This window comes from Petromyzon marinus, chromosome 23 (assembly GCF_048934315.1).
Source record: "Petromyzon marinus isolate PM22_M1 ecotype Great Lakes invasive population chromosome 23, UKy_Petmar_22M1.pri1.0, whole genome shotgun sequence".
Taxonomy (NCBI): Eukaryota; Metazoa; Chordata; class Hyperoartia; order Petromyzontiformes; family Petromyzontidae; genus Petromyzon; species Petromyzon marinus.
The window spans coordinates 6,184,033-6,246,184 of record NC_133689.1 but is presented as its reverse complement, the minus strand read 5'-3'; the positions used below and the strand labels follow the sequence as shown (position 1 = coordinate 6,246,184).

General features: G+C 47.8%; 1 protein-coding gene across 3 annotated transcripts; it reads right to left on the bottom strand.

Annotated features, from left to right (window-relative positions):
* Nucleotides 1-6,490: 6,490 nt before the first annotated feature.
* On the bottom strand, nt 6,491-40,514 carry LOC116945231 (serine/threonine-protein kinase Sgk1-A-like). Of its 3 annotated transcripts, none has more exons than XM_076068984.1 (14): nt 40,488-40,514; nt 27,708-27,783; nt 23,458-23,533; nt 22,946-22,992; nt 22,078-22,135; nt 21,182-21,265; nt 19,980-20,111; nt 16,467-16,579; nt 15,400-15,436; nt 14,824-14,910; nt 13,848-13,943; nt 13,465-13,620; nt 12,502-12,591; nt 6,491-11,581 (listed from the first exon to the last, which is right to left on the bottom strand). In XM_076068984.1, the coding sequence occupies exons 2-14, from the start codon at nt 27,716-27,718 to the stop codon at nt 11,411-11,413; spliced, it is 1,158 nt and encodes a 385-aa protein (XP_075925099.1). In that variant the 5' UTR covers nt 27,719-27,783; nt 40,488-40,514; the 3' UTR covers nt 6,491-11,410. The 3 variants fall into 3 exon arrangements, with proteins under 3 accessions (XP_075925099.1, XP_032815429.1, XP_032815431.1); XM_032959538.2 differs by lacking the exon at nt 40,488-40,514 and adding an exon at nt 30,319-30,921; XM_032959540.2 differs by lacking the exon at nt 40,488-40,514 and adding an exon at nt 28,914-29,145.
* Nucleotides 40,515-62,152: the final 21,638 nt, after the last annotated feature.

The following is a 62,152-nucleotide window of genomic DNA, read 5'->3' as shown; positions in this document are numbered from 1 at the left end:
CAACAGGGGGCAGAAGCGTCACCACGCCTCGGCGAATGCCCATGGGCCAGAAAGGGGCCAACGACAGACCCCAGTAAACGGATCCTAGGACACATTCCCCATTCTGGACCATCCTGGAAGGTGACATCATTCCCCCGGTTCCCCCCCCACCCGCCCGGGTCCAACATGTCCCCCCTACGTACATCGTGATAATTTTTTTATGCGAATTCCTTTGTCAAGGCGCTGTGTTTCCTCCCACACAGCTTCAAGGACACGCACGACCTGGGCTTGGCTGTGTTCACTCCAACGCTGTCCTCTGGACAGTCCGGTCCCTTCACCTGATGAAGGCCACTTGTGTTGTGGCCGAAACGTCGTGATTTTTTGTTGTTTTATTTTTTTACCTACGTGACTTTACCGAATAAAACCAAAGAGTATGGTCGAGAATGTTCCAGAAGGAAGGCGTGGCTAGGGCGGGGGTAAGCCACGAACGAGTGTATAAGCCAGGGCTCTGAGAGCTCTGGCTCAGTTATCTACACGCTGAAGACTGAAGACCGGGCTGGAGAATAGGACCCTGGACCCCAAGCTCTGCAGCCCTTCCGAGCTCAGTGAGGCCAGTGGTAAAAGAGGCCAGTGGTCAGGACCCACGGACCAGGAGGGTCGGGTCAGATAGCCTCCCCTAGGTCCCAGCCGGAGGACGATAGGGAACGGGTTACCCAGTGATAGGTCCCGTATAGCCCGGAGGCCATACCTCCCCAGGTATCGGACCGATATACCGTGTAGTAGAGACATATCGTGCTGCCTCGTAAGAAGTTTATTCGCCAATATATACAACACTACACGTGGATCGGGCGTGACAACGTAAAACGTTACACAATGCCCCCCCCCCCCGATCCACAGACATCGCAGCGATACACTCCGTTTGCTTAGGGTCACCTGGGCGTGACCACCTGCATGTGAACCTGTGGGCCGTTGCTCTGCAACTACACCAGCAGGCGTGCAGAAGGAGGAGAACAAGACCACTTTCTTTCAGAATGTTTGAGCAAGCCGAAGTAGTGAAGGGTAATCGCCCCCCCCCTCCCCCCCAACGTCGCCTTTTAAGAGTATAGTATATGTGTTCCCCCCTTTAAGGGTATTGTTGACGAATGTTGTTCACAATAATGGGCGTATGAAGGCAAAAAGTCGAAGTGATATCCGGCTCAATTGAACATTCAGGCAGTGCTAATCTCCCGTTTACAGCCCACGAGCCAGTGGTGGAAATTCCACGTTGCAGTGGCGGGGGTGAGTCTATCCATAACAACAATCACTGGTGACTTTCCTCCGTCAACGATGCTCACTTTAGCGACCCCGGAAAAATGATGGGGTGGTGAATGAAACCCCTCCCAAGCGAGGATTTGAAACTCGCAACTTAGTGGTTGCGTGTCGCTCGCTCTGCCACTGAGCCATCTGGGCCGCGTGTCCAGGAGAGCTGGAAACCATTCAAATTGACTCTTATTTTAACCTTCGCGTGAATGGGTAGCACTCAAAGTGTCTGCATGGGTCACAATAACCCACCGCATGCAGCAGCGTATGTGAATACAAAAAAATAAACGATTCTTTTATACGTAATTTGATGCATGTATCCAGAGCTTAAGAATTGACAATAATTGTCAATCGGTCAATGTAGGATTCACTCGCTTACTGCGGGCTCGGTTTATGCGATTTCACGTCCATGCGGCTAACCCATTTCTACCCAAAATTCCCTCTATGCGGGTTGAAGTCACTCAGATACGGACGTGGGACAAGGTTTTGTGTGTACTGTGTGTGTACTGCGTCTAATGAACGGTGTTTGTGTGTACTGTGTGTGTAATGTGTTTGTACTGTGTCTAATGAACGGTGTTTGTGTGTACTGTGTGTGTACTGTGTGTGTGTACTGTGTGTGTAATGTGTATGTACTGTGTCTAATGAACGGTGTTTGTGTGTACTGTGTGTGTACTGTGTGTGTGTACTGTGTGTGTACTGTGTGTGTACTGCGTCTAATGAACTGTGTGTGTACTGTGTGTGTAATGTGTCTAATGAACTGTGTGTGTACTGTGTGTACTGCGTCTAATGAACGGTGTTTGTGTGTACTGTGTGTGTACTGTGTGTGTACTGCGTCTAATGAACTGTGTGTGTACTGTGTGTGTAATGTGTCTAATGAACTGTGTGTGTACTGTGTGTTTACTGTGTCTAATGAACTGTGTGTGTACTGTGTGTACTGCGTCTAATGAACGGTGTTTGTGTGTACTGTGTGTGTACTGTGTGTGTACTGTGTCTAATGAACGGTGTTTGTGTGTACTGTGTGTGTACTGTGTGTGTAATGTGTCTAATGAACTGTGTGTGTACTGTGTGTGTACTGAGTGTGTGTACTGCGTGTGTACTGTGTCTAATGAACTGTGTGTGTACTGTGTGTGTACTGTGTGTGTAATGTGTCTAATGAACTCTGTGTGTACTGCGTCTAATGAACGGTGTTTGTGTGTACTGTGTGTGTACTGTGTCTAATGAACTGTGTGTGTATACTGTGTGTGTACTGTGTGTAATGTGTCTAATGAACTGTGTGTGTACTGCGTCTAATGAACGGTGTTTGTGTGTACTGTGTGTGTGCTGTGTGTGTACTGTGTATAATGAACTGTGTGTGTGTACTGTGTGTGTACTGTGTGTGTACTGTGTCTAATGAACTGTGTGTGTACTGTGTGTGTACTGTGTGTGTACTGTGTCTAATGAACTGTGTGTATACTGTGTGTGTACTGTGTGTGTACTGTGTCTAATGAACTATGTGTGTACTGTGTGTGTACTGTGTCTAATGAACTGTGTGTGTGTACTGTGTGTGTACTGTGTCTAATGAACGGGGTGTGTACCGTGTGTGTACTGTGTCTAATGAACTGTGTGTGTGTACTGTGTGTGTACTGTGTGTGTACTGTGTCTAATTAACTGTGTGTGTGTACTGTGTGTGTACTGTGTCTAATGAACTGTGTGTATACTGTGTGTGTACTGTGTGTGTACTGTGTCTAATGAACTGTGTGTGTACTGTGTGTGTACTGTGTCTAATGAACTGTGTGTGTGTACTGTGTGTGTACTGTGTCTAATGAACGGGGTGTGTACCGTGTGTGTACTGTGTCTAATGAACGGTGTTTGTGTGTACTGTGTGTGTAATGTGTGTGTATTGTGTCTAATGAACTGTGTGTGTACTGTGTGTGTACTGTGTCTAATGAACTGTGTGTGTACTGTCTGTGTACTGTGTCTAATGAACTGTGTGTGTGTACTGTGTATAATGAACGGGGTGTGTACTGTGTGTGTACTGCGTCTAATGAACGGTGTTTGTGTGTACTGTGTGTGTACTGTGTCTAATGAACTGTGTGTGTACTGTGTGTGTACTGTGTCTAATGAACTGTGTGTGTACTGTCTGTGTACTTTGTCTAATGAACGGGGTGTGTACTGTGTGTGTACTGTGTCTAGTGAACTGTGTGTGTGTACTGTGTGTGTACTGTGTGTGTAATGTGTCTAATAAACTGTGTGTGTACTGCGTCTAATGAACGGTGTTTGTGTATACTGTGTGTAATGTGTATTTTAAACGGTGTGTGTGTGTGTGTACTGTGTGTGTACTCTGTGTGTGTACTGTGTGTGTACTATGTCTAATGAACTGTGTGTGTACTGTGTGTGTACTGTGTGTGTACTGTGTCTAATGAACTGTGTGTGTACTGTCTGTGTACTGTGTCTAATGAACGGGGTGTGTACTGTGTGTGTACTGTGTCTAATGAACTGTGTGTGTACTGTGTCTAATGAACGGTGTTTGTGTGTACTGTGTGTAATGTGTATTTTAAACGGTTTGTGTGTACTGTGTGTGTACTCTGTATGTGTACAGTGTGTGTACTATGTCTAATGAACTGTGTGTGTACTGTGTGTGTACTGTGTGTGTGTACTGTGTGTGTACTGTGTCTAATGAACTGTGTGTACTGTGTGTGTACTGTGTCTAATGAACTGTGTGTGTACTGTGTGTGTACTGTGTCTAATGAACGGGGTGTGTACTGTGTGTGTACTGTGTCTAATGAACTGTGTGTGTGTACTGCGTGTGTACTGTGTTTAATGAACGGGGTGTGTACTGTGTGTGTACTGTGTCTAATGAACGGGGTGTGTACTGTGTGTGTACTGTGTCTAATGAAATGTGTGTGTGTACTGCGTGTGTAATGTGTCTAATGAACTGTGTGTGTGTACTGTGTCTAATGAACTGTGTGTGTTTACTGTGTCTAATGAACTGTGTGTGTATACTGTGTGTGTAGTGTGTGTGTAATGTGTCTAATGAACTGTGTGTGTACTGTGTGTGTACTGTGTGTGTACTGGTTGTGTACTGTGTGTGTACTGTGTGTGTACTGGGTGCCTAACTCAACCGGCAGCTGTCTCGTGCGGTGCATTGTGGCTTGGGTGACTCTGCGGTCCACCCTTTGCGAATTCGCTTTATGCGGCCCGTTTTGTTTTTGGGGGGTGGGGGGACGCATCTACTACCGCATCGAGAAAGGAACACCTGTACATTTGTACATGCCGAGTACTCTAATTCAGACAATCCGCGCGCTCTTACTGTAAGTCTAGATTGAATACTCGTTTCGTTTGAATTTATTTTTGTGTTTAGTTTGCCCCCCCCCACCACCCCGGCACCTCCGATTCGCACCGTTGGCTACGTACTGCGCGAAAGAAGTTCAACGTGAGTCTATAATTCAGCATCGTCGACTTTCCACCTGCACATCTAATGGAACTTATACTGGTAGGAACCTCCTGGTTACACCAGCCCACAGGGGATTATTGTGTCCGTCCGTCCGTCGTGCATCCAAACATGGGAGGGGTGGGGCTGGGTGGAGAGGGGAGGGTGGGGAGGGAGGGGCTGGGTGGGGAGGGGCTGGGTGGGGAGGGGCTGGGTGGGGGGTGGGAGGTGTGGGGCTGGGTGGGGAGGGGCTGCTCACCCCGTGGTGCCCTTATAAAACTCAACGTTTGACCTACTCACGCCGGCTTGTGCCCGCCCTCACAGTCGGGCATCTTTGCGGAATACACCACGTGGTGCCGCCGTTGACCCTGGCCATTGACCGAGCAACCCAACGTTCCTACCAGCTCCCTCCGCAGGAGAATGTGTTTGCCCTGTGCAACCCATCTCTGGCACTACGATGGGTGGAATTACAAATGAATAATTTGCCGGGACCCCGGGGTCCCGCAAAAATCAGGTCAATAATTATTATTTTTCAGTCCGCCCCACTCGTGATCCCGACAGCAACGCGCCGCCCGCCCAGACTCGCCGTGCCAACAAGCGCCAGCAGCAGCAGGCGGCGATCGACACGATGGGAGTCACCCCACCGGCCAGACGCGAGCCCCGGGGGGCGTCCGCCGCAGTCGCGCACGGCGACGACGCCCTCCGGTCAGCCGTCGATCCTCAGCTTCTTTGCCAAGGCGAGCCCGCCGCCCCCCAGGCAGTGAATTTAACGTGTTTATGTAACTTTTCAACTTTTTACGAAACTTAGTGTCCCCGAGTAGCTCTCGACGAGGCTAATCGATTGACCACTAGCTTTGTTGTCGGTAAGGCAACAAGACTCGTGTCGCTACGTGGGGTTTCCCACCCCGGGGCAGTGATGGGACCCCGGGGTCCCGCCAATTGCTTCAATTGTTGGTGTCCCGCCAAACCATCTGGCTGGCAACAGTACCAGAGCTTTGATTAAGTTAGCCGCCAACATTATATGGATATATTTTTCCGCTGCATGTCAGGTGAGGCATGGCTCTTAAACAACGATTTAGAAACTAAAATTCGCACTCTATTCGAGAAGACGATGTTTGTTGGTATGGAATGTGTTAATGTTTGAGTGCGCTACGGTGATGTGTGATGCGTCGGCTTGATGTCAGGCTTTTAATAAGGTGACGTATGTTCAATGGTTTAATGCTGCATTATGAATGTTAACGGTACGCTGATGTGTGATGTGTAAACGTAATAATGACAAGCGCTTCGGAATGGTTCGCCAGTGTAAATGTGATTACAGCAGATTTGGTAGCCGACACGTTTCCCCAATATTTTCACACATCACTCGCCACGACCTCTGCGCGACAGGGCTCCAGCCGCAGCGCGTTTGCCGCACATTGCAACGGGTTTCCGCGGCTCGAACCCTACGGCCGCCCCCCCCCCCCAGTTAATACTGCGGGGGCGTGGGACGTGGATACGCGCCGTCCGATTCAACGTTGGACGCTCGATGAATCCGGTGGCGATGTTCGAGAGAGCAGGGAGCCGTGCGCGCCAAGTGTTGTTGATTATTTGCTCGCAGATGGCCTGACTGGATGTGCTTCACATAATGTTTTTTCAGGTTTGTTGAATTCTCGTCTCTCATCTTTTTGTTGTATTTACTTTGTGTGTGCCCTCGCGCCGTCAGGATGGCGTGAACACCACACGCCACGTGTGGTGTTCACGATGTGCAATGCACTCACGTCAGCGGACACAATTATTCGATTACAAATACACCGTGGCACTTGATTGTTAGCTCAATGTGAGCTTTATTTCTACATTGATACACCGTTGTTATTTTTTTTACAGAACTGGAAACTTTGCAATTATGCATTTAAAAATTCGTTAACAAGACTTGTTAACACATTTGAGCATTCTAAAGACATACACTGAGATGCACATTCAATGTGTAATGTATAATATAATTTTATGTTTTTATATACAATTTGTATACATCATCGAGTATTGCTTGTAATACACTGTACCTAATGCAAGGAATATGTTCACAATCGTTATACAAGGCAATGTTTCTCAAGCTCCAGTCCACTGGTTGAACCGGAATCCAAGGTTCCATGTTTTCAATCAACTTATAAATGAGCCGTGATCCGTGTTTGCCATATATATACTGAGTGGAACAGATGGCAATTGTAAAAATCTGGTCAGGATCGGTGGCTCTGGGGACTGGGGTATGGGAGCCAATAATAAAGCATCATCGTGATTATTTTTGTATTTAATTTCTCTGACCAAAAATTACACGTTTGTTCCCAAGTTCGTGAATATCTATTAAGACACTGACATGGTGCTTATCATTTGTAAGTTGTAATAGGATGGAACGGGCACTTATAAAGTGAGGGAAAAAACATATATTTTTTCCAGGGATTCAACCAAACTTTGAATTTGCCAGTTTTACTACTCCTAGCCAGCCGGACGTCAGAAAAAAATACCATGCAGGTGACTGAACTGTAAATTCACTGAACACTCAACACTGACACTCGTTGAACGGGAAGAAATTCCGTCGTCAGCAACGGTCAGTCATTACAATCAATGAGAGGTTTGACGTTGCTCCCCTGCCGCGTTCGCCCACCACGCGGGGATGGTGGTCATAGCCTGGAGATGAAACATCACTAGCTCGGGAGAATTCTGCAATGCACACGCGCAAACTTCAACGCGCGGAACAACACGGACGCTCGAGTGAAGTTGACGGTGACATGTTTAGGATGTTTACGGTATCGCAATAGTGAATGAAAAGTTTTCCGTTTAAACAAGTGATTTTAATAGCTTAGGTATTGGAAGTTTAACACTTGCACTGCAACACCACGCGCGCGCGCGTATTCTTTTCAATGTCAGACGCTAAAAGGTAATACGCGTGCAGCAGCAGCAACAACAACAAAATGTTGTAATTGCAATTTTAGAAAAAACTATCGAGCCGAGCGTTATAATAATAGTAATAATAAGTTATCAGCACCGTACGGCGAGCCAGTCAAATTACACATCCGCAGCTGTCTCCACTTCCAATTTGGTCAAAACGAACAGCTCTCCATCAACCGCTCCGAACTCTTTCGGTCCACGAAATTGTGACGCCGCGTCGCACGTTGAAGGCACGCGGAGCCACGGCGCGTCGCGCACAATCGTTGCCTTCCCGCGTGGCGAAACATTCCAGTGCCCCAAAGCAAACACAAACTCTTCCGTGAGACCCGATGAACACACGGGCCCGCCGCAGAGAGACGAATTGCAGGATCGACTGCTTAACTGCCCGCGGCGCTTGCGGTGATTTCCTTCCAGCGTAGTTGGGTCGAGCAATCATAAATTACGATTTAAATGAAAAAAAAAAACACTAACTAACTAACGAAACCCATCACCTTTGGCACTCTCTATAACATTAACAGTGGGAAGTAACATTCCGTAAACCGCTTTAATATGTATACACACACACACACGTATGCATGTTAACAAGCGTAAATGGGAGCCAGTCAAAAGTTCTTTAAAAAAAACCATGCCAACAATATGCAGACCCACTACATTACTGATATAATATATTTTAAATGTCGTAGGTCTAACATCAGAGTATTGATTAAATACGAAGTGCAGGTTTTTGTTATACCTTTCAACATAATTCTGTAGATTGTGTTCGCGTGACTGGCATTTGGCTGGTCCTCATTTCTCATCGCAAGTTAGTGAAGTACACGTACAGGACTGCATGTGATCTTAAACGTGTTTCATTCAGCTGCCTGCTCTTACAGTATACATACCACTCCATTCGAGTACTCCTGTCGCTACAAAGATTACATTTATTCATCTTGATCACTCGAGTTATATTTCGCTAAAGGAATGTGGTTATTTGGTTGTCTTTTGCCCATCTGTAGTTAGTTAGTCCGCTAAGGAGTTTCTGTTTTCTTGAACATGCGGCTTTCTTGAATGTGTGTTGTTTTAAACATCTTGTTTCACTGCAGATTTCTTGCCCAGTTCAGCAGTTTGTATCTAACTGTTGTGTCCCACATGATGATGGGCGCTTGTGTTGCGCCGGAAACGTCGTGATTTAATTTAGTTTGTTTTCATTTTATTATTATTTTATTTTTACCTACGTGACTTTACCGAAAGAACCAAAGAATATTTTTCCACAGTTTATCAATGCACTGTTTAAACAGAAGAGCAATGGCGCCTATTACGAAATTCAAAAGACGTCGATTGGCTCTTGTGGACATTATTACGTATAGATTGTTGACATCGATACAATTTTCCAAGGATCACATTCAGACGTAGAGCTGCCTCTTGCGAGTGCTATCCGGTAATAACCCAAAAAGATTTTTGTTACTTCAAATTGTAAAAAAAAAACACACGTTATACCTGGAATTCATTATCTCTTTGATTTCCCATACATGCGTTGGTTGCACACGTACACAACTGTCATCGATATAAACGTAAGCCTTTTGTCTATTGCACAGCTACGTCAGCCTGTGCCACTTCGCACATGGCTGCGATGTTTACGGCATAAATGGGACGTTTCAGAGACAGAACCCCAGTGTAACTTGAAGCCTCCAGGTCTCCCTTGCAAAAGAGACGTGAACTGTGTTTCTCCGGATTATAAGACTCTCCTCGGAAAGTAAGACGCACCCACCAAAACTTGTGCCCGGTGCCAATAAAAGTTATACGAATCTGATCACGCACGCACGCAACTCCTGTACCGGATTAGAAGACGCACCCATCAACTTCTGCAATTAGAATACTCTACTGCACGGGGGGCTAAAGAGCTTCTCGTCATACGGAAAATTGGGTGGCATCAATGGGCTCTTGCCAAGTTCCAGATTAAGTTGCCGGTGGCGGCCGCATCGATGATGCTGCGATTCGGTATCGGTTGTCCGAGGGGGTCGAAGGATTGAGGAGGTCTTAATTTTCTGCTCTGCGGTAGATTTTTAAATAGCCGCGTTGAATTAGCGAGCGGGCGGGGTTGGTCCGACATTACTTCCGGATGTTTCCCGAAATGTGTGTATGATGTTGAACTTCTTTTTCACCATACGTAGCCAACCGTGCTTTTCGGAGGTGCGGTATTCACGTTGCTTTTTGTGTTTCATTTCTTGCCCTTCCCTCGCACGTCTGATACTAGCACAGTTGACTATGTATGGTGCGAAAGAAGTTCAACATACACACGTAACGTACAAATCCCACAGTGTGTGCGTGTGTACAGTATTAATAACAGAGGCTTTGCAGCTGCCCCCATCACCGGGCAAGTTCCGTGCGTACGGACGCGCGTACGTGAGTGCGTGCGTGCGGACGTGCGTACGTAAGTGCCGCCCTTGCGTCTCCCGCATGCCGTGACTCTGACGTCGTTTCGTCGGCAGCGGGGTCCCTGATCTCACAGTCGCGCCGAGTGAACCAACGCACGCAGGAGTCTCCGGAGCATTGGAAAAATGAGCCGGGCCCTTAGTGGCTATTGACGTCAAGCGTTTCGGTTTTGCTCCGTGTGCATCGCGCGCGGTCACACTCAAGCGTGACGGAAACAAGTTGCCATTCCCATGTTTAAAAAAAACAAAAACTAAAATCTCACGCCCCAAAAAACGCAGCCTCGCGCGCTGAGGTTCAAGCCAAGGGTGTGCTGCGTTGTCACCGACCATTCGGAACGAGCAGCGGAATGAGCCTACAACAGCGTTCTTCCCCCCCCTCCCCTCCAGTTTGAGCCCACTCTTTTGCGAATTAACAATAATTAATAAATACGGCTTTCGAAACAAAACAACAAAACAAAACAATAACAACAACAGCAGTGCGGACAATTACCAGCTCGTCGGGAAATTTGCTTTTTTGTTGTTGCTGGAATTGCCTAAATTATTCAGAGCAGCAATTAACGCTGATGAAAGTCTTCAAGTCTGCACGCCGGACGTCTTCACACTCGGCTTTTGTCTCTCTCGCGCCGATCTGCCACCGACAGCGAGCTTCAAGCGCAAGTGGAGGTGCAACGACCACTGCCGGTCCGCTGTAAGACAACGAGCCCAGGCTCGCTCCCCTCTCTCTCTCTCTCCTCTCTCTTCTCCTCTCTCCTTTCTCCCTCGCAAACAACAATCGTTCCACTTATTCCTACTGCCTTCTTGGCTGGTCTTAAGTGCATTAGAAAGGGGAAATAAAATAACAACAAAAATCTACAATCCAAACGCTCCCACGTTCAGGTCCAGCTCGCTTGAACTGGGTTCTGACTGCTAATGTAGCTTTGGTCCATCTAACGAATTATGCTCCAGCTTCCGACATATTACCTTGATTAATCTGCTTAGATATTCATTAAAAGGAAAGTAATTGTTTTTCCTCCTCGTCATCGTCCTCCTCCTCCTCTTCCCATTCCGGTGACGATCCGTAAAAACACGGCATCCCCGTCGGGTCGACACGGCGTGAACGGAGGTCGCACGGTGCCGGGGGGGGGGGGGGGGGTGTCGAGTCACCAACAACCCCCACGGACCGCAGAAGCCCCCCAGCACGGTTTTTCGCATCGGCGTCGGGAAAACAGTCACCGGACCGCCGACCTCGGCGAACCGAACCGCAACTCCCTCGAGCCTTAACCCTCCCCCACCTCCCGCTACCGGGCGGTTAGGAGGGCCCCCGATGAAAAAGGGAATCAAGATTTTCCTCTTGCAAGTCGGCGACGGGGCCGAAAGGAAGTGGAACGCTCGGCGCGGATCCGCGGCCAGGTCACAGGAACGCGGAGCCGTTGGGAGGGGCGTAGGAGAATCCGGCGAAGGCGTCCCTCGCCTCCTGGAAGCTGGCGCTCACCGCAAACTCTCCCGGGGAGCGGCACACCGAGCCGGGCACCGGCTCTGAGATGAACTCTGGGTCAAAGTGGCGCAGGTCGGAGGGTCCGTTCTGCACGCGGTAGGGGGGGTGGGGGTGAGGGGGGGGGGAGACGCAGAGAATGATTATGAGCCCATGTTTGTCTCGGTCGTAAAAAAAATGGCGGAGTAAACGGCGGTCTAACTCCAGCCTGGAGCAGGGTGATGGGAGAAAATGTGAGTTAGTGAAGCGCACGATGTAATGTTGATGTAATGTCTATGTAAAGTTGATGTAATGTTGATGTAATGTCGATGTAAAGTTGATGTAATGTTGATGTAATGTCGATGTAATGTTCATGTAATGTCGATGTATTGTCGATGTAATGTCGATGTAATGTTTGAGAAAGTGCACTGGAGGTTTAAGGCCTGGTCCATTGGCTTTGCTTCCCGATGGCCACCTTTCTCTGATACACGAGGACAATGTGACCGAATCTTGCAAGACGACGCAAAGATGGCAGAGCAGCGCCCAGCAACGTCTGCCGGAAAGTGTTACCTTCAGCCAAGTGCCATCAAGGGCAATGACATTCAATTAGTTCCCGGAATAACCGTTGTTCCGGGCCGTTAGCCATGTTGTCCTTCCCCATACCTCCGATTAGCACAGTTGGCTACGTACATTGCGAAAGTAATTATACGTAAATAAATAAGCCAAGACTACGATCTGGGTCTCCTCCATGACTTTAGTACTGTCATGCACAATTTTGAAAGCCCCAAATTAGGTTTTTAAATGCAATCGTTTTGTTGTTGTTGTTGCTGCCAGCTGCTTGATCATTGAGCTCCGATAAGCTTGCTAGGACCGCTGCCCTAGCGCTGGTCTTTGTGATCACAATCACTGATGAGCACCGGTCATTGTAGCCGTCCTGGATAACTGAGGGGCTCTTGCACCAGCGTCACTGGAGGGGGTCACTGAAGGGGGTCACCGGAGCGTGGCGTCGCTCCTGGTGGTTGGAGGCTCACCACGTTGGGGTTGAACGGGGGGACGATCTTCTTTGAGAGGAGATCTTCCCAGTTGATGGGGGAGAAGAACACGTGACCTTTGATCTCCGTCTGGTGGGGGGCGAGGGGCAAAGGGGCGTGCGAAATGAACAAAGTTCGATTGAAACATATTCTTGGTTCTTTTGGTAAAGTCACGGAGAAGGGAAATAATAAAATAAAAAACAATAACAATTCATGGCCATTGTTTTATTTTATTTTATTATTTCCCTTCTACGTGACTTTACCGAAAGAACCATGAATATGAATCCCTGCAGTCACGAAAGCTTTAAATCGAAAGTTAGATTGAAAACTCGTTTCTTTAGAGCTGCTGGTTGGCTACGTACGGCCCGAAATAATTTCGACGTACACACACGTACACACGCGTACACACACGTACACACACGTACACACACGTACACACACGCACACACGCGGAGGGGTGATCAGCCCAACCCGCTCGTGTGTTAACGTCCCTCCAGTTGCAGGAAGATGGAGAGAGCGTAAAATGGAAATATCTATGAAATGGGCTTAATGCATGAATATCCTCGCTGATAAGGCGACACCCCTGTGAAGGCAATGGGGAAGCGCTAAGACTTAATATTCAACGCCTGAGCGGCAGCAAACTCGAGTGGAATAATGGATTTAAAAAATCGTTCAAGTGTACAGAGGAACATGGCTCTTTTTTGAATTAGCAGTAAAGTAAAAAAATTACGGAATGGCCATGAATTGCAATACGGAGGGGGGGGGGGGAGGTGGGCGGGGGAAATAAACGACGAACATTGAGAATTCTCGAGTTAAGCGGCGATACGGCAGGGGGATCACTCCACGTGTACAACGCCCCCCCCCCCCCACCCCCCCTCCACCCCCCGCGCAGTAGAGGAGGAAACGGGACGGAGCGTGCGCCGAACTTTTGAGCGCGAGCGGGTTGGCGGCGGCGTCTCTTACGAAGTCCCCGCTGGCGCCGAGCCTCTGGGTGCGGTCCTTGTGGAGCAGACCCTCCAGCAGGTCCCGCGCCGAGTTGGAGATGTTCGGCTTGAGCGCCAGGGGCTTCTTCAGGATGTTGTCGTACATCTCGGCCGTGTTGCGGCTGTAGAACGGCGGCTGAAACCGGGACGGGGAAAAGAAGCTCGAGTAAGTGTCGGCCGCCGCCTTCGTGGGTTTTGACCGAGGCGGGGCGTGCCAGGCCGCGGGACGGCGGTCGCCATCGCACCGACGCGTCTCATTGGTCGGTCAGAGACTGGCGGCGACGATGGCGACGACCCGCCCGCCCGCCCGCCCGCCGTGAGAATGCACGAAGCGCGATTCGCGACCGTCGATCGAGCGCTCACCAGGCCGTAGAGCATCTCGTACAGCACGGCTCCCAGGCACCACCAGTCCACCGTGCGATCGTACGCCTGCTTCTTGAGGACCTCGGGTGCCAGGTACTGTGGGGCGGGAGGGTCGGGCGGGGAGCGGGTGGTGGTGGAGGGGGGGGAAACGCTTTGATCGAAATAACGTTTGGTCGGGCAAGTGCGCAAAGAAACGATGTAGGGAGGGAAATATGAACACAATTTTTGTTGTGTTCTTGGTTCTTTCGGTTAAAGTCGCGTAGAAGGGAAACAATTAAATGATAAAAATATAAAACAATTAAATTCTCACGACGTTTCGACTGCAACACAAGCAATCATGATCAGGTTTTCACACCTGATGATGATAATTTTATTGTTTTATATTTTTATTATTTTATTGTTTCCCTTCTACGCGACTTTACCGAAAGAACCAATAATATGAATCCCTGCAGTCACGAAAGCTTTAAATATTTTTTTTTGCTTTCTGTCTCAATTATAATCGATAATAAAACTGCATTTCATGAGGCTTCAGGTTTGGTCCCCCTCTAGAATTCACTTTTTACTTTCTGTGCAATGCCGCACTTTGTCCGTTAGGTGGGGCCCCCGCTCATCGCGACGAGCATGGTGAAACATTTCCATCAAGGTTTTTGTTTGGTTGCCCCGGGTCAAAAGGTGTTACGTCATAGATAAATACACACAGTACGTCGCTAATCATCAACAACAAATACATAGTTCCCTGGCTGGTTCCTTCCGGTCAAAATGAGCCCCCGACTAAAGCACCGTGACTGGGAGAACGACGGGACAAATGACACCTCTGAGACGGAAGGACGGTGAGTGGTGACTTGGCCCGCACGCCACGCGCAACGAAGATCCCACCCACGCGTTCGGCTCGAGCGTTGGCTACGGATTTCTTTTCGGTTCGTTAAATCACTTTCGTGTCCGAAGAGACACACAGACCCGGGACGCCATCGCTCACCTCTGGCGTGCCGCAGAAAGTGGAGGTGGTGTCGTTGGGCTGAATTCCCTCCTTGCAGAGTCCAAAATCTGTGAGGATAATGTGGCCCTGTCGAAGCGGACAAAGAATACGAGCGTCAAAATTGTTGCGCTGCTGTCTGAAGGACGCGCACACAATTTCACAACGCGAGCATCTGGGCGGGCGCGTGCGTGCGTGCGCTTGCGTCTCGTGGGTATACAAATATAAATAAGAGGGGAGCGGCGGAGTAGCGGTTAGCGCGCCACCCTGCGGACCCGGTGACCCGAGGTTCGATTCCCGCTCACGGCCAACACCAGTGACGATTATTTGAACCGGTCCCGGGAATTCCCCTAGGTCGACTCGGCCTCAAATAAATTCGGTGTAAATATCGCCACTGGGCAGACAAAGGCGGCCGGGCGTGATGCTGGCCACCCACGGCCTCGTGTGCCGTGCCGGCCTTCATAGGTGCTCGCTAACAGCACACAGTATGTTAAGGCGACACGGGGGGGGGGGGGGGGGATCTTTGTCTTTTGTGCACACACTTGTGTCTTGTGGGTATAAATAAAATGCTAGAATTACCTCGAAGTCGAGAAGAATATTTTCGGGCTTTAGGTCTCTGATGGGGGAAGGTCAAACAGAAGTGGCGCATTTAGTCACACAAGGGTTTCCCCAAACGGATTGAGATCGTTTAAAACCAGAAGCCGCATCGCTACAAATAGCCTTCGGGATTGCATGTGATGCAATTTGCTTCAGTCGAAGTGGTTCTATCCTCAAATGAGCACTGGTAGCAGTTCGTCATCTCCTGCTTACAGCCCTGAACCATTCGTGTCAATTCCACATTTCTATTGTAGGTAAGCGAATCTATCCATGGGAACCACTGATGACTTCCCCACAAAACGGTACTTATGTTATAGACACGGACAGAACGATGGGTTGAGTCAACCCCCAAACCAGGATTTGAACTTGCAACCTTCCGATTGCGAGCAGCTGCTCGCTCTACCGCCCAGCCAACTGGGTGGCAATTAGGTCTTATATAAATTACACGGGTCTGGTTGGTGTGGAAAGACATGTTTACTGGCACAGGGACCAAACTCTGGCATTTGCAAAGCCACCCAACACAAGCCCTGCACTCAATACGCATTCAGGAAACTGCAAATTTCGATTTAAAGCTTTCGTGACTGCAATGATTCATCTTCTTTGGTTCTTTCGGTAAAGTCACGTAGAATGAGAATAAAATAATAAATTGATAAAATAAAATAACACAATAATATGCTCACGACGTTTCGGCCACAACACAAGCGGCCTTCATCGGGTGAAGGGACGAGACTGTCTGGAGGACAGCGCTGGAGGTTTTCGATTTAAAGCTTTCGTGACTGCAAGGACTCCAGCGCTGTCCTACCAGACAGTCTCGTCCCTTCACCTGATGAAGGCCACTTGTGTTGTGGCCGAAACGTCGTGAGAATATTATTGTGTTATTTTATTTTATCAATTTATTATTTTATTCTCATTCTACGTGACTTTACCGAAAGAACCAAAGAAGATAAACTGCAAATCGCCACCCCTACCATACACTAAAAATGGAATGATCCCATCACCTGCGCCCGGAGCATCGTGGGATATTCCACTGTGAACTTGGGTGATCTCACCTGTAGACGATGTTGAGCGAGTGCAGGTAGCCGACGGCGCTTGCGATCTCGGCCGCGTAGAAGCGGGCACGTGGCTCCAGGAACACGTGCTCGCGCTGCAAGTGGAAGAAGAGCTGGGACGACAAAGAAATCAAGAGCCACGTGAATAACCGGCACCGCAGCCATCGCAGTAACGTCACAGCGATCGTCAACTTAAGTTTCGCCCCAACGCAATTTGGGCAGTCGTCGACGCGGTTTTCCATCACCTGGCATTTTGTGATCTTCAAATAAATGAACCTGACTGCACCCAATCACATCCGATCCTGGAAGCCAAGCAGCTTTTGAGCCTAGTTAGTATTTGCCTGGCTATACCAGGTATTGTAGGGTTGAGCTGTGATGTGGCCAGAAAATAGCAGAGCTTCGAAGTGTTACTACCCTCGAATGTATGGCATTTCTCTGGCATCTGCGGTTTTCCCCCACATACCAAACATCGGATTGGCCAAAACATCCCATTTATTGCAGGATCCTCATGAAAAAGAGCATTGAGGCTCAGGATGTCCCTGGCATAATTGACATTCACAGGCATTGTGAATTAACAACAGCACCAGAGGAAAACTAGACATTTTATTTTATTTTATCAGGTAAGGCCCACTGAGCTATAAAGCTCTTTTTCACAAGCGACCTGGCCACAAATGATAGCTCCATGAAGTGGCTTACCGTGTGAAAATTTATAGCAGCCAAATACTCTAAAGGCATGTTTCTAAATGTGAGGGGAGAAACCGGAGGATCCGGAGAAAAATCCAAGCGACCATGGTGGGAGAGAGAGAGAGAGAGACACGCAAACTCCAAATATACAGCAGGCGTCAGGGTCGGGATCGAACCCACGACCTCCTGTATACCAGGCGAGGTAGTTAACATCTCCTAGCCACCGTGGCCAACAGGAGATGGGGATACCGTACCCCGTGTGCGTAACACCTGCGCATGGCAGAGCGTGGGCCGACTTCATTTAATCAAGGGGAGACGTTGCGCACGCGGTGGCGGCGAGTAAAAAAACGCCCACGCCACCAAACTGTGCCGATGATTCATCGTGGCATCGAGGCCGCTTCGATGCCGCGATGAGCAACTCCCGTCGCTACAAGCGCACGGAGAGCCTGAGCTCATGCGTGGCAAAATGTTCCTTTGCGTAATTATTCTTGGAAAAGTGGCGCGGTGTCTCCGTGACCGAAAATAGGACGGATCCCCGAGGGGATGCATGTGGGCTGTTATCGCGTAGAATTTCAATTTTTTTCACGGCTGGCTTTGGAATCCCTTGTACGTATGTGTGTATTGGGGGAACAACTTTCGCACCATGCGTAGCCAACCGTGATCACTTGAGGTGCGGGGGCAGGGCAAAAAATACTAAACGCCAAAAGCGGCTGTAAAGAAATTAGTTTCTGGATCTAGATTTAAAAGTGCATAGCTGTCGAGAGGAAAAGCATTCCAGATGGCCGCTTTCTGCATGCCTTTTGAGATGTTTCTCTCCGTGAGACTTCGTGTTACAATCTTAACATGGTTGTGGTAGCAACGCCGGGCATTGCACGAGTGTGGATGATGCAGGAATTTATATTATTTGGGTCTTTCGGTAAAGTCACGTAGATAGGGCTCAAAGAAAATAACAAAAAAACTACTACTAAATAACAAAAAAGTACTAGTTTTTTGGTTCTTTTCTTTGAACCTATCTACGTGACTTTACCGAAAGACCCAAAGAAATATGAATAGAAGAGTGGTTGGTTGTGGGTTCATGCCTAGTGAGTGTGTGGTGCACGGGGGAGATGGTGCCAAGAGGACATTTGTTCGACACCTAATCTGGTTCACAAAATGCAATGAATTTAGCTCATCTATGGGCTCCTGGAGTAGAACACTGGGCGAATGTGTCCGTCATAACCAAGCACGCAAGTTGAATGGATGTAAGTGTGCACATGTGCGTATTGCAATGTCTTGCCGAGTATTCATGCGTGTGTGTAATTAATGAATGAGGATTCCAAATCGACGTGAAGATATTTTGGCCGAGTGTGCTCGGTGATGTGACGCTGCTCCCAGAGCCAATGGTACGGGACTGCAATTCAAGGTCCCCATGTTTGAGAGTCACACACAGCACGGTGAAGTAATGCGAGCCGTTATCCTGGCCCTCAGCCATTTGAGGATCTATCATCCAAAACGATTTCCAAATCTGTCCCCATGACCTCGGGCAGTCGAGCCTTCGCTGTGCGCTGACGTCAATCCGCATCACTTGCTAAATAAATATAAGCCGGGTGTACAGTACGTGTTGTGTGTATGCACAACGTAACAGGTGTGTACGTTGTGGTGGCAACTTTTGAACTTAACAATGACGGTAAACCTGTAAGAGACAGCTGCAGCATCTGCAAACCTTTCAACCCCTCATGAGTGCCCCTACCTTATGACAGAACCAATTCAGACCTTATTGGTCACCCCGTGCCCCTTATAAATCTCAACGTTCATCCTACAAAGCCCCCATCGCAAGGGAGAGAAACACAAAGAAATAGACACATTCTTTTTGCTCGTATTCAAACGGCTGTACGCCGTACGGACCGGGAAAACTCAATTCCCCCGTGCACGAATACGGGGTGTACACCGTAAAGGGTTGACACGGTACGCATGTGCCCCTGCCAAGCCGAGGTGCGTTGATCCAGCGCTTCCCCCGCCCCCCCCCCCGCCCCACCCCGACTAAGAGGCCCGCTTTACGATGAAGAACGCAACTCTTGCACCAACTGCGCGTCTGTAATTGTTGTCGGATTCGTTTGGCGAGAGCGGAGAGTTAAAATCGGCGTGACCCGGTCCGGCGTGTCCTCCTGCCTCTCTCGCGTCCTTCCTGAGATAGCACGCGCCAGTGGGGGGGGGGGGGGGATGGTGGTGGTAGGGGGTGAAAGGCGCAGGAAAGAGGGGCGGCCGCGCCAGCACGCAACCGCGGGCGGACAAACAATGGCAGGAAGAGGACGCCGCTGGAATGCGGTCGCCATTCTGTCTCGCGAGCTCGGCCGCTTATCCTCTCCGTCGTCTTCCCTCTCCCTCCGTCCGTCTCTGCCTCTCCCTCTCCGGCAGAGAGCCCCCCCCCCTTCCGTCACCCCCACCCACTGCCCAGCCCCCCAAACCTTTCCCTCCCATGCTACTCTCCTTTCCTGCCTTCGACAGCTAACCCACACGAGGACACGCTAGCTCGGGCGTAATGATCGCAGAGACGCGTCGATTTTGAAATCGATTGTCACACTCACGGTGACATGCCACCAGAATCGGTAATCTTTTCCAAGTTTTAAACAATTCATGTGACCCCCGTACCTCCGATTATCGCGGGCTGCTACGTACGGTGCAAAAGAAGTTCAATATTCAACTATCTCGCGGTAGCAAAATGTTAACTACCTCATTCGGTACACAGGAGGTCGTGAGGTCGATCCCGACCTTGACGCCTGCTGGAGGTTTGAGGTATCCTTTCCATTTGTGATGCACTACAATGCACGGTGCACAGGTGGACGTTCTCACCTCTCCGCCGTTGATGTAGTCAAGGACAAAGTAGAGCTTGTCTGCCGTCTGGAAGGAGTAGTGCAGGCCCACGAGAAAGGGATGCTTCACATTCTTGAGGAGTACATTCCTCTCCGCCATGATGTGCTTTTGCTGGACAAGGCAAGCGAGAGAATGAAAGAGAGAGACGATGCTGTTATGGTAAAACGTGGGAATGCTAATGACCCAGCGACATTATTATTATTCGGAAGCCACTGCAGTTATTAGGAATCCACTGGAGCTGTGCATTTTGAAATCAAAATTGAAAACTAATTTCCTTAGAACTGCTTTTTGTTTGTTGTCCTTCCTGCGCACCTCCAATTAGCACGGTTGGCTACGTACGGTGCGATACAAGTTCAACATTCATGTATACATCATCATCGACAACAACGACGACAATGCATCCAGTGGGATCGTCACGACAGTCGTTGCGGCCGCTCGTAATCCAAGCGTGAGGCGCTGCCGGGCGAGTCCATGAGTCGGGCCCATTTCTGATCTCTCCACCTTTCGCCAATGCACGACGCGCCGCGGGACACCTGCAGGGTTAACGATGCCCGCGGTGGTGCGTGGTGGGCCTGACCGAGAAGACGCCACTTGGGTTACGGGGTGGAGGGTGTTGGGGCAGAGGCCGTTGCCCTGCCGGCACGTCCATCGCCCCAAAAAGGCACCGCTCCACACTTGGTGTTTGCAGAGACGCTGTGGTGGCGCTGGACAGGTGCCGGTTTTGCCGAGCGAGCCGCGCTGGCATGGGCTTTTTGCCAGAGGCCGATGGTGTCAATGTCGAGATGGGCTCGACGGCAAGTTTGCAAGAGTTCTCTTGTGGTAAACTGAGCGATTCTAATGATGACCGTTAATTGTCCGTGAGAGTCTCAAGTGTTTGGCTTGTGGGCGGAGACCGGTGAAGACTGAGACAACCGGCCCACATAGGAAGGAGTTGCACCACTGCAAGCTCTGCCATCTCCTGGCCTACTCGTAGCCCAAGCCTAGGACGCCTGCTATTTCGAAAGTATCCTCCCCAATTACAGCGACAACCAGGCTCGGTCCGGTGCTTGACAAAATTGGGTAGATTCACGGCGATGTTGTCATACGCTATAATGTCCGGTTGCTGCTTTGTCATTTTACATGATAGACATTCTGCTACGGGGCTGCGCCATTTCAGTGGCGGGTGAGCTCAGGCTATTTACCTCTTTCTTTTTGAGAATGGCTTTCTTCTGGAGCACCTTGACAGCGTAAAACTTCTCATCAGTCTTGAGCTTGGCTAACAGCACCTGGTGGAGAACGCAGAGCGGAACATAAACCCCACTAGACACACAAACGCAGCCGCGCGCGCCCTCCGTGCGAAAACGATGTTGCTCAGAATATGCCAACGGTTTGCCGTGTGGAGCTGGCCGTGGAGTTCTCTTGCACGCGACGTTGTTGGACAACATCGCATGTTTGACAGTGCAACTTTGTTGCTTCTGTTTTGCAACTTAGTTGCATGGTAATTAGCCGTCAAGCTCAGTAAATAGACAATGGGAGGCCCAGTTCCTGTCCCCCGCTCCCATTCACCTCTTGCCTGAGCACAGGCAAGACAGGCAGTTGACTAGGCAAGAAAAGGTGCCTGTTGGGCCTATGAGCAAAAACATCCACGCAGGTATTTTAGACAAGAAGATAAGGCAAATATGTGAAGTTATAAGCAAAATAACTCCCGAGTGCACGTTAATCACATTCACAACGACAGATTAATGCCACTTATTTATCACGAGTCGGCCATGTGTCATTACCATGTGATCCCCACCCAGCCAATTCGCAAGAATAAAACACAGTCCCGAGAAGTGAGCAACTCGGCTCTGCGTTGAAGGCCACCGACTGTAACTTTATTTACTCATTGTTGCATAGCGCGCCGCGTTGAACGGCAATCGCGCGCACGTGGACAACACCACACTGCTGGACGTCTGTGAAAAAAGAGCCTTGTAGCTCATCGGATTCCTCCTGTACAAATCAACATTCCGATTCTGACCATTGTCGCTTGCGACGATTGCTGCAGCGAGACTGCACCGATCGGCTTAAATTTTCAGTTGGTCTGTGCAGGCATACTTACTTTCCCAAAGCTTCCCTTGCCAATAATTTTCAGGAAGTCGAAGTCTGTGGGTTTTGCCCTGCGGGGGGGAGGGGGGAGGAACGAAAGAGGGATGCATTTTTTTTTATTAAGTTGCCGTTGGAATTTACCGTAATTCTTAAACTCAACAAAGCAGCTGACGGGGCGTATTTTTTTGCAAGCCAAGCCATACATTTATTTATTAAATCCAGGAAAGTTCACTCTGAGTCTTAGGAATCCCGTTTCAGGAGGGTCCTGCATTTCTGTGTTTTTTTTAAAGATGCGGTTCAGCCATTTAATGAACGTTTATACACTTCGGGTGAGTGTAACCTTAAGTGAATCGATTTTACGTAAAACATTTTTTTGTTATTGTTTAACGTGTATCAGCATATGATTGGCACAGCATGCAATATTATGTACCCTCTGTTATTAATCCGTGTACTCACGGTATGTACCGTAACAGCCGCATGCAAAGCATATTTTGTTTGATGTTACGTAGCGAAGACATTTCTAGACGTTGCGCAATACAGCATTATGAAAATAAAGATTACACTGCAAATATGTACACCCAAAAACACACAAGAGTTTTTACAAATCCTACACCAAAGAGAGAAACGTTTTTTTTTAACGATGGGAGAGGGTTTTAAGTACAAACAATAAAGGAAGGGAAATTTAGACCATATGAGCAGAAAAGGAGAGACAGAGAGTGCCATCCCATCACACAGAGGGCTGCTTGCTGTAATAAATGTAGATATGAGATTGCAGACATGAGCCAGGGTGGAGGCCGTGCATATTGCTTATACAATAGCTGGCATGCACTTATATGACGATGCCGTGTGTGTGTGTGTGCGTGCAAGTGTGTGTTTCTTACTGTGGGTTGTGTGATGGACCGAGGTTGATAACTCTTGTTGAAATTTCCTGAAATAACAAAAAAAATCGCTGGGGTTGAATGGAGGTCACGAGACTGGAAATAGAATCAAATGAGACCACAGAAATGGAATGTCTGATTTTCTTTTTTTTAAACCAGGCTGTTTTAAAGATATGTGTAAGCTTCTCATTAAAATAAATAGTTTGCGCCAGTGGACAGTCTGAAGCTAATTAAATAGAACAGGTCGAAACGCCACGGACCCTCACAGGCCCATGCATTCCATTCCAATGTTGGTCACGGACTAATTTTTAAATGTGGCATTTAACACAGCGTGGCAATAATTATGTGTAACCATTGCTGGGAATCGAACTCCTAGTTTTTAATGGTACAGTGCACGTGATTCACCGCACCACACGGCGATGGAAGAGGCCTTCATCCGTGTCATCATAATCGTCATAATCATCATCGCCACGGCGTGCGTACATTGCAACGAAATAATATTTCAGTCGACGTACATCAGGCTTATCGATGTAGTTTTCGATGCATTTCGTCCTTGGTTCGCCAGAATCCAGGAACACTTGCACGTCCGTGCTGATGACAACAACAACAAACAACAAACAACGAAACACGACCAACACATGCAAAGTTTAATAACATAATCGGAAGAAAAAACCCTACAGCGATTTTTAACAACAACAAACAAACAAAAAAGGGTCACCCGAAGTACCTTTCCCAGCTCGCAGCAAAACGTGGCAAAGCCTCTGCGCGCCTGCACTGGTGACTACGGTATCTGGCACTACCCCCCCCTCCACACCACTCCCGCCACGTCGTCCCATTACCAAGCTGTCTTCGCACACGGACTGCAATTGCCGCTGCCTCTGCAGCCAAGAATGTCTGGCGGCTGGCGTGGGTGGCCGGCCACAGCCGCTGTGGGCACGAGTCCCTGGCATGGCCCCGTTCGCACGAGGGCACCCCGATATCTTATCCCCCTCCACCATCACCAGCGCCCCACCGGGCCTATTGCGACGACCCAAGAGAGCCTCTGTATTAGATCTGGAGGGGTTTCCCCCCCCCCCCTACCACCACCAAATCTAAAGGGCTGAGCAGAGTGGGGAGTGCGAATCAAAGTTCTCTCTCCCCCTCGCGGCGATTTAATGCGCGAACGGCAGCGGCTGAAGAGGTTTTTTTTTCCAACGAGGCGGCGGAAAAAAACTAAAACTAAAAAAAAAGTTACAAAAAAATCAGATATGACCGTGGGGGGCTCTCTCGCTGGTTGGTACGTAACTGCGGTTATTTGTGACTACCGCAAACTTTGACAACGGGGACGTTTACGTGATTCATAGTTACATTTGAGCGGCACGGCTCTGTACAATTGCCTCCTTATGCAAAAACTTGTTCCGCAATAGATCGGGAAGTGTATTTCATACACAGAGGATTCCACGCCGTGCAGTTTGGAGTACAGTGTACGCATGCTTGAATGATAGGTGGCTCTGCCGGTCATGCTGATGATAACTTGATGAGTGTGCAGTGGACAATGTGAATATACTAACAAATTAAATAAGTATTTTCATTACCCAAATCCCTATGATTGTTTTTTTGCACAAACAGGGTCCTATTATGTGCAGGGAATGCTCTCACTAGCAATACGTGGGAAACTAGAAGTGTGTGTTTTCGCAAGCCTGACTGCTGATGAGGCACAGAATGTCGAAACGGGCCCCAGAGTTTGCAATCCTCAACAAACAGTGCGACTTAACGTCAGTGGATGGCTAATAGGCAGACAGAGTGACCCTTTTCTTTGAAAAAAAAAAAGCTGTGGAGATACAGACCAGAAACTAATTTCACAACACTACATTTACTTAACGAATTTTAATTTGCACTGGTTGCTAACCCTAAGCCATAGAATGTAGGCCAATAATCTGGAAGGGACTGTCTATGAGGAAACATTAATTTCATTTATCAGGCTCCACAGTGTAACGTGCAAGTCTCCCTCGCTGTGTGATATGGAGAAGGGCCACTGCCCAAAACGTCGCCTGTCATTACACACTTCCCCCCGTTGAAGCTACACACTTTTATCCACGAAATGTTGTTGGGTTGGCTTTTTGAGGCACAGCTTGTGTGTGTTTGTGTGGTGAGGGGTGGTGGGGGTAGCCGGTAAGACTCGCGTCATTCCAGCATTTGCGTGCGGTGTGCGTGGAGACAGATAGAGAGGGACCAACTGGATATGGACGTTAACGGCGTTGCTTTATTTGAATGTTCCGTCGCCCTCCCGATGCCGTTCTGTGAACGCGACGGTCGGGGTGTGTGTTTTTTTATTTTAACTTGCCTCGTTGGGCGTTGAGGAACTCTGCGGTTTGTTTTTTTTTCACCGCGGGGGGAGAGGGCGGGAAAAGAAAACCCTCCCGTCGCGCTTTCACGCTGTTCCCGCCAAAATGTATACGGTGCCCAAGTTTGAACTCGACAGCAACGAACCAAAACAGCGCAATGAGAAAAAATAGTCAAAACCAAAAAATGCCGCTACGGAAGTTGGCGCTTATAATTATTCATCCAAGCCGGCGCTCACGCCAAACTCTGGAAACTTCGCAAACTCTAAATGTTGAGGGGCCGCGGGCGATGTTTCACCGGCACCTTAGTCACGGCCGCGTTACACTTCACAAGTCGCCTTCTCCGTCGCAAAGCCGTGAGACCGATGCACCCATCGGTCAATTCGTGGTGAATATTAATATCGCAGTGTAGCAGTTAGTAGATGTACTGAATCACGTGCGAATGAATCTGCGTGGTTTTTTTGTTGTTCTTCCTATGGGTTGCTTGCGAGGCCCCGTTGTGCTACCATTCACAATGTAACAACAAAGAGAAAAGGAATTGGGTACCGAATCAACTCGCGACATTTGAATCGTGGCATTGCATCGCACTTCTCGCGGGCTGTGGCTGGTGGAGCTGACGGAGGGCTGCGGGTAACTTCACCCCGAATTGGCACACAGCTCCAAAATGTTTACTGCTTAGCGCGCGTCAGAGTTTGGGCTCAACAAATTGTTCTTCGCACGTGAAACACCACGGGTGAAAACGTTTGCATTTTTAATCTGCACTTAATAAAACCAGCGCCACGGGTGGGACCGTGCCAGTGTGGCAAGCTTCTACGACAGTCAATCAATTCAAACTTTATCAAGGGGGGGTGGGCACAAACGCTGTATCACTTGCGCACACACGATCACCCGATCGCCAGGTCGTGCCAAATGTGGGTCTGTTATCTCAACTGCAATTGCTTTTCCTGCTCTCTCTCTCTCTCGAGATTGTGCATCAGCTTCCCGCGTAGCGCACGCAGCGACACCGAGGGTTTGTTTGCGAATCCAGTGGCTACGTACTCTTCGGGTTCTTTCGGTAAAGTTACGAAGGTAGGAGAATAAAATAAAAAAAATAATATATTGCGACGTTTCGATCGCAACACAAGCGGTCGTCCTCAGACGAAAAAAAACACAAAACGTCGTGATGTATTATTTCTTATTTTATTATATTTTGCTGCCTACGTGATTTTACCGAAGGAACCAAAGGATATAGGTTCCTGCAGGTCACGAAAGCTTCAAATCAAGATCCAATGGCTACGGTATCATCCTCGCTACGGTAGCGTAGCGGTAGCATAGCGAGGATGATACCGTAGCATTAGGTGCACCTGACGGTCCAGTTGGGGGCGCCACGGTGGTGAGATGTTAACTACCTCGCCTGGCATACAGGAGGTCGTGGGTTCGAACCCGACCCTGACGCCTGTTGTATATTTGGAGTTTGCGTGCTCTCCCCACTGTGATCGCGTGGATTTTTCTTCGGTTCCTCTGGTTTTTCCCATCCACATTTAGCATCAGCATGTGTTTCAGGTGTTTGGCTGCTATACATTTCCACATGATGAGTCAATTCGTTGAGCTATCATTTGTGGCCAGGTCGCTTCTGAAAAAGAGCTACATAGCTCAGTGGGCCTTACCTGGTGAAAATACAAAAATGTTTAGTTTTAGAGTTGTTATGTAACTCAGAATTATTGGTTAATGATGCCTGCCCGCCCCCTAACAGCTAAGTGGCATGAGCAACCAGAGTTTGACTTTGGGAATTCGGTTCATCTGCTGAGCTCCATCCATCTCTCTACCACATATCACGTGTCACTTGATGGTTTGAAATATAAAACCCGAGCTGCAAACAGCCACAAAACCGATTATAAGGTCTGCGTACAAATAATTACATTCGATGATTGTCCAATTTCCTACATTGGCAGGAGTGATACGTGCGCCGTACATGCTACACGCACGGCAAAAAATCGCTCATGAATCTCAATGTTTGTTGTGCACTTGAATAGTTGCTAACCATCTCCCAATGAACACTGCACACGTATTAGCGAGGAGTGCAGCTGTAATGGAAAAATAAACAACACTCGTGATCCAACTTCGACAAGTATTGCACTGCACTGCATTATTCAAATACTAACCTTTTCATTTAATCCTATCACTCAGCCTCACCCTAACGTTAGATCTCACCACAGTCAGCCTCAACTCTTAACATTTGCTCTGCCCCTAACACCGTAGCCTTTAGCGCAGCCTACGGCTAAATCGCCCGAAATGCCATGCCCAATCTCATAGGATCTCAGAACCTAAGCTGGCCTTGCGCGTCTTTAACATTTGGACCATTTGGCCACGTCCGCAGCGTTGCCACGTGCTGTAGGAGCTGCAGGGTGTGGCCGTGGTAAAAGGTCAAAGGGTGCGTGTGGAGGACCAGCGTCCGTGAGACTCACGGATCACACATTGGGCTGGAGGGCACCACCTTCTGTACGAGATCGTTTATTCCACTTCTGCGCTGCTTAACAAAGGCTGTGGGATGAAAGAGAACAGAGAGGGGGGGGGGAGGCGGTATGTTACTATTATTATTTTAAGGAGATATACAATGGTTTGATTTGGAAAGACCTAGGTAATTGGGAAATTACCTGATTAGATCACGGGACATTCACAGGCACCAAGTTAGTACATTTTAGGTGAAGCCAACCCTCATAACAGACGTACGCATTTAGGAAATGCATCGGTGCACTGCGGATGAGATGATGTACAAGACAGTGTATATGAACATGATATAATCAATGTATGACAGTCCATCACAGTCACAACCAGCGCATATTACATTTAGGTAAGTAAAGCAATACAATTCAAATGCAATTTGGATGTATAGAGCATGATAGATTAGTACCGCGCAGTGAAATGGTAAACGCGCAGCCATGCAATTGCTTATCCACACCACTGCTAGCGGAAGGGCCTCCACGATGACCTCTAGAGAGCCCCTCTGAAGGATAGTTGGCCTACTCTTCCACACGTGACCTACAGTTCGACTTACTTCGACAGTACACACAACCACTGATTCACGATGTGACACGTTTATGTCCTGTGTTGAACTACAAAGACAAAGGTCCCACATTTAGCGTTAATAGACTGTTTGGGCAAGTGCTGTTAATGAGCACCTACGAAGGACGGCAGAGCCCACGAGGGGGTGGGTGGCCAGCACCACGCTCCGAGTGGCTATCTGTACTCATTTGAGGCTGAGTTGACCTCAGGAGGCACCAGGACCGAGTCAGATAACCAAACCTGTTAACCACTTATCAGTGCCCCTACCTTATTAGAGACCAATTCAGACCTTATTGGTCACCCCGTGCCCCTTATAATTCTCAACGTTCATCCTACGAAGTCCCACCACAAGGGAGTGACACAAACAAATAGACAACATTTTTTTTTGTTCGCCCGTATTGAAACGGCTGTGCGCCGTATGGACCTGAAAACTCAATTTCTCTGTAACAAGAATGCGGGAGGTAAACCGTACGGGGAGTTGACAGCTGTGGATGATCGTCACCGGCGGCGTTGGCCGGAATCGAACTCAGCTCGGCGGATTTCGGAGCAGCAGCAGCAGCAACAGCAGCGCTTAACCGCTACGCCGACGCTCCGTTTGTGACACTCACAGATGACGACTTGGGCACCTTAGCTCCCGACACAAGCTCGCGATGCCTCCTTCAGTAAAACGCTCCACGGTCGAAGCCCCTGTCTCTGCTCGGGTAACCCGGCGCCTGCCAGGCATAGTCTCATTTCTAGATTTGAATAGTCTCGCCCAACTCTGTTCTCTTCGCATTCCTCTCAGCCGAGGCTGTATGAAACGGGTTTTGGAGAGCTCGCAAACGAAAGTAAATAAATACACGTTCACCCACCAGCCTCCTCCTCCTCCACCTCCTCCTCCAGACACGGAGGGACAAGGCAGACAGCGCAGCGGATGAAGTGGACAGTCCTCGCGTTAGAGCCGTGGCGCGGTCTAACGGAGCGATCATTCCTTTATTTGATTCTCTCCCACACTCCACCCACCCCTTACAATCATTTTCCACGACTACCTCCCTCCATCTACTCCATATGACGCCACCACCATCACCACCACCAACCACCGTACGATCGCGCTGCCGAGTTGGCAATGCGACACTCACTCTATTGCACAATGTTGGAAACGTGCCGGTCGGCTGACCGGCTTCACCGTATTCCATGTAAGAGCTGTCACCCCAGCACCCGCAGTCTTGCTATGCTAAAGCCAAGTGTGTAACGCTTCTGTGGCGCGTGATACAGAATGTACAACGTGGCACATTCAAGGCATTCGTATATGATGCCACGGTGTGTGTTGGTAGCATACTAGTGGAGCACGTTAATGCATACGATACACACGTGTGCGCGCAGGACACTTAGAATATACACGCGCGTGTATATATTGTATGCGTGACACAATCTCTTGACGGGGCTGCTAATTGCTCATCACCGATTACAATTATGCGCAAATACCATTCGTGTTATTATGCTTAGGCATACTGACCATGTGTAACAATTCAGAGAGAGATCGCTATATATTGTTTACATTTATCTTACGCGCACGGGCTACGCGCATCAACGACGACAACCCCCAGGTTTCGATCGCAGGTGGCCACGGCTCTCATCGGTGGCGAGCGATGATAACCCCCGGTACATCGTGAACCCAGCGTGCTGAAGTATGCTCGGCATCTGGCAAAGCGCAGCGGTGAGCGCTGCGCTGCGCTACGCCCCCGAGTTCCATTCCCGCTCACGGGGAGCAACACACCCATAAGGTGCGGTGTTGTAAACATCGCCACTGTGGAAGACAAAGGCGGCCGGGCGTGGTGCTGGCTACCCACCCCCCTCCCCCCACTCACAGGCGCTTGCTTCTCGCGAACAGCACTTGCCCCGAAAGTCTCTTACAGGCTACACGGTCGGGAGGGGGTGCGATCTTTTATCTGTGTACGTCCGTGAAGAGAAAGAGAGATGAGAGAGAGATGAGAGAGAGATGAGAGAGAGATGAGAGATGGCCAACGCACTGACCTGTCATAACGGTAAAGAGTCCTCGCATCTTGGAGTAGCTCAACCCTTCTCCGCTCTCCTTTTCGATCGTCATCGTCTTTGTGGCGAGCAGCTTCGTGGAGTCTTTTCTACGCGGGTCCTTCTGCGTCGGGTTCTTGTTGATTGTGGCGTAGGTGTCGAGCCCGTCAAATCGCTGTCAACTCGGCTTAGGTAAACTCGCGAGGCGGTCGGCACGCGTTTGAGCTCTCAAATTTCGCAGGCAGCGCTGTTGAGTCGCCTGCAGTATCGTCTATTAATAATATCCGATGATGGGCACGAATTACATTAACGACGCAACTTTTGAGTCACGTGAATGGTGTTTCTTCTAGCGGAGGGGATGGATGTATTTATATCTGCGCTGCAGTAAAGTAAAAAAAACACTATGAAAAAGAATCAAGCCGCTTGCTATGCGAGACGGCAGCGAGGTTCCCCCGTTGTTGTCTTGCGCGTCTGGTGCAGCAGGAGCGAGGCAAGCAGCGCAGCCGTCGTGCCAAGAAGCGATCCGTCAATGAATGAGCCGAGGGGAGGCTGCGCGGCTTACACCATGAGCACGGAGAGAGAGAGAGAGATGGGGGGAGGAGGATGGGTGGTGGTGCTTTCCACCAGAGCTGACGTCAAGCGGTCGAGAGGGGGTGGGGCCGGTGGACTGTTCCGACACGCAACATCTACCGTTCTCTCGCTCGCACATTACCTCCCCCACTCCCCTCCCATTCTAACCTCTCTCTCTCTCCTCCGTTCCCTCCCGCATCAAAGGCATCCCTCCCCCCCTTCTCCTCCCCCCCTTCTCCTCCCTCCCATCCCACCCTCTCCTCCCTCCCTCTCCTCCCAATCCTCCCTCCCATCCCTCCCCCGTATAGCATTTAACAGAATATTGGGGCAAATGCTGTTCGCGAGCATCTATGAAGGCCTGAACGGTACACGAGCGGGGTTGCGTTGGCCAGCACCTCGCCCGGCCGCCTTTGTCTCCCCAGTAGTGACGATGTTTACACACCGCACCAGGCGCTCATTTAAAGGCTGAGTCGACCTAAGGGGAATGCCCAGGGCCCGGTTCACATAATCGCCCGCTGGTGTTGGTGGCCGAGAGCGGGAATCGAACTCGGTCCGCCGGGTTCAATTGGGGGTGGGGGTGGGCGGGCTTGCGCTAACCACTACAACTACCGCTCCTCCATCGCACGCAGCCCTTTTCCATCACCTCCCCTCCCTGGACCCAACCACCCCAACCCACTCGCTCCCGTTCGCAGCCTTCAGCGTGAGCAGAACACCACGTTGCGCAGTGAACGGCCCCTTTTTTTCCGCGTGCCACGTTGACCGCGATAAGCCTCCTGAATCACCGGCCCGTTGTTCCCGTTAAATAACCATCGTCGTTGCCGACAGGCCCCTTTTCTGTGATGCGCCCCCCCCCCCAACCAACCAACCCCCGATAAATCCGGCTTCTCGAGCGCTCGGGAAGCACAACGCCTGCTGCCCCAACCAGCGCTCGCAATGCAACGCAGTGCGGAGAGGCGCCGGGTTCCATTCCGTCTCTCCTTGCCGGCATCGGAAGTTGAAGCGATGGTTGCCAATCGCTCACGTGTCTCTCCGTCTCTTTCTCCCCCACCCCCCGCCACCCGCTTCCACTGTCCACGCATTTGGAACAAAACAAACTGAAAGGGGGGTGCGTGTGTGGTGGGGTAAAGCGTGGGTACTCACATTTCTTCCAAGACGTCTGGCCGGTATGGAAGAGTAGGCCGAATACCTTCGCGAGAGAGAGGGGGGGGGGATTTCCAGAGCTCCCTTCTAACGGAGGCTCTTCCGTGAACAAGTTATTGCAAGGACGCACCTTTCTTCTTTGGTCAAGTGTTGACACACACACGCAAACATACTTGAATCACATTCGTCATGAGCACTGCCTCACAACAGACAAATTAATATATAATGACGCATATTGCCTGACGTTTCGGGTAACGGCCTTTCATCAGAGCATCGAGCGAGAGCAGGGAGATTGCCTTGCTGTTGGAGACCGCGCGCTACACTGGGTTTTGTTACACGGTTCACCAATGAACACTTGTAGATAAGTGTCAATCTTTTCAGTGGACACGAGCGTACGCATAAACTCTACCAGTGTAAATAAGAACGATGATTGTAATTCCCAGCCATCTGTAAAATCCACTTCGAGATGAACAACGTCCCCCACGCCCCAAGTTCGGTAAGTGAGGGTAGTTTGACCATACTTCACCATTCTGGTCAGTGTGGATCGGCGAATGGAGAGCCTTTAGGACTGGTTCAGAATGTCAGCACGTGGTTTTGGGAATATAACTCACACTGCTAGCGCCCTCGTCCACAGTGCCACTGCCACAATGATAGTTCACAGAAGTTGTCTTCATTGCAAGGCCCACGTGCTACTGGCGGCCTCTGGTGGCCTTTAGTGCGGCCCCCTGATGGTGCGCCCCCCCCCCCCCCCCGACAAGACACAAGGAGCCCCCCATCATCATCGTAGGCTGTCAAACTCTCATGGTTTCACTTGGTGTGGCAGCCCTCACACTGATGATGTCTTATTGGCGAAAATCGCCCCCCCCACCTCTCCCCATGAAAATGAGTGAAGAACGTTGCTTTACATTGAGTAAAATAATTATCAATTGTTCCTGAGTGAAATTATCATTTTTTTCCTGAGTGAAATTATCAACTGTTTCTGAGCTAAATAATATCAATTGTTCTTGAGTGAAATTATAATTTGTTCCTGAGTTAAATTGTATCAATTGTTCTTGAGTGAAATTATAATTTGTTCCTGAGTTAAATTTTATCAATTGTTCCTGAGTGAAATTATCATTTGTTCCTGAGTTAAATTATATCAATTGTTCCTGATAAACTCCATCATCAACGGAATGATCACCCTAATGCTGTAGGCCCTCGCGATACCACAGAAGCTGTTTCCCGTGTTCATCCATACCTATTGTTGCCATTTCAAAAGCTGTGACCGAGTCTGTCTCAACGACAGCAGTTACACAAATCCTTGGCATGCACATCACGTACAAGAGGCTTAATTAATTAAGAAAATATCAAGTCAAACCTATTTATACTATTTCCTGGCTAATTTTACCGAGAAAGTAAATCTATTATTCCGACTGCGGTAAACCAATGAAGTACATCATACTCAAAAAATAAATGGTGTTTCCCTACTCAATACAGTAGTCCATAGGTCTGTGTTCTTAGGTGAAGATGATCGTTTAGCCTTGTTGGTTAAACACAGCCTGTTAAATTGATAACATTTTATTTTTCTAGATTTAAAGCTTTCGTGACTGCAAGGATCCATACTCTTTGGTTCTATTCGGTAAAGTCACGTAGGTAAAAAATAAAACAACAAAAATCACCTGATGAAGGCCGCTTGTGTTGTGGCCGAAACGTCGTGATTTTTGTTGTTTTATTTTTTTACCTACGTGACTTTACCGAATAAAACCAAAGAGTAATTTATTTTTCGTGCTCCTAACTTTACTGGCAACTGCCAATCAATGGAAACCATCCTCAAATGTTTAACTTTTGAGCATACATTTTGTTATATGGCGTCAAACATGTATTTCTCATGTACGTGTTACGTGCGCGAGAGTTCAACCGGGTTAACAGTTGGCTAATGCAAATGGTCACGTAACTGACCCATTGACTCATCGTTAAATACACAAGTCCCTGGATTGCGTGAAGGAAAAACAATAGTTTGCCCAACAACTTTTCGTTGTTGATTCCATTTGTGAACTCATAACCAAGGCCTCCCCAACCCCCCCCCCCCCCCAAGGCGCCCACAACAATGGCAGTCGGTGTGTTCATCACTGTGTGTACATTGCCTGTGATGTCACCAAAGACGTGGTAAAGTCTATTTCAAAACCGTGACCTCTCTCTTCTCTATCTCGCTGACGGCTGCGTGTGCGCATATCCGTTTGACAGGTGTAGAATGTTACGAATGAAAAGGCTGAAGTGAACTTTAGACGTAGGCCTCAATGACCGCCCGCACCTCCCCCTCCCCCATCAATTGCTTGAGATTTGTAGGGGAAAAAAATGTCACAGCAGGCTATAAGTAGATTTTGTAGAGCATTAGTCTGTTGGCCTCATCTGAGTCAACTTAGCTTATTTTAAGCCGAGTCTACCAAAGAGAGGGTGGGCGTCCTGGTCAGACTCAAGGTCCCATATCAAGTTTCAAGTTGATTTTGTTTCACCAGGTGAGAAATCACGAGGTCAGGATGATTCTGGTTTGCAAGAGTGACTTGGGGGGCAGTAGAGGGGCATGATGAATGCTGCTGCTGTGTGTTACACTGCCAATTGAGTCATTAGCGGGCAATTTTATAATTTGGCAAATTTGGACCCTGACCACCTCCAGAACACAATGGCCTACTCTAGCGAATGACGTGGGCGAGTCTTTAACGTCCACTGTAAATCAGACGCCGGGCATTATTACGGCTATTACACTCGAGGTAATAACCATAATAATGGCTCTGCCTGGGTGGTTGGTTGGAGCTTTTGACTCAGAATTGAAAAAAAATATGTGTTGAAGACAAGCCCACATTCGCGGGTCGAGTCATGGACGCCGCTTGTGGGAAGTCGGCAGAGGTTTGCCCTATGGAAGAGACTGCTCACCGCCATGGAAAAGTGGACTCTCCACCACTGGCCGGTTCAGGGCCGCCAACGCAGATGCTTGCAGAAGGAAGGCACGTTCATTTTTTTTTACACTTAAACGATCACGGAATTGGCCAAACATCCCCAATGCAGGGCCCTCTTGAGGGCGAAAGAGTCTTGAGACTCAGTAAGGGTTATCTAGATAAAGGACATTATTATAGCGTGTATTATTATTTACTTTGTATGGAAGGGGATTTGACATGGGCGGTAGATGTTGGTTAAGATCACAGACTCTGTGAGTCTGCACGCTCATCTGCACACACATTCATTCTATGTACGCACGTAAGCACCCGCTCTCCCTCTACAGCTCCCTGCCTCCCTCCCTCCCTCCCACGCGATCATACCGGAACATTCCACAAATAAACCCCACTGCGTGTTTGACCAACATGTGTTGCGTTTTGAATAAACACTCGTCGCTAAACAATGATTTTCCCTTTTTGCAGGAGAGAAGATGCCGCAAATTAAAAAAAACGTACGAGTAAAATATAATCACCATGCCAGGCATGTATGCTTGGAAATTCACTGACAAATACCAACCCCCACTCACCGCACCCATCATTAACACCGCTTCGTAGCAGATAATTTATAATAGGCTGACATTTCGGGCAATGATCCTACTTCAGCACAAAATAAATAAGCAGAAGAGTCGCAATTCCATCACGTGTCTGCCACTCCACGCAAACGTGTTTTTTTTTTTTAACACATCACACAGCCACACACACCGCCTTCTGGGAGCGTGTGATTTCAGCAGCGTTGGTTTATTCAACACAAACAAAAAATCTGGGTCGGTTTCGGCATTTCGTGTCTCATCAGCAGAGCCATGCGTCATAGGCGAAGTTCGACTTCTATATTTTGGGGGGGGGGGCGGGGGCAGCGGTTCGCTTTGTCCCTCACATTAGGAATCGCGGGTGCATGTTATTAATAATTATTTACATCTTAATTGTAAACTGAAAATAAATTAATAAAGATGTTCGGTTTCGGGGGTGGGAGCATTGCCCCCCCCCGTGCCCCCCCCCCCCCCCCGCCAACTCCGCCCATGGCCAGCCTTGTTTCAACCAATACTGGTGACCTGCTTCTTCCATACTGCAAGGCGACATTTTGCAATGCTATGTCTGTGTGGATATCGAGGATATTAATCCATTCGATCACCTCTGTGGGGGCTCGGTGGCCGCCGGGGATATTGCCCGCTCATCGGCGGTGCAGGGGGCAGTGTGGGATCAATGTGGGCGCCACGGTGGCGAGATGTTAACTACCTCGCCTGGTATACAGAAGGTCCTGGGTTCAATCCCGACCTGACGTCGGCTGTATTGTTGGAGTTTGCGTGTCTCTCTCGTGGTGGTCGCGTGGATTTTTCTCCGGGTCCTTTCTGGGTTTTTCCTCCACATTTAGAATCAACGTCACGCGTTTAGAGTATTTGGCTGCTATACATTTTGACATGATCAGCTGCATTATCATTTGTGGCCAGGTCGCTTCAGTGGGCCTTACCTGGTAAAATAAAAATAGTTTAGTACGTTTTTTTTATGTCACCAATCGATCAATCCAAGATTTGTAACGCGCCGAAGCTGAGACGGAAGTGCGGATGGCAAAGAGAAAATGTTGAACTAAAATTAAACTAAACGACTCTGGCGAGGGTGTTGTGGGGATGATCTGGCTCTGGTGACCGCAGTCACATTCCTGTGAACTGCCAGATGTGTAGAGGCAAGGACCCTCTCTGTTGGAACTACAAGTTGAAGCGAGAGCTGAGAGATGGGCTGACTTGTAGCTGAGAGATTTCACTTTACATTGGGGCCTCTGGGAAAGTTTATGAATGTACTGTCTTTTGGATTGAACTGACATGTGAGCAGTTATATTTAATACACTTTGTTTAAGAAACCCATTAAAACAAAAAAAAATATATACACGTATTCACTCATATACATTCCAAGTAAAAAAATCTATTGCGTTCTGATTAATATATATGTGAATATAACCAGTGGCGGCGCGAGGCATGAGCAAACTAATCACAAGCATAGGGCCCCAAGAAACTCAAGCGACCTCAGACTCATTAAAAAATAGAGGCGAACCAAATATCAGCTCGATTTCAGATCCTAATCATTATAACAAGCTAACTAGCGTGCGGAAGGCAATCCATCTTTCTCGTCTATATCGTTCCACGATCTCTCGTTCAACTAACTTAATCTGTCCACACCTGTCTCATTTCAACTGCGTCTCCATCGTAGTCTGTATCTCTCCACTCTCATCTCGCTGCGCCTCTATCGCTTGCCTACATGGCTTCTGTTTTCTCACGAGTAGTTTGTAATCGATAGGAAGGGGTGAGGGGAATGGCGTGGTGGGATGTGGTGGGATGGGAGTTGGGGGGGGGGGAGGCGCTGGGAGGTTTGGGTGGCCGAAATGAATTCCTGTTTAGGACCTCAAAGTCAGCATCAACAATGAATGCACCACAAGGGAAACCTCACTGAGCCGAGATATTCATTTTCAAGGTTACTTGTTGCAAACGACAATGTCTGTGTATAGTCTTTGGGATAAATGGAATAATTACCCGGAGAAAACCCACGCAAATCTGAGCACGTTTTATAATGCTGCATCAAAATTGTAAACATTCTACACGTAATGTATTCATGAGTAAGCAGTCGTGCTTATTTTCAGCCGGAGCAGTCCAGAAGGAATGCTGTTCTGGGAATCATTTTTTTGGGCAACCAGCCACATTCATCGCAGCTAATCATCACGACAGTTATCGTGTCCTCACATGCATTGTATGGATACTGGGTTACAATGCCATAGGATTGGACACTCTCTGTTTCATCTACTCCCCTCCGGCAGAAGGCTAAGGTCCATTAGGACCAAAACCTCACGCCACAAAAACAGTTTCTTCCCATCCGCTGCTGGCCGCTTAAACAAGGCCTAGGACTTACACTGACTTTAACATTTTATCTACAAAATGACACCTTGCCATATTTACACTATGTTACCCTATTTGTATTTTTTATTTATTTTAAGATTGTATCTTATAGCTATTTTATATTCTATATTTATTCAATTTTATATACTTTAGCCCCTTGGTGTTAGTAAGACTTTGAACACTTATTATAGTAAGACTTGTTTACCACTTATTTAAGATTTTAGATTTCTATATGTTGAATGTATGCACCATCCTGCCAAAGTAAATTCCGTGTCTGTGTGAACTTTCATGGCGAATAAAACCCTTTCTGATTCTGATTCTGATAGATAAGCCATGCCTCGTAAAATATATATATTTTTTTTATGGCAAAGCCTGGCGCCGACAATATCGAGTTTTTAAATCAAGTCCTGGGAGTGATTAAACGCTGAGAGACGGCTCTTTACGCGCGCGCTACCTCTCATCACTCGACGCTACTTCACGGGTGCTAATGAATGATCGAACCCCGGCGCTATGAGAATTTCCACACAGTGGCGCAGCCTCCGTATTGCGAAGTGGAAAACAGCTTCGGTTAAATTCCACTCCTCCTCTGACGCAACGGGTTATAGTACATGCTCGCGTGTACCGTCTGCCGATGTGAATGTTTTAAATAAACCTTACTTTAAAAAAAATTGTGACGTTGTAGAAAATTTAATGGGGGGGGGGGGGGGGGGTCACGAGACATCTTGATCACCCTGTACAACACATTTGTTTTTGTCTCTCTATATATCGAAACTCATTTCTTTAGAACTGCTTTTTGTGTTTAGTTTACCGTCCATCCCCCGCACCTCCGATTAGCGCGGCCGGATAAGTACGGTGTGAAAGAAGTTCACCATGCAAGCTTAATTAATGGCACAGAGGCTCTGGTGAGAACTGGCCAAGTCTGTCATTCACTTTACGTTTCGTGGCGAGGCTCAGTTGTTGCACTGGGCTGTCCAGCTCTCGGGTTTTTTTTTAATTCTCATATCCAACTGTAAAGGTCATATATGCTTCAATACATCTCAAATATTGGTTTCTAATAATTGGGACTCACACTGTTTAGGAATAGCTAACGTACGGCTTTAGGAATAGCTAACGTACGGCGTAGGGTCAACACGAAGCCTGCGATAAATTCCCATGCTGACATTGGGAATTTGGATCAGGAAGCGCGTTAACAAGGAGCCGTAAACGTGAAACCATCGCTTTGTTGTCGAAGCAATGAGCAGGCCGCCTGCTTTGACAAGCAATGCCCTCTGGGTTCCCCTATAGTGTAGAGAATTCTTCGCGAGTTCTAGCTCAGTGTTGAGTGGTACATTTTATTGCCCTTGATTGCCCAGGAAAGCCTCACTTGGTGTAGTCCAGGTGGTTCCTGCCTATTTTTTTTTACAATAAATGGGGCGATGATCGCTATGTATAATCCCGATTTAGTTTTTTTTTCTACAATAACCCTCCACCACCCGACAGAGCCAATCAAATCAAGTAGTCACGTGGGGGCAAATGTGCCGATTGATTTGTTTTTTTTTCTTCAGCAGAACCGGAGGAGGATGAGGAAAGTTGAGAAGCAAGCAAAACTTTTATACAATTTTGTTCTACGACGTCTCGCTGGGGATCAGCTATTAACAAGAGCTCAGCTCTCGTGTGAATTTGTCGGCAGCGTTCATTTGCAGAACAAACAAAAAACTTTCCCATCGGTTGATGTTTTCCGCAACCGCAGCTTCGAACGCACAGATTTTTTGTCTTAATTTACAAACACGGTTAAAAGATCAGAATTGTACGCAGCGCAATAAGCTTCTAAAACCACCGCTGTAGGTATGCGTTCACCTTTGTTACGTACAGCTCTCCGATGGTGCGTGTCCGCGTTGGCAGTGACGTCCGACGTTTCGCTCCACGGTGCCCGGCGCTTTTTCAGGAGCCGAACCTTACTCAGCAACTGAAGCTCCCGGCACGTGAAGCGGAACGTCGGACCTCGTGCCGAACAGCGGCACGCGGTACAACGATGGAAACGCGTCGGAGAGGCGAGAGCATCGGTAAGTGTAACGGGGCAGACTCTCTTCAATCGAAATACAAATGCGGTGTGGCCTCATGTCTCGTCTTACACGCGAATCGTACCGGAACACGCCGTGCCGAAACAATGGGCCGCATTTACCCGACGGCGAGGCAGCGCGTCGTCGGCAGAGGGGAGAGGAAAGGGCTTACGTCTCGTTCGTCCGAAGGTCACCTTGATCCACACGGTAGTTACACCTTGTGTGCTGTCAGTACAGGTGAAGTGGCGAGGGGGGTGGAGGGTGGAGGAGGAAGGGGGGTGGGGAAGCGGGGGGTGTCGGGGTCAGGAGCAGTCCAGATGTCACTCGCCACTTTGACCAACGACGGTGGACCCGAACTCGGTCCACCGGGTTACCCGCTAACCACGACGGCGGTCCGACCTCTGCCTTCGCCGCAGTACAAACACCGACGAACAGCAACGCGTGGTCCGTGTCGCAGTTTCTCCGTGGCGGTCGAAGCCACGGGACGAACTCTCAGTCGCGGTATGGGTGAGCTGGCGGCGTGGGGTGGGGAGCGGGTGGTGGTGATGTCGTTAAGGGTGAGCGAGCTCGCGTACCTGCGAGGGGTGAGCGCTCGAGGTGCCGCGTCCGCCTGCATCGGAGGCGCCGAAGTCTCCGTCGCCGTCTCTGCCGCGCGGCGATCGAAGGGTCTGTGCGCTCGAGCCGTGCGACGAACCCTGGCACGGCGTTACCCGCGGGGTCATAAAACGCGCCGTGGTCAGATCCGCGTTGCCTATTAACCCGCACGCCTCGCGAGAAGCTTTGAGAGGCAGTGCGGGGTGCCCTTTGGCAACGCGTTACGCGAAAAAAATCAGTGCGATCGCGGCTAAAAAAAACCAAACAAACTATGGACCACGTAGTGAACCCGCAGGGACACTTGGGAAATTGCACAGAGATGCGTTAGAGACAAGCCACGGTTGTGATATTGTGGCCATGCATCCCGCGAATATTGACTAAATTGGAAACCACTGTAGCCTCTGTTCTTTAAACAGAGAAACAGCAAACCTGCGCAAACTCCTCTCGCTCTTGAAGCCCTTTCAGGGCAAAGCAGATCTCGTACATTGACATTCAGCTCCTGAACATATTGCTTTCATGCGCAAGACAATCCGAGTGTATTGTGCAACGTTTTGTAGGCGTATAATTCGCTTAACTTTGTACCCGTAAAAAAAATATATAAGCAGAAAGGAACTCGCTCATAACTTTGGGCATGCTATAAATTGGCTCATTTTCAGCCCAACAAACCAGGCTGGTTGGGGAGACAGGCAGGCAGAGGGCAAAGCTAATTACTCGGGGAGGCTTCTCGTCAGTTGCTTGGGTTTGTTTCGATTTTAATAATTGATTTTGCTGTTGGAGTCTGACCACGGCTGGCTCCGTCCTGTTCGCTGCCGGCGCCCGAGGGGGGAAACGGAGAGGAGTGGGGGTGGCGCCCTTCAGCATCTGGGGGATTTACGCCCACATCCCGTGAGACGGGAGACGCAGACGAAACAGCAGTCCCCTCGCAGCATTGTTTGTCTATATATACACGCAGTGCAGTTACTTCTTAGAACAATGGGCTGGAGCGGTGGGGCATTGGTTAGCACACTGCACTGTGACCCCCCCCCCCCCTGCTCGTCTTCCACACGCTCCCTCGCCACTTGAACAGCCCAAAAGAATGATCATTCAGCCAAGGTGAAGTATAGCGAAATAAAAACCCCACGGGTCCAAGATAGAGGGCTTGTACCTGTCTTTCGTTTTTCTTCAGGTCATCTTGGTCTACCCAACGGTATTAAAAGTGTGGCCGTAAATTATTATGATGATTATTATTATTAGTAGGCAATGGGGGGTTGACTCAGCCCATTATCCTTCCGGGGTTAATAAAATATATACCGATTTGTGGAAAAGTCAACAGTAGTTATTCCTATGGATGAAATAGATACTAATAAAAATTAGTTTTACTTATAGATTTAAGAACATTCCATGATGGAGTGGTGGCTTATTAGTTTAACGTAATGCGCCAGGAACCCTGCAAACCTGAGTTGGATGCCGGAGCACGGCTAACATCGATGGCGATTGATATCGGAACCGGTCCTGCCCCCACCCCACCCCCGCCACTCCAACCTGCACTCACCAGAATGGTGAAGTATGGTCAAACAATCCCCATAACCAACACGTAGGGCACGGGGAGGCATTCATCGAGCAGTGAATGGACAAAGAGCTGTTCAGTTAGTAATCCACATTGACCGATAATGAACGTTCATTTTGTACAGACAATAGCACTCTTTGACCGCACGTGTGTACAATAGTACTCCTATAGAGACCTCATACATACAATAGTACCTTTATAGAGACCTCATATATACAATAGTACCATTATAGAGACCTAATATATACAATAGTACCTTTATAGAGACCTCATATACTATAGAACTCTTATAGAGACGCCACGTGTACTATAGTACTCTTATAGAGACCTCACGTATACTATACTACTCTTGTAGAGACGTCACGTGTACTATAGTACTATTATAGAGACGTCACGTGTACTATAGTACTCTTGTAGAGACTTCACGTGTACTATAGTACTCTTGTAGAGACGTCACGTGTACTATAGTACTATTATAGAGACTTCACGTGTACTATAGTACTCTTATAGAGACGTCACGTGTATTATACTACTCTTATAGAGACGTCACGTGTACTATACTACTATTGTAGAGACTTCACGTGTACTATATTACTATTGTAGAGACGTTACGTGTACTCTAGTACTCTTATAGAGACGTCACGTGTACTATAGTACTATTCTAGAGACTTCACGTGTACTATACTACTATTGTAGAGACTACAAGTGTACTATACTACTATTGTAGAGACTTCACGTGTACTATACTACTATTGTAGAGACTTCACGTGTACTATACTACTATTGTAGAGACTTCACGTGTACTATAGTACTCTTGTAGAGACTTCACGTGTACTATACTACTATTGTAGAGACTTCACGTGTACTATACTACTATTGTAGAGACTTCACGTGTACTATACTACTATTGTAGAGACTTCACCTCTACTATAGTACTCTTGTAGAGACTTCACGTGTACTATAGAACTCTTGTAGAGACTTCACGTATACTATAGTACTCTTGTAGAGACGTCACGTGTACTATACTTCTATTCTAGAGACGTCACGTGTACTACACTACTCTTGTAGAGACGTCACGTGTACTACACTACTCTTATAGAGACGTCACGTGTACTATAGTCTTTAATCGAGACTTCACGTGTACTATAGTACTATTGTAGAGACGTCACGTGTACTATACTACTATTGTAGAGACGTCACGTGTACTACACTACTATTTTAGAGACTTCACGTGTACTATAGTACTATTGTAGAGACGTCACGTGTACTATAGTACTATTATAGAGACGTCACGTGTACTACACTACTCTTATAGAGACGTCACGTGTACTATAGTACTCTTGTAGAGACGTCACGTGTACTACACTACTCTTGTAGAGACGTCACGTGTACTATAGTACTCTCTTAGAGACTTCACGTGTACTATACTACTATCGTAGAGACGTCACGTGTACTATACTACTCTAATAGAGACGTCACGTGTACTATAGTACTCTTGTTGAGACGTCACGTGTACTATAGTACTATTGTAGAGACGTCACGTGTACTATACTACTATTGTAGAGACGTCACGTGTACTATAGTACTCTTTTAGAGACTTCACCTATACAATAGTACCATTATAGAGACCTCACGTGTACAATAGTACTATTGTAGAGACGTCACGTGTACTATACTACTATTATAGAGACGTCACGTGTACTATAGTACTCTTGTAGAGACTTCACGTGTACTATAGTACTATTATAGAGACGTCACGTGTACTACACTACTCTTATAGAGACGTCACGTGTACTATAGTACTCTTGTAGAGGCGTCACGTGTACTACACTACTCTTGTAGAGACGTCACGTGTACTATAGTACTCTCTTAGAGACTTCACGTGTACTATACTACTATCGTAGAGACGTCACGTGTACTATACTACTCTAATAGAGACGTCACGTGTACTATACTACTATTATAGAGACGTCACGTGTACTATAGTACTCTTGTAGAGACTTCACGTGTACTATAGTACTATTATAGAGACGTCACGTGTACTACACTACTCTTATAGAGACGTCACGTGTACTATAGTACTCTTGTAGAGGCGTCACGTGTACTACACTACTCTTGTAGAGACGTCACGTGTACTATAGTACTCTCTTAGAGACTTCACGTGTACTATACTACTATCGTAGAGACGTCACGTGTACTATACTACTCTAATAGAGACGTCACGTGTACTATACTACTATTATAGAGACGTCACGTGTACTATAGTACTCTTGTAGAGACTTCACGTGTACTATATTACTCTTGTTGAGACTTCACGTGTACTATACTACTCTTGTAGAGACTTCACGTGTACTATAGTACTTTTGTAGAGACTTCACGTGTACTATACTACTATTGTAGAGACGTCACGTGTTCTATAGTACTATTATAGAGACGTCACGTGTACTATAGTACTATTGTAGAGACGTCACGTGTACTATAGTACTCTTGTAGAGACTTCACGTGTACTATAGTACTATTGTAGAGACGTCACGTGTACTATAGTACTATTCTAGAGACTTCACGTGTACTATACTACTATTGTAGAGACTACAAGTGTACTATACTACTATTGTAGAGACTTCACGTGTACTATACTACTATTGTAGAGACTTCACGTGTACTATAGTACTCTTGTAGAGACTTCACGTGTACTACACTACTATTTTAGAGACTTCACGTGTACTATAGTACTACTGTAGAGACGTCACGTGTACTATAGTACTATTATAGAGACGTCACGTGTACTACACTACTCTTATAGAGACGTCACGTGTACTATAGTACTCTTGTAGAGGCGTCACGTGTACTACACTACTCTTGTAGAGACGTCACGTGTACTATAGTACTCTCTTAGAGACTTCACGTGTACTATACTACTATCGTAGAGACGTCACGTGTACTATACTACTCTAATAGAGACGTCACGTGTACTATACTACTATTATAGAGACGTCACGTGTACTATAGTACTCTTGTAGAGACTTCACGTGTACTATAGTACTATTATAGAGACGTCACGTGTACTACACTACTCTTATAGAGACGTCACGTGTACTATAGTACTCTTGTAGAGGCGTCACGTGTACTACACTACTCTTGTAGAGACGTCACGTGTACTATAGTACTCTCTTAGAGACTTCACGTGTACTATACTACTATCGTAGAGACGTCACGTGTACTATACTACTCTAATAGAGACGTCACGTGTACTATACTACTATTATAGAGACGTCACGTGTACTATAGTACTCTTGTAGAGACTTCACGTGTACTATATTACTCTTGTTGAGACTTCACGTGTACTATACTACTCTTGTAGAGACTTCACGTGTACTATAGTACTTTTGTAGAGACTTCACGTGTACTATACTACTATTGTAGAGACGTCACGTGTTCTATAGTACTATTATAGAGACGTCACGTGTACTATAGTACTATTGTAGAGACGTCACGTGTACTATACTACTATTGTAGAGACGTCACGTGTACTATAATACTATTATAGAGACGTCACGTGTACTATAGTACTCTTGTAGAGACTTCACGTGTACTATATTACTCTTGTTGAGACTTCACGTGTACTATACTACTCTTGTAGAGACTTCACGTGTACTATAGTACTTTTGTAGAGACTTCACGTGTACTATACTACTATTGTAGAGACGTCACGTGTTCTATAGTACTATTATAGAGACGTCACGTGTACTATAGTACTATTGTAGAGACGTCACGTGTACTATACTACTATTGTAGAGACGTCACGTGTACTATAGTACTATTGTAGAGACGTCACGTGTACTATAGTACTCTTGTAGAGACTTCACGTGTACTATAGTACTATTGTAGAGACGTCACGTGTACTGTAGTAATATTATAGAGACGTCACGTGTACTATAGTACTCTTATAGAGACATCACGTGTACTAGAGTACTATTGTAGAGACGTCACGTGTACTATAGTCTTTAATAGAGACATCACGTGTACTAGAGTACTATTGTAGAGACGTCACGTGTACTATAGTACTCTTATAGAGACGTCACGTGTACTATACTACTCTTGTAGAGACGTCACGTGTACTATAGTACTATTATAGAGACCTCACGTGTACTATAGTACTCTTGTAGAGACGTCACGTGTACTATAGTACTCTTGTAGAGACGTCACGTGTACTATATTACTATTATAGAGACGTCACGTGTACTATAGTACTCTTATAGAGACTTCACGTGTACTATGCTACTATTATAGAGACGGCACGTGTACTATAGTACTCTTATAGAGACTTCACGTGTACTATACTACTATTATAGAGACGGTACGTGTACTATACTACTATTGTAGAGACGTCACGTGTACTATACTACTATTGTAGAGACGTCACGTGTACTATAGTACTCTTTTAGAGACTTCACCTATACAATAGTACCATTATAGAGACCTCACGTGTACAATAGTACTCTTGTAGAAAGTAGTATCGTACACCGTCGTTCCAAGCGCATTGCTCATTCATCGCTCGCTCATTTCCCTTATCCCGTCCAGCCTGCACGGCTGCCCTCCTTGTGCTCGGCTGCGCGTGAATAGTTCGGGACGTTATCTTCATCGGGCGGAGCGTGCACCAAGATCCTCAGAATTATCCCCACCCCCACCCCCACCTCGTGTTGAAATAATATTTCGACATATGAGTTTATGAGCTCGCAAGAGCGTACGCGCTGTTTTCCAAGAAACTGATGTTATCTTGTACGTCCCGAGCAGCCACCCTTCTTCATCATCATCATCACAATCACATTCACCATCATTATCAATGTCATGGCCCAGCTACCGTTGCCCACGTGCCTCACGTGCAAGGCACGCGCCGGCCACGTGTCGCTCGCTCTGTCCATTCATTCTGCACGGCCTGGCCGTCGTCCCATTCACAAAAAAATTAAATAAAGAAACGGAGCCCCGGGCCAAAATTCGGGGCCGCGTTACAGATCCTGCCTCTCACCCCCCCCCCCCGCCCCTGCCAAGCTTTGAACGATGGAATGTTGCGCAATGGTGCTGGTGTGACGCGTTCCCGGGAGCCGAGAACGTCGTGGCGAGAGCCGGCGTGCTGATGGTGAGATCCTTTGGCGAAAATGATCAGAATCATCAGAATATTCATTGATGCCGGAGGAATCTTTTTTTTGTTCCCACAAGATGTCCAGGGTATGTGGGGAGCGGTGGCGCGGCGACTATCGAACCCGGTGCGCTACGGAACCCCAGAAACCCGAGTTCGAGACCCGGCAGCGGCTATCATCAATGGAGAGTGATAACCCGTTTCTGGGGCATTCCCTAGGTCGACACGGCCTTCAATGAGTATCTGGCGCAAGTGCGTATACATCGGCACCAATGGGAGGATAAGAGTCCGGGGGGGTGGGGGGGGGGGAGGCTGAATGTCATCCCCAACTTGTCAGACGTGGGGGCGGAACAATGAAATAAATGCTGTTCCGTACAGATGGCCCGGTGGCTCCGGGGTTAGAGTGCTGAGCTGGTACCACTCAGGTCAAGTCTGGGTTTCAGCCGACTATGATGAAGCCACCCATGGAGATGCGAATAAACGAGACTCGCGTGATGCCAGTCCTTCTGTGTCGCGCCGAAACGTGAGCTCTCCTGCACTCAGACTCAATCATTCATAGATACAGTTGTTTTTTTATTGTGTTGGGTTAGACCGCGTAAATATAAATGTGTCATTAAACCCGCCAGCACCAGACACAGACCAATTGGTAAGGGTTGTCACCTAAACCTCTACCCCCCCCCCCTCTTCCGCCTCGAACCCCCATCTAGAAATCCCGAGATGGGTGTTCGATGGCGTTTCCATTGTAGAGACAAGGCTGTCATGATCCGTGGTTGTCTTTAGGCGAGGCCACGTGGCGGTAACTTTCATGCCAACAAGTCTTGCCGTTACATTCAATTACGTTCGCTTCTTGCAGTGACCAGAAGATTCGCATAAATCTACGGACCGCCTGGCTTCACCCACAAACAAATATGTATCGTAGCAATCCCTGCTGCTGCAAAAAAAAAACCTCCTACATTTTATGCTGCAAGTACATGAGGCAATTACGTCTCACTGCTGGATCAACACGCGTTATGCATTATTAAAAACGGCGTTGCTCAAGTTTGGGGAGGAGGGGGGGGGGGAGACTGTAGCCAAAGGGGGTTGTTAATTAGATACCGTGCGATTTAAGGTGGTGAATCAAAACCTTCACATGCCCAAATGAGCAGCGAGGTAATCTATAACGTGACCTATCCGCTCGGCTATGGCTCCTCCGCAGACGTTGTTATACATTTTTTCTGTTTTTACCGTTTAACATTTGCCACTTCACCCCAGCACCGCGTTCCCGCCCTCTCGTTCACTTCGACCCCGTTGCACCTCCTCCTCGAACAGCTGTTGGGCTGCCCGTGTTGACAAAATCCCACCTTTGTTTGCGTCCTCCGAAGTCGGTGCTGCTTTGTTTACAGGGCTCGCTGATGTCTCTCACAAGAACAAATGTGACCCTGCGAAGCCCATTCATGAAGTTGTCACGAGAACAAGCGTGCCGGGTCACGTGACAACTTTGTTCAACGTCTTCTTTGGTTCTTTCGGTAAAGTCACGTAGAATGAGAATAAAATAATAAAATAAAACAAATAAAATTCCCACGACGTTTCGGCCACAACACAAGTGGCCTTCTTCAGGTGAAAGGAACAAACCTGTCGGGACGACAGAGCTAGCTCCCACCTAGCTAGCTCTGTCGTCTCACGACGTTTCGGCCACAACACAAGTGGCCTTCTTCAGGTGAAGAAGGCCACTTGTGTTGTGAGAATTGTATTATTTTATTTTATTATTTTATTCTCATTCTACGTGACTTTACCGAAAGAACCAAAGAAAGATGAATCCTTGCAGTCACGAGAGCTTTAAATAGAAATTTGTTAAACGTATTTTGTATTTTATTTTACCAGGTAAGGACCATTGAGTTATATGGTGCGGCGGCTCTTTTTCCCGCAAACGACCCGGCCACAGATGATAGCTCAACGAAGTGGCTTATCGCGTGGACATTCATAGCGGCCAAATACCTCAAACGCGTGTTTCTAAATGAGGAGGGAAAAACCGGAGGACTCGGAGAAAAATCCACGCGACCACGGGGATGTGATGCAAAATCCAAATATAGAGGCGATAAGCGTCGGGATTGAGGTAGTGAACATTTCACCACGACACACATTTGACTTATCCCACGTGACCTAAAATTAATAATATTGGTCGCAAAAGCCTACGTGTTCAATTTTAACCCTAAGTTGGTGATACAAATTTAAGCTGTAACCATAATAATAATACTTCTTTGCACTATCTCAATTCACTGCTGGATGAAAGCCCCCCCCCCAATAAGTGTCAGCTCCGTGAGTTTTTTTCTTATCTTGTTACCGTGCTTCATTCAAACCACTCTCAGTGCGGGTTGCTGATGGGTATGCCCAGGACTGAAGATGATATCACGAGCCACACTCATGTTAGCCGTGGCTGGGAATCGAATGCTGGATTCATAGTTGCAGTGCCCTAGCCATTGCATCAGCGTTTCCCAATCGTGTGCAGACGTCAATGTGGCAGCATGCCGGCGTATATACTCCAACTGGAAAAAAAATGTGCTTGAAATGTATTTAAGTTGCACAATTCATTCCCGTAAATGTTTGGCCTATTTCTCAGTCCGCATTTACAGCAACGTTTATTTATTTATTATATATACAGTATACTATATCTCGGGAAATATATAAAATCCTCCCAGGCTTCCGTTGAATGTAAAGTGGATTGCTAAAGACATGCTTAAATAACAATCGCACGGACAATTATACGTGGCATTAAACCCGCCTGCTCGATGCCGCGTGACCTGCAAGCCGCGTGGAATATACTCCAACACCATCACGATAAATTGTGACCTTCGCCATAAGTAATGTATAGCCCATTGTCCAATCACACTGCCACATGAGGCTCTCGCCAATGCCACGTCAGGCATGTCGGTTTTGACCGTAAATTCACCATATTCTTCAGTGCACATTGGTGTTATGTGTGTGCGGAGTCGTGGGTTGGGGGGGGATTGGCAGAACTGAGTTCAGACATCACTCGCCACCGATGTTGGCAGTGAATGAGAATCAAACTCGGGTCACCCGGTTCACAGCGCAGTGTGTTAGCCACTGCGCTCACTGCTCCACCACCACCACCACATCATCATCATCACAATTGACGATGATCATCATGATTCAAACATAATTTGACTGTATATGTGTGATATCCCGTAAATAGTTAAGGGTCTCGAGATATTTTGTTTTGGGAGGGTCCTGTTTGTAAGGACGCTTGACCACTTCCGTGTGCGCGTGTGTATTGTTTGCACGTGAGCAATGGACCGGGTTGCTGGAAGAAAAAAAATCTACTGCAATAGAAGGGAATGCAGTGCAAATTTCTGCACACGGGTCAGAAATATTCTTAATGTACCGTCTGGTCATCGACACCATCACACTACTCTTGATTTATATTTTTGGTTCTTTCGGTAAAGTCACGTAGAAGGGAAATAATAAAATTTTATCAATAAAATTCTCACGACGTTGAAACGTGTACGTCATTCTTGATTTAACTCCAGGAACGAACGTAAAACATGAGCAATTGAAGTGAAATAAATAGATAATAAGAATGCAGCCACTTTCCAAAATAGCACGAACCTTTTTGAGACGCCGTGGCCTGATCTCGAGAGCTACAAAACGGCGTGCCGCTCGGACAGAACTGTCGGCTCGCTGGCCACCACCTCACTGCCATCTGCGAGTCACAGAGCAAATAGCCGTTGAGCATGTTCCAGAGAGTTTGTAGGGAATTGCACGCCGTTCGTCCGTCGCGGCGAAAGGACAATAATTGGTGACACACGGCCGCGGTAGAAACCGGTGCCAAAAATTCCGCGCCTGCTCCCCCCCAAAAAAAAAAAAACCCAAACCCGGTGTGAAACATTTACAATCGCGTGGGAGCGCCTCTCCGTCCAATTTTTAACCGAGTGAGACAAGCGGCGACGAATCGCCAGTCCGTGGCTTCCAACAACTCAATACGCCATGACCCAGATTTCCACATTGCAGTTTAACGAACGTCTGCCACGTGAACGATCCGACTTGCATTTTAACAGATGTTTCCGCAAAGCAGTGGAAAGCTGGGCGGTGGGGGCTTGCAGGGTGGATGAGGAGGGGTGAGATACATGGGGGGGGGGGGTACATGGGGGGGGGGGCATGAGTTTCAGAAATTTGGAAACTGCCGACAGAGAGAAAGCATTCCATCTGGCAGCCAGCGGTCAGCGAGCAGCTGATTGCAGAATGTTAAAACCATTATCCTGCAGTGTCCTATGTCCTCTTGGTGGATCTCCAGCTGACCGGCAATACACTCTGCTCCACGTGCCAATTGATAATGCATTACACGTCCCGTTCTGCATCATCATCATAATCGTCATCTTCAATTAAATAAACAATGCTGTGCCATGCAGATGGTCCGGTGGCTCCGGGGTCAGAGTGCTGAGCTGGCACCATTCAGGTCGAATCTGGGTTTTCAGCCAGCTATGATGAAGCCACCCATGGAGATGCGAATAAACGAGATTCGCGTGGTGCCAGTCCTTTTGTATGGCGCAGAGACGTGGAGTCTTCTGCAGTCAGACTCAATCATTTATATCTTGATTTGAAGCTTTCGTGACTGCAGGAATCCATACTCTTTGGTTCTTTTGGTAAAGTCACGTAGATATAAAATAAAATAAATCACGACGTCCGTCATCGATGCGTTTTATTATAAATCATTTATAATAAAACAAATTTTTGGGTTACACATTCGTCGTTAAACCCGCCATGTTTGTGAATAAAAGAAAAGATCGGTCGATAGGATCTCAGAAGTAGCCCTGTGATATCTCCTTCTGCGGGCTATTCTCTAAGGGAGAGCGGGAGTTTCTTGTGGACACTTCATCTAATGGCATCCAACACCAGATAGCAAAATTAGAATACAATGGTGAGAAAGACAATGATCCTGCGTGTCCCTCACTGGCCACAATCACAGCGTCTCACGCCGAGCTTTAAGCACAAGTACAGTGAAGGTTAAGGGACTTCTGGTGCCTCTAAAGTTACAGCAAGGCGGAGTACACGTGTGACCGTGCAGTAGGACACTGCCCTTGCTTCAACGCGGTATGTATGAATAGCCAGCGATCAAGTACTTCAACATTATCGCTGTGTTACCGTAGCAATGTGTGCTTGACCCCAGCCTTCCCACGTGGCCTTTATGGCTCGGCGTGTACCAACTCACGGCATTCGTCGATTGCAACCCAGAAGCTCCGATTGCCACGCGTTGGCTATGTACGGTGCAAAAGAAGTTCGAAGTACATACGTACAACCGATTCTCACGCCCACGATTGCAACAATGCAACGGGATCGGATTGGTGTCAACGTTTGCCAAGCGGTGTCACGTGTGTACCCCGCAGTGGATTCTAAACTCACAACGGCAAAAAAACCTAGCAGAAACAAAATATGAATTGATTCGTGAATCGAATCGTGACCAGCTCGTCGAATTGCAACAGCCGACTGCGTTTTGTGGGCGACTGTTGCCCTGCATGCGCGGCCACTGTTCACGACACAGCAATAATTTAAACACAGAGCCTCCACCAAACCTTTAACGAGCCCTGGTTATGTCGCGTGAGCAGTACAAAGTCCCCTACCCCCCCCCCCCGGGTGTAATGCAGTTGGCCTTTGTTTTTTAATTGTAGCAGAGTGCACAGCCCTTTATTGCTTTTCCACTGCGGAAATGGCAAGAGCGATGGAGGCGAGGTCTGCACCTACGCAGAAGCTACCTGCGCTAAGTGCTGTTGCTCCGGGCCATGCATTTCAGAAGACCGCTTGCCCATGACTAAGGGGACCGAGAAAGGATGTATTTTTGTTCTTTTACGGTCACGGGGGAAGAAGTGGAGCGTTTCATTTTTATTTCTGCCCACTTGTGGTCTTGACCGGCTTCTTATTTATGAGAAGTGCATTTGGGGGAGACGGTGTGTGTGTGTGTGTGCGTTCTATGTTTGTGGGGCACACATACACAACTAATCACACACACACAATCAGAGTAGTGGTAGAGTAGTGGTTAGTACGCCCCGCTACGAACCCTGTGACCCGAGTTCCCATTCCCGCTCACGGCCAACAACACCAGTGTCGATTATCTGAACCGGTCCTGGGCCTCCCCTAGGTTGACTCAACCTAATAATGATGCCCTTCTGCGATGTGTAAAAATCAACACTGGTGCTTGCCAATAGCACCTGTCCCAACAGTCTGTTGAAGGCTATACAGGAGACCTTTGTCTTTGCTAGAGCCGGCCGAGTGTAGAGCACTGCTGATGCATCTTGCCAGTCACCTCACTTAACCCATAGCACATGGGTTTGTCCCGTGACCTCCTGTCAGCGAGCCTTCCACACTTCACGTGGCCTCAAAGTGCACAAAGCCTGGCACAAGCGCTGTGATGACGCCACCGCCACTTAATGGTGAATGGCGGTGGTTGTTGTTGTTGCTGCTGCTAGAGTTTTGGGTTTGGTGTCTGAGTGAGCACTCAACGAAACGAACATTAATTGCAATTCCCCACCCCCATCCTGCTCACACGTAGGACACAGGCTGGTGCACTGCTCACTGTGACTTTTCATGATATGATGACGCCAATATCACTGGAATATTTCTTTGTGGAGAAAAAAAAAACGTGGCAAAAGAGCCATTCAGCGAAAGGCTAAAGCCTCCCATCATCTTCATCCAGTGACATTCTTCGATTCACTCGTGCATGATCTTATTCAGTGACAGCGTGTGCTTTACATTTTTTCAATGTGGTGTGGTGAGGCAGAGAAGGGGGGGGGTTAGCGTGATTGGGTCACACGTTGCTGTCACGCCTGATCCAGCTGGTCTGCTGGCCTGCCTCGAGCGAGTTGACGTTAAGACCTCTTGACAGAAGGATGACCCTTCGGGGCACTGCGAATGTGGGTACATTGTGCCGGAATGACCTTTCAACCACCAGCAAGGTCACGCTCTTTAAAATAAAATAAAAAGAAACAGTCCTTATAGTGACCATCATCTGATCCATCACGAATCTTGCACCGCGTATTTATCATCGTTATCACGCTTGCCAAGGGTCAAACCCAAGTCCTCTGCCACTGCCGCATATCGTTAACGTCGGTAAACCCCTCACACCTTCTGTGGCTAATTCCCTTCTGTCTGAATTGGTTCGTCTGCCAATAGCAACGATTTGTTCAAACTCGGTGATGTTCGTGCCGCTCTTCGTTCTCAAAGACGAATCGCCAAGTGCGCCTTGCAGGTGTGACGAGGCCTCCGATAAACGCGTCTTATTGTGACTCGCGTCAAACCACTGCGCACTGGACGAGCGTCGCCGAGCGGACTAAGAGACCGTCACCCACGGTCTCGCGCCCTTGGTGGCACCGAGCTGCGAGCTGCGCCACACACGTGACCAAAATTGGACGATAAATATGAGTAATGAAAAGCAGAATGAACGATAACACGTTTCACTGATACACCACCGTGAATGGCAAAACACGAAACCTTTGTTCAGACGGGCTGGGTCCGCTCTGAACGGAGTGTCTCTCTCTCTATATTAGCCGAGGGATCTCGATGCAAATCCATGGGTCTCTGGGGGCGATCGCCCCCCCCCCCCCACCCAAAAATAAACAGGCCACGGCGATGATGACAGTAAAAGAACACACGCACCTGCAACAGGAGGCAGCGAGAGTCGCACTTGAGCATCAGTCTGTTGGCGAAATTGTGTTCTAGATTTGAAGCTTTCGTGACTGCAAGGATCCATACTCTTTGGTTCTATTCGGTAAAGTAACGTAGGTAAAAAATAAAACAACAAAAATCACGACGTTTCGGCCACAACACAAGTGGCCTTCATCAGGTGAAGGGACCGTACTGTCCAGAGGACAGCGTTGGAGTGAAGACAGCCAAGCCCAGGTCGCGTCCTGCCACGACCACAAGCTTAAAGGACGCGACCTGGGCTTGGCTGTCTTCACTCCAACGCTGTCCTCTGGACAGTACGGTCCCTTCACCTGATGAAGGCCACTTGTGTTGTGGCCGAAACGTCGTGATTTTTGCTGTTTTATTTTTTACCTACGTGACTTTACCGAATAGAATCAAAGAGTATGAAATTGTGCTCGTTACACGTCAGCTTCTCGTAGTCATCATCATCATCATCAGCGACAATGAGTACAGCGACGACGACTGAGCATGATGATACGCGAGCACTTGGCACCATGCGCACAGGAAGCCACACAAGTCCGTTCGCAAAGCATCGGTGAGACAATTGGTTTCAGATCGCGGCTCTGGTGTGGAGGACATTGGCAACCCTTCTATCAATTTGGGCCGACTCGCTAAAGAGTCCTCAAATCTTTTATTGGGGGTTCCCGAAAAAAAATATTATTTGCTGATGTTGGGTCTTTTCACTCGGAAGGCATCGTCAGCCTAAAAGTTTGACATTTCTTTCGAATCGCATGTCTGCCCTGTTGATCCGTTCTGTTCGGCGCTGGTGGCATAGTCCAAAGTCACGGCTGACGCGAAAGATGCTGAGGTGAGAGTGACGCTCGCGTTTTACCGCCGCCGGCTGCGTTAAACATTGCCCACCGACCCGCAGCGTCTGCCAAAAGAAACGCACTCCGTGGAAAATCACTGCGGGCCCGCAGGTTTAACTGTGTCGTACACAGGTGTGCGATGCGATTTGTAAATCGAGAGGTTTTTTTTTCAAACAATATTTCATGGCGAAAATAAATAAATACGTTTGCTTATTTAATAATAATAATATCCAAACACTTGCGAGATTAACATTACAGTCTCGGCGTTTGTTGGTAATTGTTGACTACTGTCTTGATTGCCAAACGGTGAACAAACCGGCAAGCCAGCCGACCGAGGGAGCCTTTATTTTTTTTATTTAAAGCTTTCGTGACTGCGGTAATTCATATTCTTAGCTCTTTCGGTAAAGTCACGTTGAAGGGAAACAATAAAATAATAAAATATATATAAAACAATAAAATTCTCACGACGTTTCGACCATAACACAAACGGTCATCATCAGGTGTGAAAACCAACGGCAAAAAACATTTGAAAGAAGTGGCGGTTTGTATTTATTTATTTTCTAAACGGTGTATTTTTTTACTTATAAAAAAAACGTCAGCACCACGGGCAGCGATTTGGCAGTTTGTTTAGAAGGACGAGTCCATCTATGTTCTGAAAAGAGGAGGGGGGAGACGATAACTTAATGTATGCTGTCTGAAAGCCACAGTAAGCGTGAACAATCAATTAAGACCTGAAATGGTTTATCAAATCAGGATTCAGGATTTGATAAACCATTTCAGGTCTTAATTGATTGTTCAAGCTTGCGGTGGCTTTCAGACAGCATACATTAGCCTTTATTTTGTTTGGATTAAACCACTGTTGGACAAAGAGTCGTGCTCGCGGAACATGTCCAACAAGACAAAGTTAGACGCACTCGTGAGTCACACACGCTCTTGCACTCCCGTCCGCATGCAGGCATGCTCATCTTGCTGCGACGTGGCACGTATAATGATGCACTGGCAAATAAATAAGATTGCTCTTCGGAAAGTATTTCGCCGTCAATCTGGACTGAAGTTGAAACAGCAGTCGACATCGGAATTGGCCAACCGCGTGGGACGTTTCGACCGGGACGAGGTGTTTTGTCGTTTTTTTTGTCCTGAATCACGTGGGGTGTCCTAAGGTGGACGTAACTTATCACATCATCACAATGATATCCCTTTGATCAGCTAAATCTCACCAACTCTGGGGGTTGTTTCAGGATTGGTCCCACATCAGAATCAGAATCAGAAAGGGTTTTATTCGCCATGAAAGTTCACACAGACACGGAATTTACTTTGGCAGGATGGTGCATACATTCAACATATAGGAATCTAAAATCTTAAATAAGTGGTAAACAAGTCTTACTATAATAAGGGTTCAAAGTCTAACTAACACCAAGGGGCTAAAGTATATAAAATTGAATAAATATCGAATATAAAATAGCTATAAGATACAATCTAAAAATAAAAAAAATACAAATAGGGTAACATAGTTAATATTGGCAAGGTGTCATTTTGTAGATAAAATGTTAAAGTCAGTGTAAGCCCTTGGCCGTGCCCCATGCTCAGGAGTGTGTTTCATGTCGCAGGCGACACCGGGGTATCTGGAGAAAAACTAAAAAAATCGCTCTTTCGAGGGGATAACTTACCAAAGGTCCGCACAGATGGAGTCAAGGTCCCACTTTGTGTTGCTGCCATCCGCAATGCTACCTCACGAGGCCAGCAAGGTTGGAGGTTTCACAAATCTACATTGTACCCCCAAACCCTTAGCCCCCAAAGCAGTTGGTAACTTTTCTCCCTGCCTTCAACTTGCACGGCAAGCTCAAATGTATGGGCAGATTGTCTCGAATGAAGGGGACTGAGTAAAGAACAGTTGCATATGATATTACAGTTTATAGTCAGCAAAAGACCGTTGCACGATGTCCGCGATTATGTCATGCAAAAGACAAAGATCCACCGTGTAGCCTACACAGGCTGCTGGGGGGAGTGCTTGTTAGTGAGCACCCTGTGATAGACGGCGCGGTGCACGATGGGTACGTGTGAACAGCACCACGCACCTTTGTCTCTTCCCAGTAACGATGATTACACACCGCAACAGGTACTCACTCAAGGCATAATCGACCTCGTGGGAGGCCCGGTACAGGTTCAAATATTTGCGTACTGATGTTGGCTGTAAGCGGGAATCGAACTCGGGTTATAGCTCGGGCGCGCTTACCACTACAACTACCGCTGCCCTCACGGCATGCGTAAGTGGCGTAAAAACGCACACAATAAACGTACATATTGTGTCGCACATGCAATTAGTTGGCAACGTGTGCGTTCTTAACAGCCCTTAAGTAACAAATATAGCGAGGCTGCACGATGTACAATAAAAACACACACACACACCTGAAACAGGTCTATAAAGCCACGAGTTACATCGTTAGTTTTATTGTGTTAACAAATGGACAATATGTTTTTTTTCCGGAATGCCTTTGGTACTTGAATTGTAAATTCCTCGTGTTTTAGAACAGCCTTTGTCACACCATACGTAGAATAGCGTGAGTTTTGCTTGTAACATGAAGGTTATAGTTTTATTTGTATATATGTTGCTTAAAGGGCTGTAAAAGTCCTTTAAATATAGCATGTGGTCCTTGAGAACAGCAGCAGGCCTATCCAGATTTCAGCTCTTCTAGCTGTGTAAATCGTTGCGAAGCCAGTCACCCCCATGCATGTAGATTTATTCCAGGGAAGTGAATTCATCATGAGTTTAACATTCGGTGGCCTGGTGACTCAGAGACCGGAATACTGGGCGAGCACCGCTGATGTTCCTGGACTCGAATCCAGGCAGCTGCCTTGCGATTACAAATTGCGGTGGAGTGCCCAATCACAAATTGTCGGCGTGAAATCAACTCGGTAACATTGCCTACGCTTCTGCACTCATTTGGCTCAATTCCAGCTCTGGGAGTAAAAAAATATCGGCTTGACTGTTGCGTGACGAGCCTCACTCTGCCGTCCATAATGCGCGCTACCAGAAGTCACCTGGAAGTATCTCGGAGGTAGATCGTGCTATCCGCTTCCACGGACCATTATCTACCACAGAAGGGCCCCCGCTCACGACCGATGACCGTGGCGAATATTTGAACCGGTCATGGGAATCTCCTAGGTCAACTAAGCCTTAAATGAGTACCTGCTGCGGTGTGTAAACATCAGTACCGGGGAGACAGAGACGGCAGGTGAGTGGCGTTGACACACGCGCCGCGTTCGCGTGCCGTGCCAGCCTTCATAGGTGGCTCGCTCTACGACAGCACTTGCCGCAACAGTCTGTCGCAGGCTATACTGTGGGGGGGGATCTTTGTCTTTGGTAGGTAGAGGTGGGGGATGGTGGGGTAGCAGCGAAATGTCCTCGGTGCACATTTTCCCACACTCTGGCAGCGAGCGAGGCAGCGCAAACCGGCCGATGTCAAGGGGGTCACGTCCCCCAGGAGTTACAAATTCAGGGCGGCCGCTTTGGCGGTTGTTTTTCAGGGCCAGCGCTCCGCGTTTAACAACGCTCCGATTTTACCCGGGCAACAAATTAAGGTGGGCTCCCCTGGCGCCACCTACATCATCATCATTAACATCATCAATCGTCGTGCTAGTCGTGTTGGACCACTGAGCTAAATCGCCGCTTAGTGAGTTCTGGGCGGCAGTTGGTTTGGCCGCGGATTTGACGTCAGCGAGATCATTAGCAACAATTGTCTCCGCTTTTGTCGTTGGCGATGCGTCATCATCGTCGTCGTCGTCGTCGTATTAAGTGGGGTTCGTCATCATGTTCAAAATATATGTATTTTTCTATTCGTACTAATAGCCAAGGAAATGCCGAGAAAGAGTCAAGGAATGGAATTTGTCCGATAGGAGAAGATAGAGCAATGAAATCGCGATTATCCGGCGAGGTGGTGGAGGGATGAGGAGGTCTTCGTCCAGCAGTAGGTTGACCCTGGCTCATGATGGCAATGATGATGATGATGACGACGAATATCGACAACAAAACATCACAATCAGAATCCAAGGGTTGCTATCCATTTCATGCCACGAGACAAAGGCGTCTATTTAGAATTGGGAACTCGTGCAGTGAGAAGTGCATCACCCTGTGTCATGGAACTGTCCTGGAAGAGAAATGTTGCAGAGCTTTTTCTAAAATAACTTCAGTCTGCCACGCAATGCACATGAGGAGATACACCTCGTGTATGTCCTGCCAAGGATTCTTATCACTTTTAAAAAATCTTATTATTTTCATTCCCAGAGCTGGAAAGAAGCCAAATTATGTGAAAAAGTTAACATGATAATATTTTCTTCTTCACGGAGTCATTGGTGACTGGACTGAGACCGTAACATCACTGCAACTTGGAAGCCAAGATTACTCGTGGGCAGCTGCAACTTGGATCCGTGCCCCCTAGGGTCTCTGCGATGTTGGTCCCAGGGGTTGTGGTTTCTGACCCCTGAGCAACCGGTCCACGTCTATTCGACCTCACTGTTTGTGTGTTTGCTGAACTTCTGTCGTACCCCACGTCCGGAATAGGTTTACCGTTGACCAATGGGTGATCATCACCTTTATAATGTTTCAATTTATTTCATGTGGTGTTGCGTTGACTGTATTTAATGTATCACACAAAACTATCACAAGTTCGTATGCTTGCACGTACATTGCATGGCGGCGTTGAATCGTCAAAAAAATTAGTACAATATGCGATAAACTTTGAGTCTAGTAATTGTTGCTCTAAGAAAATTGTGATGCCTGGATGGTGCTTTTGACATTAACAGCCTCAGTGAACGTTTGACATTCAGACCATCGTGTAATTGATGCCCCCCCCCCCTATTTAAACACACATTTAAGATTCACCAGATGTGGCAGCCTTCTCTGCTGTGATCGAGTCGACCACTTGGCTCAGTGGTACAGCAAGTGGCTCACAATCAGAAGGTTGTGAATTCAACTTCTGGTTAGTGATGAACGTAAGCCATCAACCCTCCCCGGTCGAATTTTTTTCTACCAATTTGCGAGGAAGTCAACAGTGGTAGTCCTGTGCATAGATTCGCCCCCCCCCCCACCCCACCATAGTAAGATGGAGTTTTCACTACTGGCCCAGGGCTGTCAACAAGAGATCATTGCGGCCTCGGTGCCTATTCAAGCAGAAATTCACTCTGACTTTTAGTTTTTTTGTAAACTAACCTGAACGATGGCACTGCCGCTCTCTCTCTCTCTCGAGTGGCACTCCTGAAATGGGATTCGGAAAATTCTCTCCGCGCCGTGTCCATTCGTACGCAGCCGCCGAGTGCTCGTCCTGAATACATTTCTGCTGCCTTGCGGAAAGAATGTCGACAGGGCTGTGTATACCTTCATTGACTGGGTTCACCTGAGTCCATACGAAAAACAAACATTCCCTGTTGCCATTCTCATGAATTCCGTTTATTTTTTTTGTCAAGGCACTTAACTGGTCAGCCAGCTATGGCTCAAGGTGTTGATGAATTTCATAGAGAGAGAGAGAGAGGCAAACTTTGTTCAAAGGCGTTGCTTTGATCCCTTTTATTTTAGTGAAATATATTTATTTTACTTTTCTCAAACAGTTTCTTGGCAAATGTTGACCAGAACTTGACCGTGGAAGAGTATCGCCTGACGCCATGTGTGATCGCAGCGTATGGGGACAGAACGAAAATGTGAATGATTTTGGGCGATGCACGTCAAAGTGCGCCTCTATATCTGTCGCAGTAAAAGAGCGAGGCGCGTGCAACGATGTACCGCCCACCTGGAGGAGCAATGAAACGTCGTGATTTATTTTATTTTCTACCTACGTGATGACTTTACCGAATGAACCAAAGAGTATGGATTCCTGCAGTCACGAAAGCTTCAAATCAAAGATTGCGCAATGGCTTGTCCCTGTTTGGGCTCGTGATTCGATTCAGGAGTCAGTCAATTGATTTTTTGTTTTGTCTCAACTGACTGTGTGGAGCGTATTGGTGTTCAAAGAAAAAATAAGAAGAAGACTAATAATCCTTCGTCTGTCTCATATCACATTTTTTTAGATTCACTTCATTTTTCCTAAATGCAACAACATCACGCAATGCTCATACAAGTTTGCATACGCTTGATATTATAATCCATTCCGTGTAAGAGCATAATAATCGATTCTGAGCGACGAGTGAAGCGCCTATCAGCGCTGCGTAGAGAAGTTCGGCACGGGAGACGCTAATCTTTCCGTAAAGCTTGACCACGGCTTCACGATGATCCCGCCTCGCAATGAGCACACGAGATCATCGCGCAGGGCCCAAGTGGTACACGGCACTCTGCATCGGGCTGCGGTCGGATTTAAGCCGTCAAACCCTCGCAGTCTGTGTCGATGGCAATCGCCCTAAATGCCGTGGAATCCCGCGTGCATTGGTGCAGTATTTCGCGATAGCGCGTGTCCTCCAGATTATAACACGCTCTGGAAA

What these genes read in the sequence shown, in the direction of transcription:
- LOC116945231 (XM_032959538.2), bottom strand. Translation starts at nt 30,391, where the DNA reads ATGACGATCGAAAAGGAGAGCGGAGAAGGGTTGAGCTACTCCAAGATG. An exon ending in ACTCTTTACCGTTATGACAG is followed by an intron (nt 27,784 to 30,318) that starts GTCAGTGCGTTG and finishes TTCATCCCACAG; the next exon opens with CCTTTGTTAAGCAGCGCAGA. An exon ending in ACGAGATGCTCTACGGCCTG is followed by an intron (nt 13,621 to 13,847) that starts GTGAGCGCTCGA and finishes TCCCGGTTTCAG; the next exon opens with CCGCCGTTCTACAGCCGCAA.